Source organism: Mus pahari, chromosome 17, assembly GCF_900095145.1.
Source record: "Mus pahari chromosome 17, PAHARI_EIJ_v1.1, whole genome shotgun sequence".
Classification (NCBI taxonomy): Eukaryota; Metazoa; Chordata; class Mammalia; order Rodentia; family Muridae; genus Mus; species Mus pahari.
Genome location: NC_034606.1, coordinates 67,851,206 through 67,920,424, shown reverse-complemented (window position 1 = coordinate 67,920,424; position 69,219 = coordinate 67,851,206). Strand labels below are relative to the sequence as shown.

Here is a 69,219-nt window from a genome sequence, read left to right as displayed (position 1 = left end):
TTCCCCTCCTCCCACCCCCAAACACCACCCCTGGGAATCAGGAGCAGGAAAACAGCCAAAGGGACAGTTGCATCAGTGTCTCAGCCTTGGTTTGGAGGGGGAAGGGGAACTGAGCTGAAAGCGGGATACACCTCTAGTCTGCTTCATCCCTGCCTGCCACAGAAGGTGAATAAGCCAGGGAGGAGTTGGACCTAAAGAGACCAGGAAGAGATACTGGCCTGCAGTTGGTAAGTTGGGAGAAGAGTGACCAGGAATCTGTGCCCAAGAGGTGGTGGTCAGGAGGGCAGACAACCCCCCCCCAAAAAAAAAAAGCAATAAGCTCCACTCAAGGACCTAAAAATGACAAATGGCATAGAAAACTAGACCCTACGTGGAGAGTAGGGAATTTGATGAAGTAAACCAGGCAGCCCACTCCCAGCCTCATTAGACCTGCAGCTGCCTCTCAGTGGAGCGTTCCTTATCAACTACAGAAGAGGCTTTGAACTTTTCCCTTCAGGTAGCTTCCAAAGTGTGTCTACCCACACTCCAGGACCTCACAACAGCCTACCACCATGCCTCTTCTCCCTTTTCTCTCTTCCCCTTTATTCTCCTTCCTTCTCTCTTCCACCATCTGTCAGGACCTTCCTTCTCGCTTCTCTTTCAAATACCACGCCCAGCTCTCCCTCCCTGGTCACTCTTCCTTCCCTCTAAGCCTTACTCTTACTCTCTAGGTTGGTGGCCTTTAACCCTAGCACTCAGGAGGCAAGTGGATGCACTTCTCTGTGGTTCCAGGTCAGCCAGGGCTGCAAATTGAGACCCTGTCTGGAAAAAAGTCTCAACTCAGCCCAGTTCCCTCCTTCCTCGTGTTCACAGAGCTTTGTATGCTCAGCCAAAGAGCATAGATCAAAAGCCTCATGGCTTTCCTTGAAGACTTTAGGGTTCACAAGGCAGAATCATGGGTTTTGAGCTGAAAATAACACCATCACAGGCTTGTTTAGATGGCCCAGATGCCCAAAATGAATAGGATAGGTTGCAGAAGATGTGACATCCCCTTTTTCTTCTTCTGTTTGGTTGATGATAAGGTCTTGCCATGTAGCCACATCATTTCTCTTTCTCCAGATATTTCTCTCTGACGACTTCCCTGTCTTCCAAAGACTCCCCACCTATCGATAACTTCCTTTCTCCCTTCTCTTTCCCCTCTCTCCTCCTTTTGGCTTTTCCTCCCTGTACCCCCTATTCTGCCCTTCCTCCTTACCCACCCTTCCTACAACTTCTGTAGGCAGTTAGCTTGGGGTTAGGGAATAGAGTTGAGTCTCAGACTGTAGCAGTTTGGCCAGCCATGGCAGCCTGGGATGAAAGGAAGCAACCTCAATGAAAGCCTGACTTCCTAGAGATAGACATCATCTTACCTTTCCCTCCCCTGGGACCCAGCTCTCCACCTGACTCACCCAATTTTCTTCTCAGGCACTGGGAATTGAGCCCAGGACATTGCGCGTGCTATCATTCTAACCACTAAGCATATTCCCAGCCCCTCCAAGGTCAATCTCTATCACACCCTTCCCCTCTATCTTGGAGACTTAGGGACTCTAGGCCTACCTCCTGAATTAGGTTATGTGGAACCCACTAGCCAAATGTTGATTTGAGCCTGGAACAGGAAGGCATTCAGCTTGTGAGCTAGAGAACAGCTGTTGAAAGGGATCTCAGCCAAAGAGTCAAGAAGCACATCCTCTTCCAGAGGCTGAGGTGGGGAGAAATGGGTGCTGGGTCTTTGCTATGTAAGTTTTGGTGGTGGTAGATTTTGGGGTTTTGGTTTATTGTTTGCTTGTTTATTTGTTTTTAAGACAGGGACTTACTGTGTAACCTTTGCTGGTCTGGAATTCAACAGAGCTCTGCCTGCCTCTGCCTCTTGTGTACTGGGATCTAAGGAATGCACCAGCCAGCTCAAAGTCTGCAACAGATGAGGCAAGAATTCCAACAGATTTTGGTAGAATAGAAAGGAGTTGGGTTGGAGAGATGGTTCAATGGTTAAGAGCCCTGACTTTTCTTCCAGAGGTCCTGAGTTCAATTCCCAGCAACCACATAGTGGCTCACAACCATCTATAAAGGAGTCCAACACTCTCTTCTGGTATGTCTGAAAAGAGAGCGAGAGTATAAATAAATTAATTAATTGAAAGAAAGAAAGAAAGAAAGAAAGAAAGAAAGAAGCCACTGTTAATTGCAAGGTGGAAACTGTGTACAGCACTATTTTTATATTATTTTCTCATTTATAAGTTGCAATTTTGGACTTCAGGGCTTTTAAAAGACTTGTGAGATTTAGATTGTAGCTCAGCTACTGGGTATTTGCCAAGCACTCATAGGTCTACGGCCCAATCTCTAGTACCACAAAAGGGTCTTCGCCAACTGGAGCTCAACTTCCCTTGAGCCCAGGAGTTTGAGGCCAGTTGAGGAAATTTAATGATATCCCATCTTACTAAATTATATACAATATTATATACTATGTAAGCACATAGACATTTATTATATATACATGTATATATGAAGATATAATATATATGCATACACACACACACATATATATATATATATATATATATATATATATATATAATTCAGTGATGAAACACTTTTCTAGTATATATGACACTCTAGATTTGGTACTAGGGGAAAAAATCGAAGGCAATGTCATACAGCCATCTAGCAATTCCTCTGGGAATGACTGAAGAAAAGGAAATGTATATGTTGAAAAGATATCTGCATACTTGCATTGTAGACTTATTCTCAATAGTCAACAATGAATCAATGAGTGAGTACAGAAACTGTGGCTTATAATGTGCCCAGTGGAATCTGCTTCAGCCATAAAAAGAATGAAATGCCATTTGACCATCTATGCCATTTGACCTAGCATAGATGATCCTGTCCTAGAGGACATTCTGTTGAGTAAAAGAAACCAAGTGCTGAAAAAAAAAATGTCAGATGATGTCATCCATATGTTCATTATAAACAAGCCAATCTGATAATAGAGAGGAGAATGCCTCTGGAATAGGTAGAAGAAGATGCTAGCCCAAGGATACATGCTTAGAGTCCATTTCAGGATCTTCATAAAGCAAGGGTTTGCTTTGGGGATTTTGTTTGTTTGTTTTTGTTTTATTTTGGTTTGGTTTGGTTTTGGTTTTTTTTTATTTGAGACATGTCTCACTATGTATCCCAGGCTGGCCTGAAACTCACTAAATTTACCAGGCTGGCCTGGAATTTATAGAGATCCTTCTATCTCTGCTTTGTAAGTGTTGGAATTAATACCATGTGCCACCATGCCCATCAAAGTGACTACAGTTAACCATGGTGTGTCACTCCTTGGCATCTATAAAAAGAGAGTCCCTTCACCACTAAGTAACTCTGTGATGCAATGCTCTGGTTAATTAGCTAGATTTTTTTAAAATTCCCCAATATACTTCAAAATACTGCACATAATCATAAAAATGCAATGTTACTTGTGAAATTTAGTCTTTCTTCACATGTATATGTGTGTTTTAAAAGAACACAAGTAAGCCAGGCAGTGGTGGCACACGCCTTTAATCCCAGCACTTAGGAGGCAGAGGCAGGTGGATTTCTGAGTTTGAGGCCAGCCTGGTCTACAGAGTGAGTTCCAGGACAGCCAGGGCTACACAGAGAAACCCTGTCTCAAAAAACAAAAACAAAAACAAAAACAAACAAACAAAAAGAACACAAGTATTCAGCTGGGTATGGTGGGACACACTTTTAATCCAGCACTTGGGAGGCAGAGGCAGATAGAACTCTGAGTTTGAGACAGTCTTCAGAGTGAATTCCAGGACAGCCAGGGCAATACAAAGAAATCCTGTTTCTGTATAGATTGAGAGCGACTAAAGCCAATGGTGGCACATGCCTTTAATCCCAGCACTTGGAAGGCAAGTGAGTCTCTCTGAGTTGGAGGCCAGTCTGTCCTACAGAGTGAGTTCCAAGACAACCAGGGATACTCAGTGAAACCTTGTCTCAAAAGAAGAAGAAGGAGAAAGAGGAGGAGGAGGAGGAGGAGGAGGACGACGACGACGACGACGACGACGAAGACGAGGAGGAGGAGAAGGAGGAGAAAGAGAAAGAGAAAGAGTAAGAGAAAGAGAAAGAGAAAGAGAAAGAGAAAGAGAAAGAGAAAGAGAAAGAAAAAGAAAAAGAAAAAGAAAAAGAAAAAGAAAAAGAAAAAGAAAAAGAAAAAGAAAAAGAAAAAGAAGATCCAATGTCTGCTTTTGTGTTTCACATGCACATGCTAACAGAACACAAGCCTCCTCCTCCAGCTATTCTTCTAGAAGAAAAGGAGGGTCAGGCACACACATCACACACATACACCACACACACACACACACACACACACACACACACACACACACACACACTGGAAGGGCTCAATCACTGGCCTCAGAAATTCCAGCCACAGAGACTTTCTGTGTTATACATTGTTATTCATTGTTACACAATGCTTGCTACAATAGACACCTGGAACCCTTGTAAGGTCACTCTAAACCCCATGATTTAGCTCTGCGATAGGTTGACTCACTGAAGGGTAAGAGGTCTGACTATTCTTAGCCTTGCACATGATCCCTAGAAAACAAATGTGCTCATTGTGAAGCGATGATGGACAAAGAGGAATCTGCTGCCAAGGAAGGGGTGTGTGTGTTTGTTTGGGGTGAGTTGAGAGATGAAGAGAGCCAAAGGTCTAGTGATCTCCTGAGGAGGATTTTTTCCTGAAAAGCAAGCAGGTAGTTACGCTGGACTCTGTCTTCAACTTCATGCTATGTGTTAAGGTCAAAGTATATATCATCACACATACACACCACACACACACACACACACACACTCCTACACACAGATACTGTCATCTCTATAGAACCAGAAAGCTCTGTAGCTACTGAAATGTCTGGATTTGGGGTACAATCTCTAGCTTTCTTGTTCTCCCTGACTGGGCCCTGCCCATGTTTCAACATCCTGTCTTAGCTGGAAATACTTCCAGAGAGAGCTAGAAATGGCAGGCAGACTTGTGGAAGTATGAGGGAAGTCCTGGCTCATCCACAACCCCTTGCAGTCTCAATCGGATGTGCACTGGAAATCCTGGTACTCCAGGTCCCTCCCTGATGGGCTCCAGATGTGCTCACATCTGGGAAGGCCATCCCAGGAAGCTGACACTCCCACTTACAGCTTCCACCCCGGATGGGTCTCTTCTTTCAGCTTCCAGACCTTTAGCTAAGAAGTATCAGTCACCCTCTCCAGAGATAGGAACTACAAGCAAAGGGGGAACACTGACGGAAAGAAATGGGGGTGGGGTAAGAGAGTAAATCAAAGGAGGTCAATGTTTAGGACACCCCTGAGGATCTTATTTTCCTTTTAACTTCCTATCTGGGTTATTAAATTTTGCTGTAGAGCTCTGGTGACTTCCAAAAGGCTGGGAAAGAAGAGAAAGAAAGACTGAAGAAAGTTGGAGAGAAGGTACTTAGTGAGAGTGGCTGTTTTTTCCATTGACCAACTTGTACCAGGACCGGCACTTTTTATCACAGTATTCTTTCTCTATCAATGCCTGTCACATATCCCAGTCCAGAAAACTCCCAGTTTGTCATCCACAGAACTATCCAGGCACCATTTCAGTTGCTAGATTTAAAGTTCCACAGCCCCAAGAGGACCTTAGCATTTATCTCCCGGACTGCTCTGATCACCCTGGTGTACACCACCTCCTCCTACGTTCGGAGGGAAGTCGGGGTTTGGGAGGAGAGTACGGTCTCTGGGACGTGAGGAGGGGTTTCTCCCAGGGCAGACGGGTGGGAGTGGTGAGTGGTGACTCACAAATGATGGAGCCATCAGTTCCCCTAAACAGAGACCTGAGTCAGGGCAGTGACAGAGCCCCTGGGTTCAGAGGGCTTGCTCCTGTACTTTCCCACTTCCCTTTCAGACAGACAGCAATGCCCCAACTTCAGCAGGCTCTGCCCCTAGGCTGCTGCTGTAACTGGGATGGTGGTATTGATGACCCCATGAGGTCTCATCCTCTTCACAAATGGTTCTCCTTCCTCCCACTGAGGTCCTGCTCCTGCTCATCACTCTATGGGGGTTGCAATCTGCAGTCAAACCTCTCCTCTGTTTCCTTTTCTGCTGACCTGTGTTATCTTTTTTTTTTGAGAACATTAAGTCTGAGCAATACCTCAAGTGAAAGAAAGGCTGCTCTGGCCAGAAGCCACTAGCCTGAGGTCTCTGGCAGAGCCAATCTCTCCAGTTTTGGGGAGTCTCGGAATAAATCTGTTATAGCACACCAATGGCCTACTCATGTATCAATCTCGACAACCAGAAGAGGTTTGGGGAGAAAGGAGAGTTTGTGAGGGGGATGAGAGAGGGGTTTGGACATGGGGGTCTTGTTTTGTTTTGTTTTGTTTTTATTGAGTTTCTCTGTGTCGCCCTGGCTGTCCTGGAACGTGCTTTGTAAACCAGCCTGGCTTCAAACTCAGGGACTCCTTCCTGCCTCTGCCTCCCGAGCGCTGAGATTAAAGACTGTGCCACCGCCTCCACTAGTCTTCCAAGGCAAGGTTTCACTACACAGTCTACACAGGTCTGGAATTCATAACCCTCCTATTTTAGCTTCCCCAGCTTGGGGATTACAAGCATATGCCACTGAGTCCAGTTAGTGAGAGGTGGGTTTCTTGAGGACCTCAGTCCACTTTATCCAGACAAGGTTTTTACAGGCCCCACAAGGTGGAAGCCTGCTTCTTAAATTCAAAGCACCTAACCTCAGGGCTCTCAGTTTCCAGGCATTTGAAAGAAGAAGTTACTGAGTCTTGCCCCAGAGAAATCACGCACATAGAAACCCTCCAGTTTTAGAAGATTCATGAGTTGTATATACGATCCTCCTCTCCTTCCCCCAAGGACAGCAGATCTAGGTTAAGATGCCTACTCCCGTGTAGAAGTCCAGCTTTGTAGAGGGCTAACCATGGGAAGAGCAAGCGTCTTGCTGGATTGCTCTGGTGCTCCTCTGCCCTCCTTCTATAATGTTGATGGCCACTCCTCTGAGGCCGTTTCCTAACAGTAACATTAGGACAGTTATACCTTCAGTGCTGGGCCTTTGGGAAGACTACATGGAGGAGAAACAGCTCAAAGCTCAGACCAGAACCCAACATATAACATGTACCATCACTGTTTCACACCCTAACCTGGCTGCCAGAGCTTGGCAGGACTCCTAACTTTAGACTTCGCATCCGCATCTGAAATTCTCTATGGAAATTCACTCTTCTGCTCCTAAACTTGCAGCCTTCAAAGAGGCAAGCTGTTGACAGCAGGAGCTTGGTGAGTAGGGCCCTGGCCTTGTCTTTCACCTTCTGTGCCGCCATCATGGAGCACACTATGATTAATAATAGCCACCCAAGCAAATCATTACCATGAAACCATAGGACAGGGGCTACCAGAGGTCATCTCAGATCAGAGGGTTACCGGAGAGGGAAACCAGAGGTACACAAAGGGGCACACAGATGGATCAAAGAGAAGGTGAGATATTCAGAACAGGGAGAAATATGAAGAGGAGACAGAGGGCACAAAAGCAGTGGCCTAAGAAGAGAGCAGTGGGCTTGGAGTCAAAGCACCCATGTCAGGTTGGACTGGCAAAATGGTAAAGATACTTACTACCTCACACTTGGTGATCTGAGTTTGATCCCAGGGAGTCACATGGTGGAGTAAGAAAACCAGCTGCTTTGTTGTACTCTGACCCATACATGTGTGCCATTATCTGTGCATGATCTCATAAACACAAAATAAATGTAAACAAACAAACAGGATTTTAAGCACTCAGGTCCTAAACACTCTATAACTGGTTAGCCATGTGACCTTAAACAAGTCATTACTCTGTAGCAATTTTCTCTTCTAAAGAAAGATTAGATGGATAGCCTCTGGGGATCTTTCTCTAACTGGCCTGAAGGGTTATGCTGAAGTCCCTCCAAGCAGGAAGAAATTCCAGTTCAGACTCAACAAGAAGCAGAGCAAAGGGAGGCTAGGCAAAGTCAAGGAAGGCAAGTGAGAAAGCCAGAGGTGTCAGGGCCACTGGGTGAGGACTTATAAGGGCAGGGAGAGCCAAGAGAGGAGGGATATGGGGCGAGTGGAACAGCTAGCCAGAGAATGACTAAGGGGCTCCTGCGTAAACAGGAGCAAGGAATGGACAGGGAGGGGGCCTGTTTGAGTTGGCCAATGTTGGGGGATTGAGGAGGAGGAGGACCAGGGCAGGACACTATGTCCCCTGTCCCCCACCAAGGCTCCTGGGAGGATCTGAGTCACACACCTCCCTAGCTGTATACCTCCCCCCCTCCCTCCCCTAGCTCCTAAATCCTGGGAAAAATCTAAAAGTCTGGGCTGAGAAAGGAGAGGGCTGGATTCACACGTGTTGGACCCAAATCTCACATGAATGTCTATAAACAGTAAATAAAATTCCATCCTTCTCTTCACCTGGGTTCCCCCTGGCCAGTCACACCAGAGGTTGACTTTGGGTACCGCTTGCCTCAGATCCTGACCCAGAGATTCCTAAGGTTCCTCACCTGACAAAGGTTCAGGACCTGCAGATGTGAAAGTGGAATGGAGCCAGCGTGGCTGTGGTCTGTCCAGCTGGCCTCTCTCTGGGGCTGCAATTGGCCCTGGAGATCTGCTTTTGAAGATCTAGCTGGGTGACAGGGACAGAAAGCAGAGTAAAAGTAACAGAATGAGAGGAAGCATACAGCAGGGGGAAAAAAATGACTCTGGGATTTTTATTCAGAACCCCCTCAGGCCACAACAGGTCAAAAGAGAAGGGCAAGAAGAGGGCAGGATTTTATTTTGTGGGCATTATTCTGAAAGGGGAGAAGTCCTGGAGGGAAAAGGCTGAGAAGGGAGTAGAAAGGAAAGGGGATTAGGGGAGACTGTAGGCCTCTCTCCCCTCCCCCAGACTAAGATAAAGACCAGAATCCTGAAAGGTGATCTCATCCCACACAGCCTGAGCTGGGGGCTAGCAAGGTACCTTCACTTACTACCGCCCTTTCCTCTACTTACACAAATAATGGAAGTGTCTTGGGTTTTAGACGGCCAACAGAAGCTGAAAGTTGGTTCCCTTTGAAGACTCCCCACCACCACCATCACAACTGCTGCTACCCATCACTTATCTTTCTGGGGTTTATCCAGGAAATCAGGCAATTTGATGAAGGAACTGAATTGAGAGGCTGGCCACTTGGTCAAGTATCAAATCCAAGAAAGGGCCATAACAGAGACTTCCAAACCCTACATTAGCAACTAAGGCCTAATGCTCCTGTGTCAGAGACCCCAAAAGTCCTATGCTTTCCACTCTATCAGCTTAGGGAGGTGCAGCCGCGAAATTCGCAAGGCCAGCGAAGCTGCTCCAGGAGGCTGTCTGGGGAGCATTCAGTGACTGGGCTACAGAGTCCCCAATCCAGCTGGCCAGAACCCAGGCACCCAGTGGCCCCGGAAGGCAAGGGGAATCCCTCTTGGCAGGACGCCAGAGGAGTCCCCTGTCTCTCGACCCCAAAGTTTTTTTCCTGAAGAAATGAGAGAGACCCACACACAATATTCAGGCTCCCTCCGCCCCCCAGAGGTGATTCCTTTCCTCATTAGGAAATTTTCTGCTCCCTTTTCCGACTACTTTTCCGAACGTTTACGTTGTACATCTGGAAAGGAGGGGGAGGGAGGAGGGGAAAGCGGAGAGGAGGGCGAAGAACCCAAGCCCGCCCAGTCTGAGCCAGGCCAGACCACCGGCCTCCAGCTGGGGCCGGAGCCAGGGTGCAGAGGTGCGGCCCCCCACGCCCCTTCGGGGTGCGGGGCGCGGCCTCAGCGTCCCCGGGACCCAGGAATGCCCCCCCGCCAGCCGGCCCGGCGGCCGGGGGGAGGGCCCAGCCGGGAGTTTGGCAAACTCCTCCCCGCGTTGAGTCATTCGCCTCTGGGAGGTTTAGGAAGCGGCTCCGGGTCGGTGGCCCCAGGACAGGGAAGAGCGGGCGCTATGGGGAGCTGGACGCCACGGTCGCCTCGATCTCCACTCCACGCGGTGCTGCTGCGCTGGGGGCCCCGACGCCTACCGCCGCTGCTGCCTCTGCTGCTGCTGCTGTGGCCGCCACCACTACAGGTTGGGGGCTTCAACCTAGACGCGGAGGCCCCGGCGGTGCTCTCCGGGCCCCCCGGCTCCCTCTTTGGCTTCTCCGTGGAGTTTTACCGGCCGGGAAGGGACGGGTGAGTGGCGAGGTTGGCGGCGGGAAGTGGGCAGGGGGCCACCTGGAAACTGGGGGCGCGCCGAGGACTGGAAGCGACCAGGACTTGAGTTGGAGGGCGGAGTTTGGAAGGACTAAGACTTGAGTTGGGGGCCCAAGCTAGAATTGGGGGCCCGCGCTGCAGCAGGGAGGGACCGTGGCCGACGTGGAGTGTGAGATCGGTGTCGAAACTTGTGTGGCATGAGGAGAGGACCCGAATCTAGAAGCTGGAGAAGTACAGGCAGGGTCTGGGGGCCAACCGGGAGGAGAGGGCGCAGAAAGCTTAGGGTCTCTGGCGATCTGTGGGCTGCGGGAGACCTGTGGCGGGTGGGAGTCGAGGGGGGCGCGGAGGCCGGGCAGGGCCTTAGGGGGCAGTGGAAGAACCTCGAGATCCTCGGTGGGGCCATTGAGAGGGTTGGAGCTGAGTGAGCGTGTGCAGTATGAGGAAAGACAGACTGAGGGGGTCGGAAGGTTATGTGGGGGCCAGTCTCATCCTCCCCTCCCCCATCAACTCAGACTCGGGAAAGACCCGGGAGGAGGACGAAGGCTCCCTCCCCTTTCTCCTCAGTCTCCTGAATTACCTCCCACCCTCAGCCTCTTCAGGCGAAGAGATCCAAGAACTTGGGGAGAATCCCAGGACCCTGGCACTGGGGGTACTGGGGCTAGAGGCGGGATCAATCCAGGGCGGTGCACGGATGTGTCGGGAGGGGTGTGAGTGCGCGCGCCTGAAGGGGGGTGGGCGGTTTCCCTCTTGCTCTAGCTCTTGGGAGGAAGAGAAAAGCTGATTTCCTGTAGCTTGTCGGCTGTAGTAGACTCAGACTTCTGGGACTAGGGTCGGAAGCTGGGAAGATATAGGCTCTCTGGGCCCAAGAGCATCAGAACGAAGGTTCCTGAAAATCTCTATGGAGAATCCTTATTTCCGGGTAATAAGCAGACCTAGACTGGTGCCCAGAGGCTTGGGGAAATTAGAGTTAGAGGCCACATTGAAACAAACGTGTTTGTTTAAATAAGGAGAGGAGGTCTGGAAGTAAGAGAAAAGTGACAGTCCCAGCTGCTAAGCTAAGGAACCCCATATGCCAGATTCCTGAACCCCTTTGATGACAGCAGTAGGTGTTTCTCCACCTCCTAGCTCTGAGCCTCTCTCTGCAGCACCTACACCAACCCTGGGATCTTAGGACTTGATTGGACCTTTGTAAGAAGTCATCTGATTTTAGTTGTTATTTAATTAGGGGACTGGGGATGGGATTAACTCTAGCTAATTTGGTTGGGGAAGGGACAAGTTTTTTTTTACTTTATCTGAGGGACATAGGGATGGAAAAACAAAAAGATAACTAGGCCACAGCAGTTGAATTTGAGCTTTTCAAGGTCCCCACCCAACCCCCACCCCGCACCCTGGCCTCTTGCCCAAACCTCATTTCATCACCCTGTCCCGGAGCCTCTGCCAGGGTCCCCCAAACTTCTTAGCACAACGCTAATGGAGCAGAGAGGATGGAGGGGGTATAGGGTCTTTTCCCCCATCAGGGTGTCACTCTACCCCACACAAAACTGTCATTTCTCTTTTAAGATATCCGTTAGACTTTGCTCTCCCAGTGACCCCTGGCCTGATCCTTCAGTCCCTGAGGTCTCTTCTAAAACAAGACCCAGCCTCTCTGTTCCTCAAGAGAACCCAGGTGTCCAGCCCGCTCACCTTTTACTCCGCCCTCCCCTTTGCTCTGGGCATAAGCTCTAGGGCATTCTCCTTCCTTGTGACTTACCTCCCAGCACCTGTGCGTACTGGACTCCCCCCACCCCTCAGCCCCTTTGTAGCTGTGGCCTTGGTATTCCTTGTTTCTCCTGCATCACATCTCGTGTTGAGTAATGAAGAGAACGGGGTGAGCTCTGCTGAGGTTACACAGACATAAAGGGGTGAAGAAGCCTGAAGCCAGGCAGCTCTGGATGTGAGTGCTTACCGTTCACTAAAGAGCCTGGGCTTGAGCAAGTTACTTAAATCCTTGCAGTTCAGCCTCCCCTAGGATACCTAACTGATTCTTAGGACTGAAGGAGACAATATCTAATAGGTGCCTGCCCACAGAGGATGAGCAACAAGGCATGAGTTTTGTGGGGGAATTCCTGAATCTGATGTTCTTCCCTGTCACCCTCCCATTCTAAGTTTTCCTCTTTCTTACTTGCATTCATTCATTCATTCATTCGTTCCCAGGCTGGTCTCAAACTGTGTAGCCAAAGATGACCTTGAACTTCTGATCCTACCCCTAGAATGCTGGGGTTGTGGGCAGTCTCTGTCACACCCTCCACCACACCCAGTTTATGGAGATTGAACCCAGGGCCTCTGTGCATGATTGGCAAGCAGTCCACCTGCTGGGCTCCATCCTCAGTCCTTACAATGCTTGTAGTACTTGCTAATATCTGTGACAGTTAAAACAGTTTCCTCATGTACCTCGTAAGCTTTCATACTCATATTTCATTGAATTACTTTTAAAGAGTTATTTGTTTATTTATTTATGTGAGTTCACTGTAGCTGTACAGATAGTTCTGAGCCTTCATGTGGCTGTTGGGAATTGAATTTTTAGGACCTCTGCTTGCTCCGGTCGAACCTGCTGGCTCCGGTCAACTCCGCTCCCTCAGTCCCTGCTTGCTCCGGCCCAGAGATTGATTTATTATTATACATAAGTACACTGTAGCTGACTTCAGACGCATCAGACGCACCAGAAGAGGGTGTCAGATCTCATTAAGGGTGGTTGTGAGCCACCATGTGGTTACTGGGATTTGAACTCAGGACCTTTGGAAGAGCAGTCAGTGCTCTTACCCACTGAGCTATCTCGCCAGCCCTGGATTATTTTTTTTAACAAATCTTTGTTAAGCAGAGAAAGTATTATTGCTTCAGAAGTCATAGAAATTTAGAACTAAAAATTAGCTTAGGAATCACTCAAAAGCAACTCATCATTGAGAAAGAAAGGCTACATGAGGGAAAATGACTTTTAAATGGACCAGTCTGCTAGAGGCAGCTCTTACTCAACCAATCAGATGTCTCCCGTTGGGATGTACAGGGTTCCAGAAGTAGGTGTCCACCTCTGGCCTGGCCAGAAGTGAGGTAGGGCTGTGGGAGTTGGGCCCTGACCCACCTACTGCTCTCTACCCTGACCTTGTCAAGCCAAGGGAGTCAAACAGTAACTGAATATTGAACAACGGCCTGGTTAATCAAAAGCCTGGCTAGGAAGATAGTGAAGAGAGGAGGAGATGCTTTGGCGAGGGGGCAGAACAGAACACTAGCCTGGGAAACAGCATTGCAGGACTCCTGGCTTCGAGTCACACCCTGGGAAAGGTTCTGAGCAACCCTGGATGGGTGTGACTTCTCTTGGATTTAGTTTTCCCATCTGTCAAATAAGGTCATAAGACTAGGGCAGCAGTTTGGAGACTTTGAGGGATGTCAGAACCGAAGTGGCCCTTCCTTTGCTGCATGCAGCACTCGAAGGGCATCTACATTAGTCCTAAAGCCAGTGGATGATCTGTGCAGTGGCCTCTCAAAAGACTAACTAGAACCTCCAAACCCTGAGGCTTCAGGAGAAATGATGCCAAGTATTCTTCACATGGACTCTATTAGAGCATAACTGCCAAGCTGCATTCAGTGGGAGATAATTAATGGTTTTTTCATCTTTTATGAACCAAAAGTATCTATAGCTGCCAATCAGAGCTTCTGACCAGCCTGAGATAACCAGGTTCCCCAAACAAGTTGGTGCAATGCCAGCCAGAAGCAAATGCACTTGGAGTTTTAATTAGCCTGGGGTGCCTTATCAGGTAAATGCACGGTTTCCATGAGGCTTTCTGCAATATTGAAAATAGCCCAAGCAACCCTCCCTTGGTACCCTCTGGAATTACTGTGAGGATTCTACTGCTATGGGATTTAGGAAGCAGCAGGTAGGAGGAGAGAATCGGGGTACGCAGCAATCTTGGCACAGGCACCTCACCTGGCATGTGTGGGTGCCAGAACGAGGATTACTAAAATGGACACACCACTAAAGCCTTAGGTGGAAGTCGTGGGTCAGGGGGCCTGGTCTGGATCCTTGTCTCCTGTTTGCATTCTGGGATCCCCAAACCTTCACACAGTGAACAGATATGCCCCTGGCCTATGGGCTTTCAGCCTTCACAAGCTTTGAAGGGACTGACAAAGGCTTCTTTCTCAGTTTCTCCATGAATGCAGACGGTATGGGAGAAATTTGGGGATCCTCACAGAACCCAGAGGAAGAGAGGAAACCCAAGCCCATGCTGAGACAGGGCAAGAACCAGAGCTCTCAGCTCCCCATGTAGCAGTCTTGTCCCTGTGCTCTGCCCTCACTCTTGTGGAGCCAAACGCAGAGTGGCCAAGTTGTCTGTGTAGCCCAGCAGCTTGAGCTACACAGGACCACACACTGTCTCTTTCCTCACCCCTGCCTTGGGGCTGCAGCTTCCTATTTTTCTCAGAATTCTCACCTGAAAGTCACTAGGCCAATGGAGTGGTGTCTCAAACCTCTAATTGGCTTTAATGCCTAAGAGGTGAGAGACAAATGGAGAAGTGAGAGGTTGAAAACTGACCGGAAGCCACAGGCAGTAAACATTTCCTGTCCCCAGGGTAACCAAAGCTGGCACCTCCCCTCTCTATAACTTAAGGCACCTCCTGTCTGTCCCCATCCTACTCCTCTGAACCCCCTGCCTTCTCTATTGTCACCTGTCCTCTCACACCCCACCCTCCACTGGTGTTCTGGGGGCTGCCTTCCTTGCTGCTCTTAGACCCCCTTCCCCCTCAGTATGACTATCAGAAGACATCTGTCTTTTCCACAAGTCCCCTTTTGGGCCCTCGTTCCTACTGATAAAGACTGAGGAACAACCCATTTCAAGAAAAGGGGTAGGTGCTGGGAATGTTGAAAGTTGAGAAACCATGAAGGGTGAAAAGGCCTCTGATCTGAGAAGAAGAAAGAAGAAAGAAGCCAGTCAAAGATGGCGCAAGCTTTTAATCCTAGCACTGGGAAGGCAGAGGCAGGCAGCCAGGGCTACACAGTGAAACCCTATTTCAAAAAACAAAACAAAAGGGAAAGAAGAAGCCGTTAAGAACATTGGCTGCTCTTCAGAAGACCAGGGTTCAATTCCTAGCACCTACATGGCAGCTCATGACTACCTCTGGTCTCCTCTGGAACGAAATACCCACATGGCACATAAACATACATACAGGCAAAATATCCATACTTATTAAATGAATAAATAATTTTAAAAGAAAAAAGATAGGAGGGGACCTGGGAATATAAATCAGGAGAGCAAGCGGTGCTGGGGACAGGCAGAGGCTGAGGAGCAATGCCAGTGGCAGTAGGGGAGGAGAGTAGAGGCCAAGGCTGGCAGGAACACTGGCCCAGAGCTGGGGTGCCAAGCAAAGCTGCCCAGACTGCCAGATGCAGTCACTGCAGGAGACCCTGAGGAGAGTGCCAGGAGAGAAGAAGGCTGTGGCTGTGTGTAGGCCCTAGAGACAAGATCAGGGCTAGTAGAGGAGAGCTGTGTGGAGACCCCAGAGGCAAAGGACCAGAATTGGTAGAAGAAGAATGCCAGGAGCCATCCCTCGAAGGACCCCATCTCAGACATGTGTGTCCAGGAAGAGGATTTGAGTGAAATTTTTAGGGGCTAATTTGTGGGAAAGAAGTACGAGTGTGTCAGAGGCCCAGCTAGGAAGGTGAGGTCCCCTATGGGCCACAGGGTGGGGCAAGCCAGGCCCAGGAAGTGACCTGCTTTCATAGTCCTAATTTCAGAGACTCATATTTTCCTCCAACATGCCCCAAGACTTAAGTGGCCAGTTGCCTGAGTTCCATCCAGGAGAGAAAATTTGGGAAGAAAGGGTACAAAATAGGTGAGGGCCCTGAGGCTCTACGGGAACCTGGGGTTCTGGAGCTAAATTGTCCCTTTAATATATATTTTTAGCTGGGCAGTAGTGGCATACACCTTTAATCCTGGCACTTGGAAGGCAGGCAGGGAGATCTCTGTGACTTCGAGACCAGCCTGGTCTAAGGATAGAGTTCCAGGATAGCCAGAGCTACACAGAGAAACCATACACATACACACACACACACACACACACACACACACACACACATTAATCCACTTTCAACCAAAGGTCATACATTGCATTTGGTATTGTTTCTTAGCCTGGTGCTGAGGGCCGTGTGTATGTCGAGAACATCTTCTACTCCCGGGCTACAGCCCCAGTTGGGCTGGACATCTAACCTTGGCAAGTAGATGGAAGAGACAAAAAAGCCAGAATCCAGACCCTAGTCTTCTTTTCCCTTTCCAGGAACTGACTCTGGCTTCTCCTCTCTTGTAGTAGGGACAGAAGGTAGGAGAGTGTGGGAGGAGGGGAGGAGCTGAGTTAGTGACAGCAGCACATGGGGAATGCCTGATTCCAGCCCCTGCCTCTGGCATCTGTGGCATCTTCTGAGATATAAATACAACCCAAGGGACATCTACTCCACCCCCCATTCTTGGCCCAAAGGTCTGGGTGCATCCTGTCTCCAGACACTGACCTGGAAATAGGACCCATCCTAATCCACTTCTCCTTTCCCCTCCACAGAGTCAGTGTGCTGGTTGGGGCACCCAAGGCTAACACTAGCCAGCCAGGTGTACTGCAAGGTGGTGCTGTCTATGTGTGTCCCTGGGGCACCAGTCCTATCCAGTGCACCACCATTCAATTTGACAGCAAAGGTAGGCCGGAAGAGTTCAGGGAGGGGCCTAGCATGAGTGGGTGAGTGGGTGGGCGGGCCTGCAGTTTGGGGGTGGGGCCTGGGGATCCTGCTGTAGCTCTGGTACTCCATCCAGCTCCTAGCTGTGGGCTCCCCATGGCACTCACTCCATGTTCCCAGCCCAGCCCAAGAAGGGCGGGCATGATTCAGAAACATGTGGCTCTCATTTTCACTGAATCACCCACAGCTCTGGGAGGCCAGGACCATAATGCAGACAAAGGCAGGGGAGGCTGCAGAATTCTGTTCCTAAGCTAAGTGATAGTGCACACCGGGCACAGTGTGATTCAGCCACTGCCCCCAGGGGGCTCAGCCTTCAGGCAGATGGACCTAAGGAAGCTGAGGCTGTTCAGCTAGCACTCCATGCTAGTCACTATTGTGCCTTGGCATACTTAATCTTGCAGCAACTGTATGAAATATTAGTATCCCCATCCTGTGAGGAAGAAAGCAAGGCTATGAACTCAGGCAGTCTGTCCTCAGAGATAAGAGGACAAGAAGTAAGCCTAAAATGTGGAGGCTAGCTAATTTCTGAAGGGGTACTAGGTATTGAACCCAAAGTTTTATGCATGGTAAACATGTGCTGTGGATGTATGAGTGTATGAGTTACAAACCCAATTCCTAAGGCTGACTTTAAAAAGCCTGAGGGCACAGGAGGCTGAGGCAGAAAAAAGTGCCAGAAGTTCAAGGCCAACCTGGGCTACGTAATGAGACACTTGTCTTAAAAATAACAAAGAAAAAGCCTGAGACAGGTGGAGAGTAAGAAGAGCAAGAAAGGCAGTGCTACAGAGGGCAGAGTTTAGACTTGGAAAGAGACAGAAAGGGAAGTCTAGTGTGGAGGCGAAAGGAGAGGCCGTTAGAGTCACAGGGCTGGCTAACAGACAGAGATGAGCCAAGGGACTTGGCCCATGTTCCCCCAACACCACAATGAAAGTGTCCTGTTCCAGCTACAAGGAAGTCAGAGGAGCCAAGGAGACAATTTGGGAAGCTGTGGTGGGGGTGGGGAGGTGGATATGTGCTTTTCTGTGGATGTATGAGTGTACGAGTGTGTGTGTGGGTGGGTGTGTATGTGTGTGTTTCTGTGGATGTGTATGTGTGTGTGTATGAGTGGGTGTGGGTCTCTGTTGATGTGTGTGTGTGGATGTGTGCGTAAGGAGAGCAAGAACCAGTCAAGTCCAGCTACATAAAGTCTAAAACTCCTTCCATACCCCTGTCCCAGTGGGACTCAGGGTATAGAAATGCTGAGCATCCTAGACCAAGGCTAGGATCACCTTCCTGAGAACCAGTGTGACAGTCCACTTTCAACTTCCCCCAAGGCTCCCGGATTCTGGAATCCTCACTGGACAGTGCCAAGGGAGAGGAGCCTGTGGAGTCCAAGTCCTTGCAGTGGTTCGGAGCAACAGTTCGGGCCCACGGCTCCTCCATCTTGGTGAGGCATGAGTGAGCTCGGTGGTGTGATAGCTAAGGGTTAAGCTGTGGTGGAGAGGGCCAGGCCTGGTCGGGGGTGGGAGGTGGTCATCTTACTAAGCTAAATCTGAACACCCCCTGCTCCCCCCAGGCATGTGCTCCACTGTATAGCTGGCGCACAGAAAAGGACCCACAGAATGACCCAGTGGGCACCTGCTACCTCTCCACAGAAAACTTCACCCGCATTCTGGAGTACGCACCTTGCCGCTCAGGTAGGGGCCAGGGTGTAGTGGGCCACTGTGCCTTCTCCGTGGGAGGGTCCCAGGCACTTGGGCGTTCTCTTCACAGCCTCCAGGCATGGATATATATTTTTTCAAGGCTGCTCAGGAGACCCTTGACCAGTCTTCTTTCTTGCTCCTGCCTCTCTTCCCCGTCAGCCCATCGGTGTGCAGCTAGCTCATCTCATTGTCTTCTTCCCTCGCAGATTTTGGCAGTGCGGCAGGGCAGGGTTACTGCCAAGGGGGCTTCAGTGCTGAGTTCACCAAGGTGAGGTGGCTGGGGAGAGAAGGCAGTAAGTGAGGATCTAGGGTCAGTACCAGGAGATATGCTCATCCCTCTTCCCTGCACCTCCCCACAGACTGGCCGTGTGGTCCTGGGTGGACCTGGAAGCTACTTCTGGCAAGGTAAGCCCTTCCTCTGCCCTCTTCCAGCCTTGACGCCACATCCCTTCCTTGATCCAAACCTTTTCTTTCTTTTCCTTTTTTTTTCCTTTCTCGCTTTTGTTTGTTCTTTTGTTTTGTTTTTTTCAAGACAGGGTTTCTCTGTGTAGAATTCACTTTGTAGAGCAGGCTGGCCTTGAACTCAGAGATTCACTTGCCTCTGCCTCTCAACTGCTGGGATTAAATACATCTGCCACCACTGCCCAGCTTTGATCCATACTTCTAAAATCCTACTCCGTCTCCCTAACGCCTCTGTGACCTCCCCCTGCCCATCGCCCTGCTCCCCTTCCAGGCCAGATCCTGTCTGCCACTCAAGAGCAGATCTCGGAGTCCTATTACCCAGAGTACCTCATCAACCCTGTCCAGGGCCAGCTGCAGACCCGCCAGGCCAGCTCCGTCTATGATGACAGCTACTTGGGTAGGCAAGCAGGTGGGGAGGAAATGGGAGGGCCTCTATCCTCACTCAGGTCCCTGCTTCTCCCACTCAGTGCCACCAGCTCTGCTGCCATACTTGTGTACAGGCTGACAATGAAGGGATTGAGGGCCAGAGAGTAGGGGTCCCCAAGGAGACAATGCTAACATCCACACACTCTGTCCCCAGGATACTCTGTGGCTGTGGGTGAATTCAGTGGTGACGACACAGAAGGTGAGTGAATCTTCAGGCCACAGCGGGGGCTGGAGAGATAGCCAGAAACAACATTCTGAGTCCACCCTGTCCTCACCTCCACCCATCAGTTTCTCTTCTCTTTGCAGATTTTGTTGCTGGTGTGCCCAAAGGGAACCTCACCTATGGCTATGTAAGACCCCACCCACCACCCACTGCCTCTCACCCAGGCTAAGTGCAGAGCCTTGTATGGCAGTTTGTTGGGTACATCAAGGAAAGAGATCAGAGCATAGGCTCTGGGAGAACACATCAGATTTCCGAAGTCTGGTTCAAGGGAAGGAAGTGTGTGAAGTCAGACTCAGGTTCAAATTCTGGCACTGACTCTGGATAAGTGAATCTGTTCTTTTATTGCTACACTGTCCCCTGCTTGACCGCTCTAAGCTGTTTCTTCCATGTACAATGGGGTAATAATAGTTCTGACCTCACAAGGCACTTGTGAGGGGAATGAAAGCACTTGTAAATTGTTAGACCGTGTGCAGCCACCAGCTATTATTAGACCATGACAAGTGCCACACTCGGTCGCTCAATTAACAACATTTATTGAGGCAAGGTGAGAAATGAGATGAAGACATCTTATCCTATCTCTTAAGGCACTTCTAGTCAAATATGTGGGCTAAGCCGGGCATGGTGGCACACACCTTTAATCCTAGCACTCGGGAGGCAGAGGTAGGCAGATTTCTGAGTTAGAGGCCAGCCTGGTCTACAAAGTGAGTTCCAGGACAGCCAGGGCTACATGGAGAAACCCTGTCTCGAAAAACCAAAAAATAAAATAAAATAAGTGGGCTAAAACACGCAGCTTTAATCCTGAGGAAGCCACTGTTCATGAGCTTCTCAATGTCCCAGGTGCTGTCCATGCATGGTGGTGTTCCCTTCCCCACCATGGGACTGTGGGGTGGAGAACAATCTTGACAGTTTGCACACAAGAAAACTGTTGTCCTAAAATACCAATTATGTTGCTTAGGGGGAACTGGATAAATATTTAATATCTATCATACTCCAAATCTCATGCTCTTTCTGAATTGGAAGTTACAGAAAAGCATCAAGATAACAGCACATTTTAAGAAAGTAGTAACCTCCTTCCAGAGAGGGCGCCTCAGAGAAGGTTCTGTGAGGGTTCCATACAGATGGTTAAGAGGGAGTCCCAGGCACAGGCATGAAGAACACAGAATATGGGGCTGGGCCTAGTTTGCAGCCTCACAAGGTAAAGGAGGGTGGGAATTGTAAGGGAGGGTTGAACAGGCACAGGCATTAGGGCCAGACACCAGAGCCTTCAAGGGCTGGCCAAGAGGCGGAGACTGACAGTGGCTACAGGGGCCCCTGGGGTGTACAGGTGGGAATCACAGTCCTCCATCTGCTCTCCAGCACCGGTGCCAGTGGGGGAAACCCAAGACACAGTCCAGCCTGTCCTGGGAATGTTCATACCAGGTCTCAGCAGAACAGTAGGAGGGGCAGAGAGCAAGATCCAAGAGACGTGGAGGTCTGCTGGGTCAGTGGCTAAGAGGAGACAGCAGAGATATGAGTGCCTTGCAGGCTCTGGTGAATGACAGATGGCTAGAGTTCTGTATCAGTTGGGTTTGAAACCCCAGTGTGTATCCAGTAGCAATTACTGTTTGCCTGTTGCCTGCTAAGCTCTGAGAGGCAGAGACCAAAGACCATGCTCTGGGTCCCACTGATCTGATCCTGGTCACTAGAATCTAGTGGCTGGGAACGAAAATCCACCAAGGGTATAAAGGAAGAAGGCAGAGCAGCAAAGTGGTAGAGAAAACCTGGAGGTGGAGAGAGGGCAAATTAGGAAGAAGTCAGGAGTGCTAAGATTCCCCTGAGGAATGCCTGTCCCGTGTGTCCCAGACCTTCAGACATGGGCCTTTGTCTTCATCTTCAGGTCACCATCCTTAATGGCTCAGACATCCACTCCCTCTACAACGTCTCAGGAGAGCAGGTGAAGATGCCCTCACGTCTCCCTCTTGCCATCTAATCTGCAGCCCTGGACCAACAGCGTCAAACTTCCTACCTTCTCTGTAGCCTATGAATGCCCACTTACAGCTCTCTCAATCCTGTTTACTGACCAACCTTGTTCTGACTCCACGCTACCCCTTTGTTCCCACAGATGGCCTCCTACTTTGGCTATGCTGTGGCTGCCACTGATACCAATGGAGATGGGTGAGTGATGTGAAGGGATGCATCTTCCAGACCCAATCAGGGGATGGGACAGTGCAGGCAGACTGCTCCATCAGGATATTTTTTCCTCGAGTCTAATTGATGCTTGCCTTCTCCTTGGTCAGGGCAAGAAGAGGGCTGGATGCTACATCAGAGCCCTCAGGGCGCCTGGGGATCCAGAATGCCTGGAGTTTCTCCACAAGGGCAATAAATTATAGCAAGACAAGTTTGTCAGAATGCTTGGGTCTTCCCTTTTCCTCAGGCTAGACGACCTACTGGTAGGGGCACCCCTGCTCATGGAGCGGACAGCTGATGGGAGACCTCAGGAAGTGGGCAGGGTCTACATCTACCTGCAGCGCCCAGCGGGCATAGATCCCACACCCACCCTCACCCTCACTGGGCAAGATGAGTTCGGCCGATTTGGCAGCTCCTTGACACCCTTGGGGGACCTGGACCAAGACGGCTACAATGGTAAGTATCGTGGTCTAGGGGGCTGAGGCTGAGCAGGAGGGGATGCGAATTGGTCAGGAACATAGTGGGAGGGTTTCTGTCAACTAAACTACTAAGCCCCTCTTGACTTTCCAAGGGTATTGGGGTTTAAAGAGATTAGAACAGGAACTGATGTGGAAAAACAGGATCCTGAGGGTTTTTTGATAGAAATTTGGACCCCTGACCTCCTAACCTAGTGAATAATTTGTGTTGTGTCTTGCAGATGTCGCCATTGGGGCTCCATTTGGTGGGGAGGCCCAGCAGGGAGTCGTATTTATATTCCCTGGAGGCCCAGGAGGACTGAGCACTAAACCTTCCCAGGTTTTGCAGCCTCTGTGGGCAGCTGGCCATACCCCAGACTTCTTTGGCTCTGCCCTTCGAGGAGGACGAGATCTGGATGGCAATGGATACCCTGGTAAGTTGTGTCCATTGCCCTTCATCTTAGAATTCAAGCTTTGGGATGCAATTCTAGGCAGCTGCCACCAGATGGTGCAGTACCCTGTCTCAGGCCTCTGAGCCATGAAGCTAGAAAGCAAGCCTCAGATGAAGGCAATCCTGATTTGGGACCTGCCATCAAGGGTGGATCTTGACTTTCTGCAGATCTAATCGTTGGATCCTTTGGTGTGGACAAGGCTCTTGTGTACAGGTATGAACTCAGGGAGACTGAGGCAGCCTGGACAACTAGTTTTTCCTTTAAAACTAAGACTGGGGGCTAGTGAGATGTCTCAGCGGTTAAGAGCACTGACTGCTCTTCCGGAGGTCATGAGTTCAAATCCCAGCAACCACATGGTGGCTCACAACCATCCTTAATGAGAAAATAATAATAATAATAATAATAATAATAATAATAAATATAAAATAAACCTTGGTCTGGAGTGAAAGGGAAGGGGGGAAAGAAAACTAAGACTGGGACCATTGGTACAGAGGAAACTGGTGTCCTGGAGCAGGTGCCTGACCGTAATTCTATGTACCCTACATCCACTCTTGGCAGGGGGCGGCCCATCATATCTGCCAGTGCATCTCTCACCATCTTCCCCTCCATGTTCAACCCAGAGGAGCGCAGCTGCAGCCTGGAAGGGAACCCTGTGTCTTGGTGAGCTGAGCCCGGAGCCTGCAGAGATCTGTGCCTGCCGGTGGGCAGGGGGGCCATGTCTGCCTCAGGAAGGGACAAACTGGGGTGTCCTAGTCTGGGTGTTTCTGAGTCAGGCAGGCAGGAGGCCGGTTCTAGTGACCCTGAGCATTCTCTCTTCCGTCTTTCTCCAGCATCAACCTTAGCTTCTGCCTCAATGCCTCTGGAAAACATGTCCCCAACTCTATAGGTGAGAGGAGCTGCTGAGTGTGCCAGCTGAGGGGTGGGGCGGCGGAAGGTAAGAAAAACAGACCGACACTGTGTTTCCTGGCCATAGGCTTCGAGGTGGAACTCCAACTGGACTGGCAGAAGCAGAAGGGAGGGGTCCGGCGGGCACTGTTCCTGGCTTCCAAGCAGGCCACCCTTACCCAGACCCTGCTTATCCAGAATGGGGCTCGGGAGGACTGCAGGGAGATGAAGATCTACCTCAGGGTATGGCCTGGCCTGGGTAGATAGCCACATAAAACAAAGGACTGTGGTGGTGGTGGTGGTGTGTGTGCGCGTGCGTGTGTGCATGCGTGCGTGCATGCATGTACGTGTGCGTGCATGCGTGCGTGCTTGCCTGCGGCTGGATGGCTGACTGGGAGGTTCCCCCTGAAGGCCCTAGGGGTTGGGAGAGGCTAAAGAAGAACAGGAGTTCTTCTTTAAAGAGAAATGAGGTCAGATTTGGGCTCTGAGCAGATAAAAAGAGAAGCAAGGCTAAGAAGCATGGTCACTGAGGCCCCAGAATCCCTAATCCTATGAATTCTCTCTGCTGGCACTAGAATGAATCAGAATTCAGAGACAAACTCTCCCCCATTCACATTGCCCTCAACTTCTCCTTGGACCCCAAAGCTCCCATGGACAGCCATGGCCTCCGGCCAGTCCTACACTACCAGACCAAGAGCAGGATAGAGGACAAGGTAAGGAAAGAACCTGGGAAGACAGGCCTGGCCCCTGAGGCAGGGCCCTGGGAGAGGGGTGGTAGAACCCTGCTCAAGGCTATTCCACTCTCCAGGCCCAGATCTTGCTGGACTGTGGTGAAGACAATATCTGTGTGCCTGACCTGCAGCTGGATGTGTATGGGTGAGTGGGACTGTCACATGACAGAGAGACAGGGACACTCTAGCTGTGTGGTCTTGTGAGGTCCATGAACATCTCTGGGCTTTGGGTTTGTCGACAGGGAGCATCCGTTTCTCTAGCTCTAGACAAACTAAATGCGGTACTCAGCATGCAGCATCTCGCCTTATGCCTGCCAAAGCGGGGGGGGGGGGGAATCGGGGGGCAATCGGCAGGGCCAGTCCCGCTGCATTATTCCCAGGCCCCATTGCCCTGGTTTATGGATTCATTCTTTCATGTCCTTACCCTGTGTGCCCCTCCAGGGAGAAGAAACATGTGTACCTGGGTGACAAGAACGCACTGAACCTGACATTCCACGCCCAAAATCTGGGCGAGGGCGGCGCCTACGAGGCTGAGCTTCGGGTCACAGCCCCTCTAGAGGCTGAGTACTCAGGGCTTGTCAGACACCCAGGGGTGAGGAGGGACTCTCAGGCGGGCTTGCAGTGGTGATCCCCTCCAGAGGGGTGCCAAAGCCTGACTGGCCTGTGCCTGCCTGTCCCCAGAACTTCTCCAGCCTGAGCTGTGACTACTTGGCTGTGAACCAGAGCCGCCAGCTGGTGTGTGACCTGGGCAACCCCATGAAGGCAGGCACCAGTGTAAGTGAGGGGTAGAAGAGGAAGGGCTAGGAGAGAGCACATGACATAGGTAGACATCCTATCTAACGGCCCCTTTCTCCTCCCCGTCTGTTAACGCAGCTCTGGGGTGGCCTTCGGTTCACTGTTCCTCATCTTCAAGACACAAAGAAAACCATTCAGTTTGACTTTCAGATCCTCAGGTAGGGGGTGACTGGACTCGGACTGGGGCTGAGTTGAAGGTTCAAAGAAGGTAAGGTGGGATGGATGGCAGAGCCTGGAGATTCTTGTCAAACTGCTTCCCTCTTGCCTCCATCCCACAGCAAGAACCTGAACAACTCGCAAAGCAACGTGGTCTCCTTCCCACTCTCGGTGGAGGCTCAAGCCCAGGTCTCCCTTAATGGGTCAGTGCCCAGGCAGAAAGGGACCTTTAGAGGGGAGGGTGATGGGCTTTAGAGAAGGACACATTGGTTCCTTTTGTCCACTCTAAACTATCCTCCTCTTCAGTGTCTCCAAGCCTGAAGCTGTGATTTTCCCAGTCAGCGACTGGAATCCTCAAGACCAGCCTCAGAAGGAGGGAGACTTGGGCCCAGCTGTCCACCATGTCTATGAGGTGAGGAGGGTTGGGAGACACGCTGCAGAGATGGAACCATATGAAGGGAAAGAAAGTAGGAGCCAGTATAAATGACAGTACCTAGGACCTGGGTGAGGTGAAGAGAAGAGGGGGGGCGGGCCTGGAGAATACTGAGGATCTGTGAGAGATGTCCAGAAGAGGGGCCTGCTGGTCCATTGCCTTACAAAGGAAAGCTATTTTAGAAGGATTTCTTTTCTTTTTCTTTTTTTTTTTTTTTTTTTTTTTTTTTTTTTTTTTTTTTTTTTTTTTGAGACAGGGTTTCACTATGTAGCTCTGGCATCTTAGAACTTACTATGTAGATCAGGCTGGCCTCAAACTCACAGAGATCTCACTGTCCCTGCCTCCCAAGTACTGGNCGAGACAGGGTTTCTCTGTGTAGCCCTGGCTGTCCTGGAACTCACTTTGTAGACCAGGCTGGCCTCGAACTCAGAAATCCGCCTGCCTCTGCCTCCCGTCTCAAACTAGCATAGATTACAGAGTGAGACCTTGTCTCACTCTTGGAGTAATGGCTGAAGTGGACATGATTGCTGCCCTTGGATGTTCTCTCAGTTCTCAGACTGATGCACTATGTATGGGTGGTGACCCAGGCCTGCATGCCAAATCAGCTTCCCTTCCTCAAAGTGTGTTCTTCCCCTCAGCTCATCAACCAGGGGCCCAGCTCCATCAGCCAGGGTGTGCTGGAGCTCAGCTGTCCACAGGCTCTGGAAGGCCAACAGCTCCTCTATGTGACCAAGGTGACAGGACTCAGCAACTGCACCTCCAACTACACCCCCAACTCACAGGGCCTGGAGGTGAGAACCTGGTCATGGTGTGGGGTACATCAATAGGGCTATGGGACTATGGGGCTGGGAAAAGTTGCCTGGAGGCTATTGGAAGTGGTGGGGAGATTCAGGCACCTCAAGGTCTGGAAGGAGGGAAAGGACCCACATCTACTACATTTGTGTCCTTTGTCCTGAAGTAGTCTTCCCTCTCTCAGGGTGTGCTATCAGATCTATCAGGGTTAGTCCTATGAGAACTGTCCTCTGGCCCTCTTTGAGAGTGTGTTTGTTCATAAACAACATTTAATGAAGTAAGCATTAGACCTTGGAAAATCCCCACACCAAATGAAACTCACAAAGTCCCCACACTCCGGGAGCTTGCAACTAATGAAGGCTGGTAGACAATAAGAAGTAAAAGGAAACCGGGTTGCGGTGGCGCCTGCCTTTAATCCCAACACTCAGAGGCAGAGGCGGCGGGGAGGATCTCTGAGTTTGAAGCTAGCCTGGGCTATGGAGTGAGTTCCAGGACAGCCAGGACTTACACAGTGAAACCCTGTCTCCAAAAATGAAAAGAAAGAAAAGTGCTGAAGCCTGGTATGGCAGCCCCAACACTTGTGAAGTGAGGCAAGAGGATCAGAAGTTCAAGATTATTCTCAGCTATTTACATGAGACCCTGAGTGACAAAGAAGATAGGTGGAAAGCAATAAAGTATAAAGCTACCCAGGGGCTGGTGAGATGGCTCAGAAGGTAAGAGCACTGACTGCTCTTCCAAAGGTCCTGAGTTCAAATCCCAGAAACCACATGGTGGCTCACATCCACCCATAATGACATTTGATGCCCTCTTCTGGTGTGTCTGAAGACAGCAACAGTGTACTTATCTACAATAAAAAAATAAATCTTAAAAAAATAAAGCTACCAGGCATAATGGTCACACCTATAACCTTAATCATCATCAATTAGAAGAGGCTGGAACAGGAGGACAACCACAAATTAAAAGCCAGTTTGGTCTATAAAGTGAGTTCTGGGACAGCCAAAACCTCATAGTGAGAATTCTTGAAAGAAAGAAGGAAGACAGGCAAGTGGACCTGTGGGATGTACTGTGGGGTACAAATCTGACTTGTGACAGCTCTTGAAGAGGTAGCCATTAGCCAGGTAGAACACTTGCCTACCATGCCCAAGGCTCCAGGTTCAATCCCAGCACTGCTAAATAAACAAGTAATGATTCAACTGAAACCTGAAAGACAAAGCTGAGGCCTCCCTGTAAGACAAGGGACAAACATTCCCAATAGAGGGAACAGCCAGTACAAAGGACCCTTGGGCGGGAAAGACTTAATGATTTCTTTACACATCTCCTACACAGTGCAGAGCAAGGTACACTTTGTCCTTGGCAATAGGTGGGTTAGCTGAACACGGGGACAGAGACCGAATCGGGTCCCTGGCTCTGGAACGTAGGTTCAGGCTGACTTAGGTGCTATAATGAAGCAGAAGGTGCAACTAAAGACGTCTCTTCTTCCAGTTGGATCCAGAGACTTCTCCACACCACCTGCAGAAAAGAGAGGCTCCAGGGAGGAGTTCTACAGCCTCAGGAACACAAGTCCTGGTAAGTCACTGCAGGGAAAGACGTTTGTCCCAAGTGTTGGACACCTGTTTGGGTTCTCAGGGTCACCAGGTGAGAATTCTGGGCTCAGACACCTTCTTTCTTGCCAGAAATGCCCTGAAGCCAAGTGTTTCAGGCTGCGCTGTGAGTTTGGGCCACTGCACCGCCAAGAGAGCCGGAGTCTGCAGCTGCATTTCCGAGTCTGGGCCAAGACCTTCTTGCAGGTAAGGGAGCCCAACCTTTGGTCCTAGCAGGACTGACCCTGTTCTTTCCCCATGCTGTCATCCCTTCCACGTCTGCTTTGGTAACTGGACAAACACACACACACACACACAAACACACACTACAGGTCTCCTCCCTCCCTCACCCTGATTTAGACCAGTTGTGGGTCCTTGGCGCCACCTCTTGGCCACAGTCATAGCAACTACTTCCCTTTCTGGCCCTGATAGAAAAACAGTAGACCATGGTGAGCATGCTAGCACTGGCTCACCTTTAATCTGGGCACTCAGGAAACAGAGTCTGGTGAATCTCTGAGTCTGAGGCCAACCTGGTCTTCATAAGTGAGTTCCAGGCCAACCAGGACTACAGAGTGAGACCATATCTCAAGCAACAACAACATCAAAAACAATAAATAAATAACTACACACACAAAAAGAAAAACAGTAGAGGGAGTGGGATGTAGGTCAGTGGTCAGTGGTAGAGTGCATAACTAGCATACCCAATTCATAGGTGTAAAGACCAGAGTGGATAGGGCTAGGGAGATGCAAACATGAACACCAGACTTCAGATCCTCAGCATCCACATAAATGAATGCCTAGCTGGTATGCCAGCAACCTATATGTAAGAGAAAAAAGCCATCATTTATTGAATACATATTATAGACCAACCATGGTCCTGGATGTTAACTCATATTAATCATTAAGAAATGTATATTGAGCCGGGCATGGTGGTGCACGCCTTTAATCCCAGCACTCGGGAGGCAGAGGCAGGAGGATTTCTGAGTTTGAGGCCAGCCTGGTCTACAAAGTGAGTTCCAGGACAAGGACAGCCAGGGCTACACAGAAAAACCCTGTCTCGAAAAACCAAAAAAAAAAAAAAAAAAGAAAAGAAAAAAAAGAAATGTATATTGAACGTGTAGTTATTTGATTATGCATTATTTAATTTTAATTACACAATTTTACATTTATTATTTCGCACAAGGAACATCGAGATTAATGAGTCCATAATAGGGAAAGATCACATCCTGAGACAGACCGTGGGGAAGCCCTGTGTTCTCTGGATCCCACAGGGGTTGCCCTGACCACCTTTCTCCACCCACAGCGGGAATACCAGCCATTTAGCCTTCAGTGTGAGGCTGTATTTGAAGCTCTGAAGATGCCCTACCAGATCCTGCCTTGGCAGCTTCCCCAAAAGAAACTTCAGGTGAGTTCAAGGTCAGAAGTCTGGATCGCAGAAGGCAAGTTCAAGAATGTCAGAAGCAGGATGAGGACATGGATAGAGGCTGTTCTTGCTTTGTACAAAATTTCCTGGCTTTGTAGGTCCAGATCAGCCAGATTAACATGTGTCTCTGCTCTGGAGTGCACAGCCTAGAGTGCAGTGACATCAGTGTGGTATGTGGCAAGACAGTCTATGGAGACATGTCATAGGAATATCTGAATCCAATCTTACAGAGTCAGGAAAGACTTCCTGTAAGAAGTGGTGTACAAGTTGAGGCCTGAAGGAATTAACTAGACTGCTCCAGAGCAGAAGATTCTGGGTGGAGAATACAGCAGATGTGAACACAGAAACACTTATGCACTTCAGACTCTTAGTTCAGAATGCTGTTAGCTAAAAAATGAGAGTTGGGTCCAGATCCAACAGACAGAGGTAGCCAGGGACAGGGCAGGAAGAATTCACAGGTTCTCAATGTCATCGCCTTGTCCACAGGTGGCCACAGCCGTGCAGTGGACCAAGGCAGAAGGCAGCAATGGTGTCCCGTTGTGGATCATCATCCTAGCCATCCTTTTTGGCCTCCTGCTCCTAGGTCTGCTCATCTACGTCCTCTACAAGGTCAGCCACGCCAAGCCTTGGCTCGGCTTCCTGCCTGCCAGACTCCGCCTTTTACCCAGTAGAATCAAAGAGGTCACCCTCAGATCTGTTTTCCAGCACAAACCCCCATGTCTTCCCTAGCTACTCACACCCCATCTTGTCTTTTTTTTTTCCTGTTGAACCCCTCCCTTCAGTCTGCAGCCTCCAGTTTACAAAGAGGCCTCCTGTCTCGGGATAAGTTTGCCCATATTGCAGAACCACAGATGGCAAATACATGATGGCATTTGTGCTGTCTTCTCTTCTAACATCTTTCTAAGAATAAGTGATGGCATCCCACAGGTGGCAGCCAGGGCTAGGCTCAGATGTGGCACTTGTTCAGTTGAGCTTGTTTACCCTTCCTGGTTAACTAGTATCTTTTTCAGTATCATTTTAAAACTTTGATAAATGATTGTCCCATAATAACTCCCTGATTTTAGATCTCCCACATCTATTGGATCCTTTGGGAAAGTATCTGAATGAAGCTACTTTGGCAGAGTGAGGAGGATAGAGGCAGGAGAGTCCTCATTCCCCCTGGATCTGTGGTCAGGGAGAATATGATCTCTAATTGTGCCTCCTTTCTCATCAGCTCGGCTTCTTCAAACGTTCCCTCCCCTACGGCACAGCCATGGAAAAAGCTCAGCTCAAGCCCCCAGCCACCTCAGATGCCTGAGCCCTCCTGATCTCAGACTCCTGATCCCGAAGAGCCAGTCCACTACCTTCCGACAGGGAGGGACTAGGCACTTCCTGAAGGTGCTGAGGGCTGGGGAGAAGCTCTTCTTCCTAGCCCAGAGACATACTTGAAGGGCCAGAGCTGGAGGGCAAGAAGCTTGTGGATCCTTCCCCCCACGCACTGTGAAGGACCCTCGTTTACACGCGCCCTCTCATGGATGGGGGCCTCAGGTCCAGGGACAGAAGCTCCAGCCTTCTTTCAGCCTTTGCATTTTGGAGACTTTTCTGAAATCAACTTGGAGCCATAATTAGGGAATCCAGTCGAGGTTCTCTGGGTCGGGCATGCCAACAGGGCTTCCCATCTGACTCCGGCCCGCAAAGACGCATCTTTGGTCTTGCCAGAGAACCAAAGGAAGCCTGCAGCCAAGAGCCTGAGACTTGGGGAGTGAGACATGGCAACTCCAACAGCCCCCATCCTGGAAGGCCAATGAAGAACACTAACTGTGGATGGTGCTGCAGGACCAGCTCAGGACAGATCCCAAACAAAGGTCGATGCTGGCCCAGACCCAGTTCCATGGAAGTCAGAATGAGAATGGAGCCAGACCCAGTCTGGGGCCTGGGGTTGATCTGGAGCCCAGTCTCGGATTCTAAGAACCTATGCTAGCAGACCCAGGATGGCATTTGGGTCAGCTGCAGACCTGGGCTTAGAAACCTATTTATCCCTGACTTAGGACAAGTCAGGAATTGCCCAGGACCCTAACCAGGCCACATTGGCAAACAGACCTGGAACCTCAGCCTGGCCAAACAGGCTCACTCATTCCCCAGAGAACGGGAAGCCCCAGGCCTGTATGACCTGGGTTCTGCCCACCAGCTGCACTGACGCTGCCCCTCCCACCCTAGCCAACCCTCCCCTCTCCTCCAGAACCCACCCCAACTTATTTAAACTCTGTTGCAAGTGCAATAAACCCCACCCACTGCCCCCCACTAACCAAAGTTGCAGTCTGTCCTTCCATCCTACTCACCAAATGCATCCTAGACCCATAAAGTAGGGCAAAAAGGAATTGTCTGTCTCTCATGGGCCTATGCACACTAGAAATCAGTGTTATTTCCCCTACCCCAGAAATGTCTAGGTCATTAAAGGACAAAGGAAGGGAACTAGGTATGGTGGCACATGCTTATAATCCCAGAATTCTGGAAATGGGGCACAAGGATCAGTTCAAGGTCATCCTTAGCTACACACTGCATAGTTAAGTTTAAGGCCTGCCTGGGCTACATGAAACCCGAGGGAGAGAAAGAGAAAACAGAAGGGGAGAAAGGAGTCAGGTAGTAGTTGCTTTTAATCCCAGCACTTGGGAGGCAGAGGCTGGTGGAAATCTGAGTTTGAGGCTAGCCTGGTCTACAGAGTTCGTTCCAGGATAACCAAGGCTACACAGAAATCTTGTCTTGAAAAAACAAAATAGGGGGGTGGGAGGGGTTGACTCCTTTGTTGTTCCTCATCCAGCTCCCACCAGGGGGTTTACCTACCACCAAGAAGAAAAGAGAAATCTCATCTCTTTGGGGTTGAGAATTATGAAAGATGCAGAGAGAGATCCCTATGAAAGGTGAGGAAAAATGGCACAACACACTCACCTGGGCTTCCCTTAAATCAGGAAAAATAAAGTGAAAGGAAAGCCCATTAGTTGTTGTTGTTGTTGTTGTTTGCACATTTTGTGTGTGAGAGAGGCCGCATGCCACAGCATGAAAATGGAAATCAGAAGACAGCTTGCAGAACTTAGTTTTCTTCCACTGAGTGAATTCATGCCAGGCAGAGGTGGGGGGGTGACACATACCTTTAACTCTAGTACTAAGGAGGCAGAGGCAGTAGAATCTCTGAGAGAGAGAGAGAGAGAAAGAGAGAGAGAGAAGAGAAAAATAATCAAACTCAGGTTATTGGGCTTAGTGACAAGTGCCTTTAACCACCAGTCTGCTTTGGGGTTTTGTGTTGCAATTGCTATTGTGTGCCAATGCAAGGACAGGGCGAAGGGCACTAAGTGGTTCACATACATGATCTCATCTAATTTTCCTTCCTGTGTATGTGTGTACACTTGTATTTATGTGGAAGTCAAACGACAAACTTGAATTTGAATGTTGGTCCTCACCTTCTATCTCGCTTGAGACAGGGTCTCTTATTTACTGCTGAGCACAGTAGTAGGCTGGCTAACCTGGCAGTTCTCCTGAGTCTCCTGGGTACAATGACATATCAGATGTATATGCTGTTGTGTCAGGCTTTTATGTGTGTCCGAGGAATCTGAACTCAGGTTGTCTACTTCCATCGCAAGTGTAGCAGTGCAACCCTGTGATGGTACCATTAACCCCTTCTATTCCAGGAAACACTGAGGCCCTGAGCTTATGTAACTTGTCCAAGGTCACACTGTATAGCAGAACAAGTCACACTCAGTATTGCCTGACTGTGAAATCTCTTGTTCTTAACCAACATGCCAGAGAGCTCAGGTCTTCAAAGAGAAATCGTGTAACAGGAGGGAGCCCCAGGATCCTCTTCTCAAGGTCTGTCCTGATGTGCAAAAGGCTGAATAAGGCAAAGACGGTTATGACACGCTAGACCAGAATTTTAACACCAGAGGGCAGCATAGCCACAAATTTCTGGGGGTTTGTGGCAAGGAGGTATGAGATCCAACTCTTCCCCATCAACAGGGCTATTATTATTAACTCAGACTTCTGGCACCTTCAAATATTCCTCCACCTGAACCACACCAGTCTAAGGTCTTAAAATCCTGTATTTAATGAGTGTCTTCCCAGAACCCACAGAGAAAGAGGGTCTGAGGCAGCAAAAACACAGTGAGGCAGAGAAGCACCTGATACGTCCAATGATAGTGAGAACTCTCAGTGAGGAGATACCATTGGAAAAGGTTAACACCAACTCCAGGGACTGGATTAAAATGTCTCCCACTGGAATGAGGAAATGGTGAAGAGTAGTGGGCTGGGACTTAGGGCTGGTGTATGGGTATATCAATAGTAGGTTCCTTTGCTTCTGAAGAGAGTGATGAGATCTCCTCTGATTAAGGAATTCCTTGGGCTCAGGCATGCCATGGGTGTGATCTAGTACCATCCCTGAGCTTACTTCTTTGATTCTTCTATGTCTGTCTTCGAGCTGAGCTGCGTCTCCTCAACTACCCTACCTACTCAGCAGATAGACTGTGTCTCCCACTCCAAGGCCTGAGCAATCCAGAGGAGACCGGAGTCTGTGGAGACCAGCCGCCCAAACCCTCTCCTTGCTTGCTTGCCTGAGTTGTTGGAAATGGAAGAGAGGAGTGAAGGAAGTAAACAGAGCAGAGTGGCTGGAGGAAGGGGGAAGGGGCTCGGGAGAGGCAGCTGGCAAGCAGGAAGATGATCTGGGGGTCTCAAGTTTCTTAACATCAATTAGGGCAGCCGGCCTGGACTCATTAGTAGCCTGGGGTGCAGGGCTCATCAATAATGAATCTGCCCCCACACAATGCTCCCCCCCAGCTGCCTGCAAGGTCACCCCACCCTCTAGCCAGCTGCCTCCCATAGTAAGCTAAGCAATCCCTCATCTGAGTTCCACCTAACTCAGGAGACCCTGGAAAGACAGTGTGGGCAAGTGGGCCTGAAGGGCAAAGGGGGCTCTCTCATCAGCCAAACCCAGGGCTGGCCCTCGTTTAGTATGTCTCTTCCCCATGGGAGAAACCTGGAAAAGGAGAGGAGGGGCTAAACCTAAGAAGCAGGCTTTCTGTTACAGAAGTGCAGGAGGATTCCAGCAAGTTAGATTCAAAGCAAGAAGATTGCCTCTGGTGGACCCAGAGATCCCAAATCTTTCCTCAAAGCAGGATCACAGGGCCCAAAGACTAGGGTGCTGGCACCCATCTTTCACTTAGCCTTGAGCTGGAACATCTTGGCAATTGCAAACAGCTCTTCACAGATAGAAGGCAGACATTGCTGAGGTTCACAGTAGGAACAAACCTAACATTCCTGCACCTGAGTTAGCAATCAAGCCCCAACTTCCCGCCAGAAGCTAGAAGTGCCCTCCTTTCCTCAAAGTTTCTGAATCCAATCCTATCACTCTTGACCCTGCTATTCACCCTTGCCTCCACCCTCCCTAAACCCTAAGTGTTCCAATTCCCAGTCTCACCCCCTTTCCCTCTGGCTGGGTTGGCCTAAAGCTGGCTGCTTGGCCTTCTGGGAACTCTGCCTGCTGCCCTCCCTCTTGTGGCAGGTACAGACAGGTTCAGGCTGTAGCAGCTGCATCTTCCCCAGATACCTACCCGACTCTCACACTCAGCTTCCTCCTGTTTGTCTTAGGAACATCCCATTCTCAGACGTTCTCCCCAGCCTTCTTACATCCCTGCCACCTGGATCAAAGCTCTCCTTGGTGAAGATGTCCTGCATTTAAGCCCCGGATAGATGCCCCTCCTCCCAAGCTCAGTGCAGGACATTTCTATAAGGTTGAACCTCGCTGATTCTGACCTTCTGTCATCTTAAATAGTCTAGCGATCGCCACTGCAGGCTTCTAATTTCTGCCTCCTCAGGACCACTGAATGCAATCTGTTCACTTAGCTTCCCCCTAAGAACACTGTCAGATAAACCTCGGATCCATCTTCAGACCCACAACTCACCTCTGATAGTCAATCTCGTCATCCTGCTCCGAAGCGGAACAAAGTAGGACCCAGGCATCCTCCCTGCACCTCCAGAGCCCAGCCCATTGCTCTAGAGGGGCATCACTATCCCACTTAACCCGGGCTCTATTCCTCCCCAGATCACTTAGGATCCTGTCCCCCTATCAGCCGAGAATGAGTCTTCCCGCCCTCAGACTGAGCCACTCAGGAACCCAGGCATTTTAGTTTCCAGCCTCCTCAATAACCTCACACCATCTTGTTCCCCAGCCCCAGCTAAAGCGACATCCTAAAACCCAGAGATTGGGGGTGGTAACTGAAAGGCTGGAGGAAGCGGGAGGCTGCCAGGACGCCCCCTCGCGGAGCCCGGGGTGCCAGGGTGCCCCCTCCGGTCTTCACCTGCTGTGGGCCCCGCCCCCGCTCCGCCTTGGCCCGCCCCTGCTCCTCCCCGACTCCTCCCCCCTCCGTACCCCGAGTCCGACCAGAACGGCCCCCGGGACAGAACGACGCGGAACCCCGGGAGCCAGGGTCCCCAGCATGATCCTCGGTGAGTGGTCTCCACGACTCTGGGCTCCGGGTACCTGGTTCCTTCTCACTGGGTCACCAACCCCCCCTCCCTCACCTCGGCACCGCGGTGACTGCGGCCGCCCGTCTGCCACTCAATCCCCCTCCCCCCTCATCTGGCTGCACATCTGGGGTCCCCTCTTCCTCTCTTCCCCTAGCTGCGGTTTCTCCTGGTAACATAGGGAGGGGCAAAAGGAAGGCCGAGAGAGCGAGACCCCCGCCCCATAATGAGAACATTGCGTATTCATGAGGCTCATGAATATTATAAGACAGTGTAGGAGAGACTGTGGGAGGGGGCTGGTCCTGGCCTGGTGGAGTTGCGGTAAAGGTTCTGACCCGTCACCCCCAGCGCCTTCCCCCACCCTTGGCTTAGCCACTCCGACAGCCTTCTGGGCCCAGGATAAGAGGGAAAGGAGGAAGTGGGGGGCGGAGGAAGAAGATGCTGGGTGTAGCTTCGAGGTGAGTGCGGTGGGAGGTGGGAACCTGACGGGTGAAGATAAGGGGGCTGGGTAGAAGAGCGGGTGGGAAACTGTCCACCCCGGGCTCTTGCGGCTTAGATCCTGTCTCCGCAGCCATCCTGCCCCGACACGCCGGGACCTGCCCCTCTCTCCCTGCGCCGGCTGCCTGGGCCCTTCTTCTTCTCTTCCTTCTTCCCTTCCACCCCAGCCGTGAGTCGGGGGCTACAGGAGACCAAGGAGAGAAGGAAAGTCAGAGTGGGGGAAGGGAAGTCCCGCTGGGCTCTGACAGCCAGCCCGTTCAGCCTTGGCCACCCCATCTTCATGACCTACATCGGGAAGGGAGCCCCAGGGATGGGGGAGGAGAGGGCCTAGCTGTGCTCCGGACTCCGCAGCAGCCCCTGCCCTCAACCCTGCTGCCACAGCAGTGCAGGGCCTGCTCTGACCTCTGCCCTCCATCCTGGCTAGGCCGGTTCCAGGGCCCTGTTTATTGTGAAGCCCCCCACCATTCTCAGACACCTGTGGTCTCCCTGCCCCCACCGAGGACACCTGGCTCTGTGCTAATGCTGAACTATATCCCGTGTCCTCGACCCTCTCCCAAGACTCTCTGCCTGTGTCCTCTTCTTTCCAGTGACTGTGTATCTTCCCCAGCCCCTTTCTCTACTCTTCCGTCCTTCCTCCATCTAGCTGTTGTGTGGTCTCAGCATCTCTCACGACTTTCATGCCTTGCTTCCCTCCAGCTGGCCAACCATCATAGCTATTTAAATCCCTCTGCCCCAAGGCTGTCTCTAGTAGGTGGTCTGCCTTCTAACTCCGGGAGACACCTCAACACAGTTTAGACTCAGGACCCTAACACACATTCTGCCTGCCTGCCGGTGTGCTCCCTGTACTAGCTGTACCCTGGGCCAGCTGTAGCGGCTATAGTCTGCTTGCCCAGAATAGGCCAGGCTAAGCCTTCTTTGCCCTGGTCTGGAAGCCACAGAAAATTAGGTGTCGGACCTGGAAGACCCCTGCCAACACCCAGCCACAAGAAGACTGAATCCAAACTCTCTGACATTGGACCCTGCCACCAAGTGGCCCAACCATCTCTTTGGAGGACACGATAATTAACTCCCTCCTTTTGCCAAGTCCACAGAGGGGTGGGAATCTAGTGGTGCCCCATTCGGCTTAGCTTTCCTCTCATCCCTTCCCCTTAAATCCTGACGAGGGAGGAAACTGCCTGCCAGGGCTCAAGACTCACCTTTAGAATCATACTGAGGTGTTCGGGTCTGAATACTAAGGTCACTGAGTCCTCTACAAGGCAGCCCTCGAGGAACCCTGAGATGGCTGTGCCCAGCTCAGCTGAATGTGGTGTCTCATGCCTATCATCACAGCAGGTTGAGGGAGAAGGTTATTGGGAGTCCAGGCTCAAGAATAAGTTCGTGGCCAGCCTAGGCTACAGAGTGAGAACCTAGCTCAAAACAAAATTAGAGCACACATAAGAATCAGGACCTCGGGCTTCAAGATGGTAGTTCTGAGTTCAGATTCCTAGGCTGCCGCTGTCCTTCGAAACTAAGTCCCTGGTCTAGTGAGGGGCAGAAGCCTGGAGAGGGAAGGCTCTTCCGATCAGGTGGGGAAGATTTCCCAAAGATCTGCAATAAGCCCCTCCCATTCTAGGCATCTCCTCCCTCCAAGTCCCACCCCCACCCACATATACCCCGAGGTTATTAGGGCTGGTGTTTTTAGTTGTGCACAATCACCCCCTTGTCTCTTTCATCTTTGACTTCAAAGCCTTCCCAGCTCTCTGCCTGCCTTCTGCCAGGATGAAGGGATTGAGGCAGAGGGGACAGATTCACTGGACTTGACCGAAAGGATAAGATGCAAGAGTTCAAGCCTTACTCCACTACCCTGACCCTAATTTTGGCCAATTCTGAGGAAGAAGCTAGAATGCCTGAGGGAAAACAGAGGTGGTTAAGGATGAAATCTCAATCTCTTGTTTTGCCTCAGAGGCTGGTTCTCTTCTTAGCCTCATGAGGTTCCTTCACCACCAAGATTTCAGTCTCATCCCAGTGAGACAGTCACTAACTCACAGCCCTACCCTAAAACCTTCCCCGCTGCCGCCCTACCCTGACGAGCCACTCCCAGAGCAGACTCGCCCAAGCTGTTCCTATTCTCCACGTCAAACCTGCCCAGCCCACCAAAGAAAGCCCAGGGGCCATGGCACAGGACCTGGCCAGACCTTTTAGGGGAGGACCGAAAAGAGCAGCCCTTACTGAGATGCAGGAAGCTAGATATGGCTTGAATGTGGGAGACTGAATGCAAAATGTACCCAGGGCCAAATGGGGTTTTGGAGATGGACAAGTGGATTCAGACCAAGAGTCTGCAAGCTCCCCCTTGGAAACTGTCTTGAATAGAACATGTTAACAATCCCCCAGGGAGTGAGGGTGGGGCTCTGTCTGTTGGAGGTAATTACTCTAATGAGCTTCCCTCTAGAGTAGCCTGCCCCAGCCCCATCCTAACTCCTCCCAACCCCACCTAACCTTCTCTTCTTCCAACTTTGCTGCAGCCCTCACCTCCCACAAGACAAAAGCCTTGGATTTGCTCCTTCCCCAGCCCTTCCTCTTTCCCTGTCTCCCTTTTCTTCTCCAGTCTACCCAGAAAAGCATGATGCTTGAAAACCTTACTCTGTGAGACCCATTCAAGTTCCTCACTAGCTGTGTGACCTTGGTCTAGTAATACCTGCCATCTGAACCAACTGTCATTTATCATAAAAGAATTCATTTATTCAGCAAACATTTATTGAGTGCTTGCTGTGTCGTGCCAGCACTTTACACAGACTCGTCCAATCCTGTCATCAACTCTGGGAGGCAGGTACTGTTGTTCTGGTTTGACAGATGAGAAATGAGTCTGAGCCAGTCAGAGAAACCAGCTACTCACCCAGTTAGTGCACAGTGAAACCATCTCATGGGAGATTGTTTATATAAAGTCCTGTCAATGAATAAGCCTCAGGAGATGCTCAGAGGTGGCTCAGCAGTTAACAGCACTTGCTGCTCTTGCAGAGGACTTGAGTTGGGTTTCAATACCTATATTGCAGCCTACAACCAACCCTTAATTCCAGTTCCAGGAGATCCAGCACCCTCTTCTGGCCTCTGCGGGTACCAGATATACACACATTTTTATACATGCAGGCAAAACACTCGTACACATAAAAATAACTAAAGCTTTTTTTAAAAAATTTGCCAGTTGTGGTAGTTAGTGTACACCTCCCAGAACTCTGTGAGTTCAAGGTCTGCATGTCTGCATACTGAATGCCAGGAGAGCCAGGACTATAGTCTGAAAGAAAGAAAGAAAGAAAGAAAGAAAGAAAGAAAGAAAGAAAGAAAGAAAGAAAGAAAGAAAGAAAGAAAGAANGAAGGAAGGAAGGAAGGAAGGAAGGAAGGAAGGAAGGAAGGAGAAAGCAATAAGCTTTAAAAAATGGCAACTATTTTTCTCAGAAAACAGTGTATGGGCCTGAGGCTTCAAACCAAGAACCCTGGAGCTTTCTTGGAGTGGGAGGGCAGTAAGAGCCTCCCACAGGCTTGGCAAGTGCTCTACCACTGAGCCCTAGCCCTGAAGAGCCCTGTTTCTGCTCACCCAATTCTTAAGATGCCATCTGCCCCTCTCCCACCTCAGATTTTAGAGTGTAAGAGCCATGAGAATCCAGGGTTAGTCCCTCACCACTTGCCCACCTCCCGACTCCCCTCACGCTGTCCTCATCTCATGTCTTTGTCCCACCTCTCTTCTCACCCCAACCCTGTTCCACATCCGTTCCAGGCTACAGGGAGCTGAGTGGCTTCTGTCTGTTCTCCTCCATCTCTCCCCCTGTAAAGCTAAATGAGGACTCCACACCCAGGAAAAGCAAGGAATTGCTTTCCCCATTCTCTGCTTAAACCAGATGCGAGCCTGTGCTCAGCCCTCCGATTCAGCGTTAAATGAGAGCCCTCTGGGAGCGATGTAGCAGAGGAAGAATTTGCTAGAGTGCGACAGATCCTGATTTGATTCTCAGCCCTGGATACTTAAGGCTGTGTGGCATCAGCCAAGTTTTTTAACCTCTCTGAGTCCCAGTCTCCTCACATGCTGAGTAGAAGAAATAATCCTGGCTACTTCATGGACTCAAAGCCATTTCCCAGACTGCCCCATCTCCCATCTTGCATCAGATAAGACTCCGGCTCACTGCCTGGTACATAGCCATTCTTCCAGTGTTTCTCTGTGGCTTTTTCTGGAACTTGTCTCCCTCCTCTAAAATGGATTTGGGAGTGGGATCCTAGAGAGTTGACAGCCAGGGACAAGGTCAAGGAGCCAAGTGGTGGGGTGGAAGCGCCAGCCCTGAACCAGCTGCTGGGAGTGGGAGCGGGGGACACTGAGAGCGAGCACTCGGGTTTCTCTCACCATTCCTGAGGCTCGTTAAGGTTGCCCTGATGTGCCAGGCAGTGAGGAAGGGTGGGGCACAGAGGAGAGGCCTGAGAGGACAGATCAGAAGGAGGAGATGATCAGTCTGTCTGTCCCTGTCCTCACCTTCATCTTTCTCACCTTATGGTCTCTGCCCCAGGGTCTTCCTGTCCTCATCTAGCTCTGCATTCTGCCTGTCAGGTTTTAAACTCCCTTTCCACTCTCCCATCCTTAGCCTCTTCTGTGTCTGTTCCATTTCTAGTCACCTATTCCTGCCTTTGCCACTTGTCCACATATTCTGTCTCCGTGTCTCTGTCTCTCTCTCTCTGTCTCTCTCTGTCTCTGTCTGTCTGTCTGTCTCTCTCTCTTTCTCTCTGTCTCTCTGTCTCTGTCTCTGTCTCTCTCTGTCTCTGTCTCTCTCTCTCTCTGTCTCTCTCTCTCTCTCTCTCTCTCTCTCTCTCTCTCACACACACACACACACACACACACACACACACACCATCCCAAATGTGAAGGCAATGCAAGGCATTCAGACTCCCAACAGTTCAAAGGCCAAAGGCAAACATCCTAGCCTCTCCTTCAGGCCTTAGAAATCAAGCTCCCAGCAGCCTTACCCCCGTCTGCCTCAGGCACACTGGCCTCCAGTGTTGGCATTGGGTGGAAGAACCCCTCCAGACCTTTCTGGACCTCATTCTCCACCCCCAGCTGTGCCTGAGCCCTCCCCACCCCCTCCCTCTCTCCTCAGATTCCCCTAATCCCTGCTCCCCCGCCCTCCCCTCTGCCCCACTTTTCCAGGACTCTGATTGGCTGATTCTACTGACTGGGCTGGGGGAGGGGGATGGTAAAGGAAGGGGGCAGAGGGCAGAACCAAGGGAAGGGGACGCTGTCAGGCCCAGGCCCCTAGGGGGCCAGGGCCAGGCCACTGCCTGGGGGCAGCAAGTGCCAGCTACAGAAGGTATGACAGGGGTGAGTCAGTGGAGGGACAAGAAAGGATCCTGGGGACCCATTACCCTAAGAAGGTCAAGGGAGGTCCAGGGCCAGGCAGGCAGTCTCTTGGTCTGGCCTCTGTGCCAGAAACCCCTGCAGCTGGCAGAGGGTGCTGAAGTAGTAGAGGGTAGCAGAAATTGCCCAACTGATTGACAACAACCGCTTCAGGGGGAAGCCAGCCGGGCCAGCAGAAACCCTGAGGGTCCCGAGTCCTTTGAGCTGGGTCCTTTAGAACGTGGTGGAGCCTCCTCCAGGACTCCAGGGAGAGGAGAAGGCTTGTGGGGTGGTACTGAATGGCTGGCTGAACTTTCATTTCCCCTTGGGGTCACATGCAAGCCCTCCTCACAGAGGGGGTGGCCAGGGTTCCTCTTGCGGAGCTGGAACTGAGCCTGCCCGGTGGGTGAGACAGTGGGGTCTGGTGGGAAGGAGGGGGCTACAGAAGGGTCAGAGCAAATGGCACCCAGAGGTGGCCACAATTTTTCAGGAATTATGACCTGAACAGCATCATACCTTAGGAAGCCAGGTGCAGCAGCCTTTTCCGAATCCAGGCTTCCGTGTCCCCCTCTGGACAGCGGGATAAGTCACCCTCTTGACTCTGATCTGGGGATGCAACAAACCTTCAGACACACAAAGGACTCCAGATTCAGAGTAGATCCAGAGGTAGGCTGTCTGCAGAGGAGGTCCAGGCCTTTCTTGGGTCTGTAAAAAGCCTAAAGGGCTTGGGGAAGGAGGATGCAGAAGGGGGAAGTGAAAACCACCCCTAGGGAAGACCAGCCTGTGTCCCCAGGCCCACAGTGGATCTGCTCCTTGAGCAGCAGCAGCAGCAAGGGACGTGTATACATGGCTCACACGTGTGTACACTCTGGGGGCACACTTCTGAGGATGGGAACCTCAGCTAGGGAGTAGCACTGTGTATTTGGGTGGGGTTCCGAAGCTCAGTTTTCCTACCCCACAGAGTGTTCTCTCTGCCTTTCAGGCAGCCTGAGCCGGGCAGGGCCCCTCCCTCTGCTCCGGCAGCCCCCCATCATGCAGCCCCCGATGGACCTCAAGCAGATCCTGCCCTTCCCACTAGAGCCAGCCCCAACCCTGGGCCTCTTCAGCAACTACAGCACAGTGAGTATTGTCTGTCTCCCCTGCCCCACATCCCTGAATCCCCTCACTCCCAGTCTACCGCTGTGCTCTTCCTCTAAGCCTATCTTGTTCTCACTTCCTGTGACCCCTGTGTTCCTCGTGTCTAGTCACTGGACGGCAAGCATTGCTGGCTCTCTGATGCTATAGTAACTGTAATGAGAACAGACTGTGCTGTCCTTCAGTGAAGTGCTCCGCCATACAGAGAGTAAGGAGGCCTAGGTGGTAGTGCTGTAGGAAGTCAAAGAGCTGAGGATGCTGGGATTGGAAAGAGCCAAGGGGCAAGAAGCACGGCTGTGAAGGTTTTCCTTTATGTGTGTGCCTGTGGGGGGGGCCTGTGCCTGTGTGTGTGCTGGTACACACAGCACACATGCCATTGTACAAGCATGGAGGGCAGTTATGTGGGTCTTGGGGGTCAAACTCTGAGCATCGGGCTTACACTGCTACTTTTATTTTTTTTTTTTACCATCTCCAGCTCTCCAGAGTACACAGCTGGGTGGGTGGGATCAGTTTGCTGTTGGAGGGATGGCGAAGTCTTCTCTATTTAATGGGAAAAGAAACAGAGCTACTTCCCATTCTTTAGCAGGGGAGTGCCTTGGTAAGACAAATCTGGAGGAGGTTGTCTGGCCTTACAAGCCTAAATGGGCAGTAAGAATGGGAAAGAGAAGGAGGAAAGACTGGTGAGATGCTTTCAAGGAAATATTGACCTGCCATGGTAACCAAGTGGTGTTGAAAGAATAGAGGAAAGAGCTAAGGATGAGTCCAGGGCTCAGCCCTCTGGGAGGTCTGACAGAGACAGCCTAGCAAGGAAGACACTTGTATTTGACAAATGGGGTCAGAAGCTGAGGCTCAGAAGTATTTAGTAACTGATGGATGTCGGTTGACACAGTATATGCCTAAGATATAATTCAAACAAGCCCTGAGTTTGATCCTTGGTACTGCATCAATGAGGTGTGGGGGAGCACACTTGTAGCCCCTGCACTCAGGAGGGAAAGATAGGAGGATCAGAAGTTCAAGGGCATCCTCAGCCTGGCATACTTGACCCCCTGTCTAGAGAGAGAGAGAGAGAGAGAGAGAGGGAGAGAGAGAGAGAGAGAGAGAGAGAGAGATCTTCAGCTCATAGCTGCAGCCTCAAACGCCTCCTGGAAACAAACCTAACTGCACTGCATTTTGTCTCCCACAAAGTGTTTGTCACATCTCAACCTTTACAGCATCCTTTGGGGTGGTTGGCGATATTAGCTTCACTTTACAGATGAGGGAACCTAGCGCTGACTAAAAATAGCACTGTCCTAGACCTGTGCGAACAGTAGGGTGAACAGAAGACAGTTTATCCTCAGCAAACTTATACTGGGAGACAGGCATATATGCCACAAAGCAGAAGGAAGATTATAAATATTGTCACAGAAACACTAATAAGGATGCCATTTCAGTACACAAGAGGTAGAGGCAAAAACATTAGGAGTTTAAGGTTATTTTCAGTCACATAACAAGTTTCAGGCCTGAGATTCATGAGACCTTGTCTCAAAAAAAAAAAAGTAGGTGAAGGGACTTGAATTTAGCTCAGTGGTAAATAACTTGCCTAGCATGAATGAAGCCCTGTGTTCAATTCCCAGCATTGCCATAAATAATAAATAAATAAATAAATAAATAAATAAATAAATACTAAAGCAATGAGCATATACTATACTGAGGCACAGGAGTCAGTTGGCCACTGCCCATAGGGAGCCCGTGTTTTAGCAGAAATAAAAGCAAGTTACCTATAACCCAGATGAAGAGCCACGTTGAAAGCATTTAACTTACATGGGAGCACAAGGGATATTAATACAAATCTTCTGGATGTAGGGGGACCTGCAGAGCCAACTGGAGTTAAACAGGATAAAGAAAATGCAGAAGAAAAAGCCTTAATCTAGCTGGGACAAGGACTCACGACTTTTGCTTTGAAGAATCATTGGTAGTTTTTATTTTGTATTGCTTTGTTTTGTTTTTGAAATAAGGGCTGACCGTGTGGCCAAGACTGGTTCCAAACTCTTAGGGGTTCTCCTGTCTCAGCCCCCCAAGTACTGGAATTTCAGACATATGTCACAACACACAGAATAGTCACAAGGTTGTACAGGTAGCCGTAGAGAAGAGCTGGAGAGACAGCTCACTGCCATTCAAAGGATCCCTGTCTGATTCCCAGAGCCCTCATGGAAGCTCCTAACCATCTGTAACTCCAGCCCCAGGAGATCTGGTACCCTTTTCTGACTTCAGAGGACACCAGGCATGCATGTGGGGCACATACAAACGTGCAGACAGCATACTTGATACAAAACCTGGTTTAGTAGCACATACCTTTAATCCCAGCACCCGGGAGGCAGAAGCAGGTGGATCTCTGTGAATTTTACCCAGCCTGGTATACATAGTCAGTTCTAGGATGGCCAGAGCTACATAAAGGGACACTGTCTCAAAAAAAAGAAAGAAAGAAAGAAAGAAAGAAAGAAAGAAAGAAAGAAAGAAAGAAAGAAAGAAAGAAAGAAAGAAAGAAAGAGAAAGAAAGAAAAGAAAAAGAAAGAAAGGGTCATTTAGGGAAGTACAAGTGACCTGGTGTAACTAGAACTGAAGGACAGGGGATGCTGTCCTCTGTCTAAATACCATATTCTTAGGCTCAGCAATCCAGGAATTGTCCCCATCTATAGAAGAAGAAACACAGAGGTTAAATGACTCATCTGAGACTCATCTTTAGTCCATTCATGTAAATATGTTTTGTTTCTTATATTGTTTGTTCCTCTGATTTTTGCCTCTGCTTCTGTAAGGTCAGGATTGCAGGCATATGCCTGCCACCCCATCCATCTATAGCCTAGGGTTTCTTTCTCTTTACTGTTATTTATTTCTAGTGTCTCTGTGTGGCAGGCGATACTCTTGTGCCAATGTGTGAGAAGGTCAGAGAACAAGGTCTGGAGGCAGTCCTCTCTTTCCACTGTGGGTTTTGGGGCTTAAAGTCAAAGTGTTAGGGTTGATGGCAAGCACTTTTATTCACTCAGCCATTTTGCTGTCCCAACACTGGAATTTCTGACTCCCACAGTTCCATGGAGTTACTGCCTCCAGTGGAGCTAGTTAAAACCCTGAGCATGGCCAGCTGAGACTGTAGCTCAGTAGAACTCTTTTAAAGCATTTTTGTTGTTTGTTCGTTTGTTTGTTTTGGGGGGGGTTCTGATTTTGTTTGGTTTGCTTGTTTAAATTTTATTTATTTTATGTATATGAGTACACTGTCACCATCTTCAGAAAAGAGCACTAGATGCAATTACAGATGGTTGTGAGCCACTATGTCGTTGCTAGAAATTGGACTCAAAATCTCTGGAAGAGTAACCAGTGCTCTTAACCACTGAGCCATCTCTCCAGCCCCAGGTTTTGTTTGTTTGTTTGTTTGTTTGTTTGTTTGTTTTGAGATAGGACTTTTGTGTGTAACCCTGTCTGTCCTGGAACTCACTCTCTAGACCAGGCTGGCCTCAAACTCAGAGATCTGCTTGCCTCTGCCTCACAAGTGCTAGGATCAAAGGTGTGCGCCACCACCATCTGGCTTTTAAAAATATGTTTTATTCTCTTTAGTTGTGGTATGTGTATGTAGTGGGTGTGTATACATGAGTGCAGATGCCGTTGAGACAAGAGGTGTCAGCCCTTGGAGCTTACCCCCACATGAGTGCTTCGAATGGAACTCAGGTGATGGGTTCTCTGGTAGAGTATCAGGTACTCAACTGCTAAAGCATCTCTGCAGCTGCCTCAGATGTCAGCTTTCTGCCTGTAGCACATCAAGTCCTGGGTTCAAACCTCAGGATTGACACTAGGAAAGAAAAATTAATAATAGTAATAATAATAATAGAGTCGGGCATGATGGTTACACCTGTAACTGTGGAACTCGGGAGACACAAGTAAGGAGGGAGTATGCTCCATGCACACCTGAGCTACCTAGCAAGACAATCTCAAAAAAAGCTGGTGGAAGTGGGAGAGATGGTTTAGTGGGTCTAAAAGGCACTTGCCGTGCAAACCTGGTGACCCAAGTTTAATCCCTAAAACCGACATAAAAGGAAGGATAGAACCAACTCCACAAGTTATCCTTTGGCCATCATATGTACTCCATATGTGCCCATGTCCCCATTTGATGTTAAAGTAAAATTAAAAACTTAAAGCCAGGCCTGGTAGCACTGGCCTGTAATGCCAGCTGAGGCATAGGACTGGAAGGAAAAAAGGGAAAACTAAGGTGGAAGGATTACAGGTTCAAGGCCATCTTGGTCGTCTACAGAGTGAGACTGTTGAACAAAGTTGAAGGGGTTTTGAGGGGCAAGTGGATAGAGATGCTTTCCACAAAGCCTGAAGACCTGAGTTCTACCCCGGGGACCCATATGGTGGAAGCTAGAACTTATTCCCGCACACGCACATCCACAAAATATAGTAATTAAAACATAATAATAATAAAAAAAGAGCAAGGTATGAAATACCAGGTAGTGTTTAAAAACGTAAAAGAGGGAGATGATTCTATGTAAGTGCTGGAGTGTCAACAGGACAGATACCCAAGAAATCACAAATGACGCCACTCTGTGGGGAGAAGGAGAAATTACAGTTAAGAACAGATTGGCTTTTATTATTTGAAAATATGTTTATACATGTGTAAGCATGTTCAGTTGAGTGCAGGTGCCTTGGGAGTGCAAAAGCATCAGATCCTCTTGGAACTGTGATCTACTCGATGTAGGTACTAAGATCGGACCTCAGGTCCTGTAGAAGAACACCACACACTCTTAATTGCTGAACCATCTCTCAAGCCTGAGAGGTAGTGGGTTTGGTTGGTTGGTTTTTGTTTTTGCTTTGTTTTGTTCTGTTTGTTTGTTTAAGACAAGGTCTGACTTTGTAACCCTGGCTGACCTGAAACTCACCTCATAGAGTAGCCTGATCTAGAACTCACAGAGATCCACCCACCTCTGCTTCCCTAGTGCTGAGATTAAAGGCATGTGCCACCTCACCTGGCTCTGAGGCAGGTTTTTTGGGTTTGTGGATTGTTTGTTTGTTGTTGTTGTTGTTGTTGTTGTTGGGGTTTTTTGTTGTTTTTTTTGTTTGTTTTTTGGTTTTTGGTTTTTTGGTTTTTCGAGATAGGGTTTCTCTGTAGAGCCCTGGATGTCCTGGAGCTCACTTTGTAGACCACGCTGGCCTCGAACTCAGAAATCCGCCTGCCTCTGCCTCCCAAGTGCTGGGATTAAAGGCGTGCGCCACCACACCTGGCTTTGGTTTTGTTTTTTATATATTTAGTTATTCATGGTTGGAGAGACGATTCAGTGGTTAAGAGCACTTATTGATCTTGTAGAGGACCCAACTGGTTCCCAGCTCACAAACATTGATTACTCCAGTTCTAGGGAATTTGATGCCTCTTCTGGCCTCCAGGGACATCAGGCACATATAGTGTACAGACAGACACACATGCAGATGAAAATAATTATTCATTTAAAAATACTTTATCAATAATATTTATTATTTTATTTGTGTATGTGAGTGCAGGTGCAAATGTGGATGTTAGAAGAAAGATTAGGAGTTGATTCTCTCCTGCCATCTTTGATACAGGAATCAAACTCAGGTTGTTAGGCCTGCTGGCAAGTGATTCCCTCGACTGAGCCACCAAGATGTACTTTTTATTTTATTATCATCTCTTGTCATTCGTGAGTACTGAATCCACGACCCCAGGACTGATAGGCCTGAGGATGGTAAAGTCCCTTGTATAAAGTAACGCAATATTTACAAATAACCTGCTTATCTGCTATACTTGGCTTGCTTCTGGTCATTTATAGTACACACCACAAATGTGTTGTTTAAGGAATAATGACAAGAGAATAAAAGTTTGGGGATGACTAGATGGCTCCGTGGGTGAAGATTCTTGCTGCCAAGTGTGAGGACTTGGGTTTGATCTCTCGGACCTACATAGTAAAAGAAGATAACTGATTCTTACAGGTTGTTCTCTTGATTCTCACAAGCACCCTGTGGCATGAGTGTGCACACAAAAGATCTATACACACACATACACACACACAAGTAAATACGTGTAATACAAAAAAATAAAGAAAAAATTGTGCATGTTTAATACAGTCATGATTTTTTTCAAATATTTTCAGTATACCATCAGTTGAACCCACAGGCCTGGAGTTCAGAGCACGGAGGGTCAACTTCATATCCTTTTGTATTTTGAATAGTTTTGTTTTATCAAGCTTATTTTGTTGTTGTTTGGTTTTTAAGGTGTATTAGTATTGTGTACATGTACATGTGCATACTACAGCATGTGGGTGGAGGCCAGGGGACAGCTCCTGAAAATCGGTTCTCTCCTTCCATGGTGGGTTCCATGGAATGAACTCAGGTCTTCTGACTTGGGTAACAAGTGTTTATGCCAAATAAGCTGTCTCACTGGCCACCCTTTTATTTTTTGCTTTTTGGGGGAGACAAGGGGACAATATTTCTCTGTGTAGCTCTGGCTATTCTGGAACTCAAAGAGTTCTGCCTCCCAAGTGCTGGGATTAAAGGCATGTGCCACCACTGCCTGGCAATTTTTGGATTTTTGAGGTAGTGTCCTGGCTAGTGGCTAGCCTGGAACTTAGATAATAGATCAGGTTAACCTCAAATCTGTAAAGACCCTCTTGTCTCTGCCTCCCAAGTAATTTGAATCGCCCGGTCCAGACTCTGAGGCTTTTTTTCTTTTGTTTTTTTGGGGCAGGTTTTTACTATGTAGCCTAGGCTGGCCTCCAACTCACAAAGATCCTTATACTTCAGGCTTCTGAGTGCTGGGATTCCAGGCATGAATTACTCCACCACCAAGCTTTCTTCTTTTTATTACATTATCTATCTGTCTGTCTGTCTGTCTATCCGTCCACCCACCCATTCATCTATCCATCTATCCAACTATCCATCTATCCATCTATCTATCTATCTATCTATCTATCTATCTATCTATCTATCTATCTAGACAGGTCTTTCTATATAGACCTAACATGTCTGTCACTCACTCTGTAGACCAAGCTGGCCTCAAACACACAGAGACCCATTTGCCTCTCCCTCGTGCACCGGGATTAAAAGTGTGCATCATCACCATACCAGCCATACATTTTATTTATTTATTGCGAGGGCGGGGGGGGGGTGGAAATGTGTACACACATACAACAGCATGCATGTGGGAGTCAGAGAAAAGCTTGTGAGAATTAATCCCCACCTGTCCACTGAGTTTTCTTCCTTCTATTGCATAGGCTCTGGGAATTGAACTTAGGTTATCAGACTTAGCAGCAGGTGTTTACCCAGTGAGCCATCTACATACACACATACCCTTTTTAAGTGTAAGATAGAGAGTTGGAGCCGGGTGTGGTGGTTCAGCATTCAGGATGCTGAGGTAAGAGGATCACCATGAATTTCTAGCCAGCCTGCACTACATGGTGAGTTCCAAGCCAGCCTGAACTAAAGTAAAACTTTGCCATTGACAAAGAATGAAGCCTGGGAATATGGCTCAGTGGTGGTAGAATATTGATATGTGTGAGACCATGGGTTCAAGCCCCGATACCTCAGAAGACGTGAGTAACTAAAGCAATAAAGCCGTGAGTGTAAATAGACTTGGGAGTGCAGCAGGGTGGTAAACAGCACCACTGTTAGCGTCTGATTTCTAGGGAGTGAACTGATGCTGCAAACTCCTTGCTTTATAAACTTTGGCAAATCATTTAAGCAGCCCAAACCTTAAATTTGTCAACTGTAAAATAGATATTGGTCAGGCCTGGCAGCACATGCCTGTAATCCCGGCACCTAAAAGGCTGAGGCAGGAAGATCACAAGTTCAAGAACACCTTGGTTACCTAGTAAGACTGTCCAACAAACACGGGAGCGGGGGCAGTAATAGTACAAATCTACAAGGCCTTGTGTATTGTATTACAAAATCATAATGCCTAGCACAGAGTTAGTGTTCAGAGTTTTGCCACCTGATCACTGTTATTTAAAGGAAAGGAGGAAAAGGAAGTTTGGATGGCCAAAGCTGTGGCCTTGGAAAATAAGCTGAATTGGGTAGTGGGAACAGGAGGTGGCTCTGGCCAAAGAAACAGAGCCAGCAGCTGGAGGGGTTAGGGAGGTAAGTCTGCTCTGTAGAGGTTGAGAGGACAAGAGAGAGTATCTGGTTGCATGACAGTTCAGATTCTGCAGAGCAGTGAGGACTGCAGAAATGCTGCACAGCCAGCCGCCTTCAGAAGGCCTGTGCAGCTGCTAAGTCCATGGCTTTGGAGTCAGGCTGCTCAGATTTAAATTCAAATCCCAGTCCAGCAACTTACTAGCTTATGACCTTGAGCAAATCATCTAACCTCTCTAAACCCCAGTTCCTTCATCTATAAAGTAAAGATAATAATAGTACTTACTTCAAGTCACAGTTGTGATGATTAAATTAGATAATCCAAGCAAAGAGCCCAGTGCAGAGCTGGCACATTCCACGGGCTCAATCGACAGTAAGTGGTGGTGGTGGTGGAATTATGGCAGCTTCTCCCTGTGGATTAGTATCTCTCTCTCCTACATGAATGGTTGCTGCCCCTCAGACATGTGCATTATTATCTCCCTCATTCTTTCCACGCTCAGTCCACTGTTTGCCTTTACCCTTGGACACCCATTACTGTCGCCCATAGTCGACTTTTCTCAAACCAGTATCCAGTTTCACTTATCTCTCTGGTCGCTGCCCTGGGTAGGATGGGCGCTGCCCTGGGTAGCCCAAGCAAAATAAAGTGTCCTAGCCATGGGGAAGTCTTTGGCCTTCTCAGTACTGCCCCACTTGACCACCAGAGGGCAGTAAGTGCACGAAGCGTAGCTCTGGGAACCTGGTTCTGGGGCAGGTGGAGAACCCAGAAGAGGAGGTTAAAAGAGGTTAAGCGGCAATGTCCACCACTCTAAGGTTGCTTCTGCTCAGGCAGCCCTCGGCTCCACTGACCAGAGAAGTCGCCCAGAATCTTCCGCACCCGGGCTTGGTTTTACACCCACGTGAGCGAAGTGACTTGTTAAAAGCAGGGGCACAGGGGTTATGTACAGAGAAAGCTGGGGGGAGCGTTGCATAGGAAAAGCTGTCAGCAGAGAGGCAGAAAGCAGGGTGGAAAGGGTGAAAGAAAGGACAATGTCTGAGCTAGACAAACACGGTCATGCATAGGACTGGTGCGGTCACTGGACCCAGGAAGGAATCCAAGTGCTGGTAGCCGCGGTCATCAGGTCAATGCCCCTGCCACTTGGCCGAGAGGACCCGGGCCGGAACAAGGCCTTTCCCGAAAGCAGTGTCTGGTCGCGGTCTCTAGATTTCTCCGCCAGAGCCCCCTGGCCTCCCTCTCCTGTGCCCTGTCCCCGCCCCCGTTCCCGGACCGCCCTCGGCCCCGCCTCCAGGGCGGGCTCCGGACGGACCGGCGCCGCCTCCCCTCCTCCCAACCAGCCGGGCCTCACAGCCCTGAGCCGCCCGGGCAACGAGCGCCGCGTCTCCGGCCCGCCCGGCCGGCCAGGCTCGGCCCCCCCGCCTGGGTCTGCTACCCCGGGCCATGGAGCCGCGGCCACCAGGGCCCCGCAGGGTAAGCCACCCAGCCCCTCCCTCCCCGCCTCCGCGGCTGCCGCAGCGCCCCCACATCCCATCCCCGCCCGCCCTGCGGGGCCGGCCACCTCTCCTCTCGCCCAGTCCTCGGCAGTCGCCCATCCCCCACGCGGCGCGGCCCTCACCGATCTCTGGAGCCCAACTGGCGCCCCCGACTACTGCCACCTTGTTGGATACGCTAGCCTCTGCTTCCCAGGTCCTTGGAATCCCCAAAATCTCAGACTTGCCATCGGTCCTACACCTACCCTTATATCACCATGCTGCCCAGACCTCTCTTCTGCCTTGCCCTCTTCCCGGCAGCCCTTCCCCACCAACTCCCACCTGCTATCTGGACACCCTCAGCTCCCTCTGCCCCTTGTCAGTCCTTTCTGCTCCTCAGGTCTTTCCATCCCTGCCATTCCACCCCTTTCTCTTGTCGCCTTCTTTTGAGGGGTGGGTGGGGTAGGGAAGCGGGTGGTTGAACAAGGGGCAGTGGGTTCCATCCGATAAAGGACAGCGAGATGAAACCTAATCATAGTAGGCCCCCTCCTGCTCCTGATCTGGTTTCCCTCCTCCTTGCCCTTCCCTCCTTGCCTGATTCGTTTCGCCCAGCTTCAGGGAGCCTTTCCCCTTCACCACTGTTGGAGGGCAGGTGGGAGGGGACTGCTTTGGAGAGTTTGCCAGGGTGTGTCTAGGCCAGTATCCGAGGGAAGGGTCTCTAGAATGAAATGGGTCTTCAGAGATGCCAGTCTCCACCCTTCCCTAGGGAGCCTTCATCTAGGTCACCGGGGCCTCCTGACCTTGGTTTAGAGGAGTACCTCAGTGGCTCACATTCCACCTACTTGGGGACTGGGGCCCTGAGCCCTCACCTTCAACCAGCTGTCTCCTCAGTCCCTGGAAGAAAGATTGGGGCAAGCTGGCTTGGCTCCCTCCATTTCTTGTTCCACTCCCCAAACTACTCCTGGGGAAGGATCTGGGTGGAACCTAGACTCTTAGGGGATGGAGACTGGGATAACCAGTCCACAACTCATCCTTGGGATTCTTGGCCTTAGACCTTCCTGGGAACTGGCTGGAGTGATGGTACAGACAGAACCAGGAGATGCTTTCTCTTCTCCATCCTATTCTCTCCCTACTGTTTTTACACGACTTAGGTTTCCTGGCCCAGATTAGGTTTCTGTTTGGGCGGAATTCCCATTCCCCACCCAGTGTATGAGGAAGCCCAGGAACCCTGGGGCAGAATTAGGTGGGGGATGTCTCTGAAAAAAAAAAAGGACTGAAGCCTGGAGACTTAGAAGCTGAGAGCAGCAATCTGTCTCCCCTCTCTGATTAAAGCCTGTCTCCAACTTTCTTTCTGCCAAACATATCATACATTTGTGCAGATAAACACACAGCTGAAGATTACACAACCTGACCATCCGCAGTGTCAGCAAAGCCCCCAGTGAAGAAATGTTGGTCTTCAAATGATACATACAGTATGTGGCTGTTGTTCTCATTTCACCCGTTCACTCACTGATGGAAGGCTCATGGCTGCACACCTATGCACACACACATTCCTAACTCTCCCTCTCCCTCTCCCCTCACCTCCCTCTGACTTTTCCCTGTATGTGATTGGGATTTTCAAGAAGTTTGTAGGAGGTGAAGGCAGCCACTAAAAGGGGCTGCTTCTGGCCAAGGGCAGGCTAAGAGACTGATACTTGTCACACAGGTTATCCTAACTCATTCATGGCTCCAACATCCACTACTACCAAAATGGAACAGACATAGGTCAGCACTCAGTTCGCTGGGACCCTGAAGCCCCATTCCTGACAGTAACTTCAACCAGCTAGAGAGACTCCTGGGGGGAAACAGATTCATGTTCTGTCCCTCAGATTGTCTCATGGGAAACCCTAAAACCTGTGCACAGGGAAAGGTTCAAGTGAATTACTAGGGACCCCTGAGTCGCCACCAAACATGACTTACTTAACCCTCTCCCCTTGGAAGATAAGGTTTCAGTCCTGAGTTGTTCTAAGACATCCCAGCTATACCTAGTCTGTGTAACCCTGGCTACATTCCAGGCTCTCCCCTCCCTAGCCACCAGGGGGAGAGGGGCAGAACTGCTCAGGGTAGCTGTTTCTGTGCCTTTGGCCCTTTAGCTGTATCCCTGAATATCCGAAGGCCTCGGAGACTATCCTGTCCTTTTCCCTGCTCATGTGAACTCTTGGCAGGAGACTGCAAAGACATCTGCTGATCCAGGGTGGAGCAGAAAAGGTTCCTAATCCCTTCAAGCCCAACAGCTCTGCCCTGAACCCCTGCTGATGCTGATAGTGGAGAGAAGGTTCAGAAGGTCCTGCACTCCCTCAGACCCTATCAGTTTTTCCCACTCTCCTCTTCCCCATTCTTCAATAGAATCACCAAGTCTCTCCCAAGTTCCTGTTTCCTGTTAGAAGCTTCTGACTTACAGAGACCCAGAGCCTAAATATGTTAGCGTGAGGTGGGGCCCAGAGATGGGAAACGGGGAAAATCTGTCTTCTGGAACCAAAAGCTGCACTTGGCAGACAGTTGTACCCAGAGTAGGCCCAGGAGGATTCAGGGGCCCTAGAATCTCTCTCCGATGCCTTGGGACTGCCTATCAGTGGCTTTTGACAGGTTGGCCTCACTTCAAAAGACAGGCCAAAGAAACAGAGTTGAACCTTGATGGTGTGTGTCAAGTCAGAGTAAGAGTTCAGGTCCGACGTGCAGCTCTGCTGAAAATTCATGACGTGGCCTTGGACAGACCACTTCTACTTTCCTATGAAATGGGGTCGATGGGGCTGGTATGTCTATCAGGTCCCGTCCAGGGCTATGAAGACTGGGCTAGTGAGAACCAGAAAACAGGCTCAGAGGCCTTAGGCGCCTTGAGGCCTGGGGCAGGGCTTAAGAACCTTGGTTCACCTCAGCTGGTGGAAATGGGGGTCATAGATGAGCTTGTACAGGGGTTTCTAGCTCACCCTACCCAACATCCACAGATGGACCCTGTACAGAAAGCTGTGCTCTCCCACACATTTGGAGGACCCTTGCTCAAGACCAAGCGGCCAGTCATTTCCTGTAATGTCTGTCAAATCCGCTTCAATTCTCAGGTAAGAAGCCCAGCCGCTTCCTTCTGGCAAGTAGGGTGAGGGAGCCATGGGACCTTGAGGGAGGGCGAGTGCTGGCAGCTTTGAGTGAGGGGCAGTGACTAAGGGGGTATTGAGGGAACCCAGGGAAGAAGGTGGCAGGAGTCACTGGAAAGCTGATGAGAGAGACTAGTGTCTGCTGTGCCTTCTGTTTGCTGTTTTTGTTTGTTTGGTGCAAGACTCCTTTGTACAGTCCTGGCTGTCTTGGAACTCACTCTGTAGACCAAGCTGGCCTCACACTAAAATCTGCCTGCCTCTGCCTCCCAAGTGCTGGGATTAAAGGCCTGTGCCACAATGACCTTTACTTTCTTTTGCGGGTTTTTTTTTTGGGGGGGGGGCTTTTTGTTTGTTTGTTTGTTTTGTTTTGTTTTGAGACAGGGTCTCTCTACATAGCCCTGGCTGTCCAGGAACTCATTGGCATGCACCACCACACCCAACCCAGCTTCCAGCTCCTTTTTCTATTTTTTTTTATTTTGAGGCATGGCTTCAGAAATTCCCCGAGCTGTCCCTTCCCTTACTGTAGCCTGGACAGGACTTGAACGTTCAATCCTCATATCTCAACCTTATAATCCTGTGCCACCAGGCTTGGATATTGCTGTGTGTTCTGGAAGGAAGCAGACAAATCCTCTAAGGCTGGCCCTTCTCTCCCTTGGGGTTAGAGCATTCCCTGCTCAGAGTGCCTGGGAACACAGGAGTCAGGGAAGGTGTGTGGCCTCTAACCTTCCATCTGTAGGTGCTGAGTTTGATCTCACTGGCTCTCTGTAGAACCTAGTTCCTCTTTGACATCTGCTGAACTGCCCCTCCTACTTCACTCCAACCTCCCACATTCCTCCTCTCTCTACTCCTTTCTACCTCCCTCCAAATCACATTGAAAGTTTGGGACATTCCTCATGATTTCCTCCCTCTAAAGTTCCACTGGGATTTCTATTTAGGTCCAGACTTTGTAAGGGTGCAGGCTCTAAAAACTTTAGGGAAAAAAAACAGCAGAGCCTTATTCTGCTGAGCAAGGGCAAAGAAAACATGTTCTGTTTTTCTACCCAGCACATGTATACACATGCACAGGTGTCCTATACAGCAGGGCCCTGTACACCACTGCTCTACTCCTGTCAATCTTGTTTCCCGGCCCATCCACACCTTCATTTCTACCCCTGTTTAGGTGACCTTGTGACTCTAATATTATACATTCTTAGTGGTGGCACAAATGGGAGAGGAGGGTATGGGCAGGCAGTGGGTGGGGAGCCGGAATCAGACTAGCATCAGACCTCATTGCTTAGACTCCAGGCATCCTCTCTTCCAACCCTGACTCTACTTGCTGGTGGAGGGAACAAGATTGGAAGGATAGAAAGCCAATAGCAGACAGCTCTCCCCTGTTTTGCCTCCCTTTTCCTCCCCCATAAAGTTTCTCTGTTATGACAGCTGTCTCCCGTCTCCAGAGCTGGGCTTGAGTCCAGGGTCCTCCAGGGTGTCCACAGACAGGGGCTCCAGGGAAAATGAGGCCTAAAAGGAAGAATCAGGACAGAGCTACTGAAACAGCAGGGCAGGGTCCTGGGCAGAGGAGAAACCCAGGCACCTGGGATCTTGGATGCCTCCCCCCAGCTCAGCATTCTCTTGCCGGCTTGAAGGTCCCCTCCCTCTACTCAGGACTAGGTGGGGGGCCTGAGTCATCAGCCAGGTCCTGGGTGTGGTGGTGGAGTACAAACTGGACTAGGCCAGGGTCCAGATTCCCAGGGACTAAAGCTTGAGCAGCCCATCTCAGCCACAGCAGTAACCAGGCGTGTCAGCATGGGCTCTACATGGCAGAGGCAAAGGCTGAGCACACCGCAGCCTGCTGAGGCCACCCCGAGACCTGCAGGAGCTCTGTGGGGTGTAGCAGATGAAAGGTGATCTCAGACTCTGTGTTCTTCATCCTTGAAGAGCCAGGCTGAGGCGCACTACAAGGGTAATCGCCATGCCCGAAGAGTCAAAGGCATCGAAGCTGCCAAAACCCGAGGCAGGGAGCCTAGTGTCCGGGAATCAGGAGATCCAGCTCCAGCAGGCAGCACCCCTCCGAGTGGGGATGGTGTAGCCCCTCGTCCAGGTATGTCTGAACCCCTCTCACACTTCTCAACTGATCTATTGTCTTTCTTTTCCAAATTCCCAGAACTCCCCCTCTCCTCCTCCCTTAGTCCCCATTCCCACTAACACCCAAGGTGAGTCCTGGAGCCAGGCGTAGTGATGTCAGAATTCCATCCTGTCACCCCACCCACCCCTGCCTCAGCTCTGCTCAACAGAGTCCCCACTGTCTGTCCTCTCCACTGCCCAGTGACTCAGCAAGGGGCTAGGGTGAGGCCACCTGGCAGGCATCCCCAGGAGCATGGAGACAGTCATCCGATCCAGATGAAGCCCCTCTGTGCTGGCCAGGCATCCCTGGAGACAGAGAGCCATGTGCCCAGGAGGTTCCCTAAGTGAGCTTGGATGGACCTGTGGACTTCTTAGAGTCCAGTTAAGAAAGAGAAACTTCTTTAAAGAAAAATCTTTAAGTTCTTTTTCTGCTTTACAGAAAGCAATTCTGCAGTTCCTCTCCCCTCGTGGCTGGTGGCAGTCCTCAACCCTAGTTCCAAGGAACTGGGACAGAGAGGATATGGGGACAGAAGGATATCAGCCACCCCCACCCTGGGATTACCACATCAGATATCAGTCATGGCCAACTCCAGAGAGACCTAACATTCCCCTGGTCCTCATTTCCTCAGTCTGCCTTGTCTCTTTTGCCCCACCCTAAAAATAATGAGAAACAAGTGTCTGTATCACCAGCTTGGGATCCAGGCCCCCCCCACTGTGAATACACACACACACACACACACACACACACACACACACACACACACAGGCAAACAGACACACAGAACCACCCTCTGACATTCTAAGATCTGGGGGCCAGGCCTGAGTTCTAGTTGTACTCTGGCTGATTCTGAATCTGGTAATCCTGGTTCAGTTTATTAGCACTTGTATAAAATAAGGATGGGAAGCGTTGGTGTTGGTGACAATTAACATTCCTTAACTACTATTGTTATAGATGCTTTACACACATCACTTCATGTGGTCCCTGCACACTTTCTGAGGACATGGGGTAGAGAGTGTACCCACACTGCTTTCATAAGCTACGGTGTCCTGTCCAGTTTGATGAGGATGTACTGTGTGGTTTGAGATAAAGATGGAAGATGTCATTGAATGAGTAGGAGACACAAAGGAGGGGTCGTAGGATGGACAAGCACATACCTGCAGGGGTTAAGAATTCTTCCACCTTCTCCTGCTTCCACCTCAACCCTCCCTGTGACCCGGAAACTGGATCATCTGTTGGAGCAAGAGTGGGAGTGCTAGAGTTTCCCCTACAGAAGCAAGAGCCCGGTGCAGAGGCCTGGGGCCTGTGCATCTTTAATGGAACCATGAATTATAGAGCAGCCTGGATCCCTGCTTCTTCCCTCTTTGGTTCTTGTTTCTGTTTCCCTCTGCTATGCTTACATCTACCTCTCCCCACTTTCCCTCCTCCTTATTTTGCACCTTCCCGTTGCTCCGTGGCGTGGCATACCTCCTTGAACGTCAGGCAAGACTTTGGGAAGGGGTGGTCCTGGCGGGAAGCCCAGGCTGGGCCCCCAGGTTACGATGGGACGAATCCTTAGTGTCTGCCTTTACCCCTGGCTGAGCAGGGTACCCACTTTACCCCAAAGGTAACCTGGTAGAAAGAGCCTCCCTTGGCTATCCTCAGCTTTAGGAGAGTGAGCCAGGCATTGCAGGCACACACCCAGCCAGTGGCAGCTGCAAAGAATTTGGCTGTGGCCCAGGACATGAGAACATGCATGTTGTAACAGGGTGGGGACTGACTCCTGGGCCCTTACCCTCAAGGAAATGGTGGTGGGCCTCCACATGAAGAGCCATTTGGGATGACCCCATGTTTCTTCCACAACAGTTTCCATGGAGAATGGCCTGGGTCCAGCCCCAGGATCCCCAGAGAAACAGCCTGGCTCCCCATCCCCTCCCAGTGTTCCAGAGTCTGGACAGGGTGTAACCAAGGGTGAAGGGGGAACTTCAGTCCCAGCTTCCCTGCCTGGGGGTAGCAAGGAAGAGGAGGAGAAGGCTAAACGTCTGCTCTACTGTGCACTGTGCAAGGTGGCTGTGAACTCCTTGTCCCAGCTTGAGGCACACAACAAAGGTATGGGTCCTCTACTCCCAAGCAGTCTCCTGTCCTCAGCTCACTTTCACCCCCACTGCCCTCACCTCCTATCTCTGTGGGCCAGGTACTAAGCACAAGACAATTTTGGAGGCCCGAAGTGGGCTGGGACCCATCAAAGCTTACCCTCGGCTGGGGCCTCCCACTCCCGGGGAACCAGAGGCTCCTGCCCAGGACCGAACCTTCCACTGTGAGATCTGCAATGTCAAGGTCAATTCGGAGGTCCAGCTGAAACAGGTATGTTCAGGGTACCTGAATAGTTTGACCCACTGAAAGGAAGGGAACTTGGGTAAGGACCACTCAGAAGGAAGTGTGGCCCAGTACTTAGCAATGGCCCTGCCTCCGGGAATTACTCTTTGCTGAAAGCTCACAGCCCACTACCCACTGCACCACAGCACATCTCCAGCAGGAGGCACCGAGATGGCGTGGCTGGGAAGCCCAACCCTCTACTGAGCCGGCACAAGAAGCCTAGGGGCGCTGCAGAGCTGGCGGTGAGGCCTGGATGCTGGGGAAATGGGCTATGGGAGGATCCAGGAAAGCTTGAAAGGGATCTGGGCAAGCCGGCAGAGGTTGGGCTTGCTGGACTACTGGTCCGACCTCTGTCCCCATCTTTCTGCCTGCTGCAGGGCACGCTGACTTTCTCAAAGGAGCTGCCCAAGTCCCTGGCCGGTGGCCTGCTCCCGAGCCCCCTAGCGGTGGCTGCGGTGATGGCCGCTGCAGCAGGATCTCCGCTGTCCCTGCGTCCAGCTCCAGCTGCACCTCTTCTGCAGGGACCACCGATCACACACCCTCTACTCCACCCTGCCCCGGGACCCATCCGAACTGCGCACGGACCCATCCTCTTCTCCCCCTACTGACCTCAACCCTGAACCCCTCCCATTGAATCCCCCACCTCCAGCCGGGACCCAGGTCTCCGGGCTCCCAGCCCGCCCCTCCTCCCGGCACTCCCTGAATGGTCTCTCCTTCCCCCCACCCCGAGGTACGGGGTTCCAGGAAAGGGGAGGGGTAGCGGGGGAGGGGGGCTTCAGAAGGGGGGGAACACCCCAGATCTCAGGGAACCCCGCCCCCTGCCCTTCCCTCTCCCCTAGAAAAGAGGGGGGCCGTCTCACCCCCGAGCCCCCTCGGAGACACCCCCTCCCAAAAGCCATGTCCATCCAACCCTTCCCCTCCAAACCTAGCACAAAACGGGGTTCACAAGCCATGGTCGGGGCCCGGGGGGAGAACATGGATTTTCTTGGCAATAAGCGGACTCTGGGACTCCGGCTCCCCTACCCCAAACTAAAGCGCTTCCGTGAACAACCCCATCCTCCGCAGGAGGAGGGGAACAGGCGGGATCCTGGGTCCCTCGTAAGCACTTTGGTTTTACCGCCTGCAACCTCACTGTGCCCGCCCCGCACCATGCCCCAGCCCCAGGTCCAGTCGGACCCATCGCAGGGGGCAGCACTTGGGGGCATCTCAGGCACTTGGGTGGGACCAAGGAGATGCCCTCATAGACCCTTTCCTCGCCTTCTTCCTCCCCGGTCCGGGTTCCATTCTTTTCACCAGCACCCATCGCCCAAGGGGTACCAAGGGGGGCAAGGGGTGTCCAGTCCAAGCCCACCCCCGCCTCGCCTTCCGCAAAACTGTGAGCAAAAAGCAATAGAAGCCTCGCCCCCGCCCAGGCCCGTCCCTTTCCGCAGGATTTGCCGTCTGTAGCCTCCCCATTCCAGTTCCTAGACCTCATGGCTGCCCCCTCCCGTGACACCTCCACTGCACAACTCGGGCGGGGGTGTGACCCCCAACCCGTCCCTTCTGTGGTTTCCGTGTGGTCAGCCCTTCCAGCCGCCGACCCGGGATGGGGACTGGCCCCCACTGGCCCTCCCCTCCCCATGGACTCTTTCTGCTTGACAATGTAGCAAACCCCCCTCCCTCTTTCTCTCTCCTTGACAATAAAGTCTGGATTTGTTCTGCCCTCCCGCCCAGGACTCAGACTGTCTTTGCTTGCTGTTTGGGTAGCGATTTGCTCGGAAGATGCGTCTTATGGTGAGGAAGTCTGACACCTAAGGAAGAATACCGGGAAATGAGATTGGGAAGAGGCTGTGTAAAGCCAGCAGAAACTCCCAGGCCCTGTCTCATGTAAACTTGGCTAGAAGGAAATCATTTCTGATACTACAGCTGAAGCTGTTGAGAATTCGATAAAACTCCACTAGGCGGCGCTAAGGACGCATAGAAGGAGTCTCCCGTTCGATAATGTGTTTCAATTCTAGTGAAGGGGTCTAAACCCGGAGGAAGGAAGGAACCCAGACTTTTGTGACTCTGTTGGGAACCCACGACAAGACAGGCAGAGGAAGGAAGGATGGGTCTCATATACTGATTCTTGATCATTGTCCTTTCTGAACCTCAGTTTCCTAATCTGCAAATCCAACAAGCAGGCTTGAGTCTTTTTAAGGATCCTTTGAGACCTATATCCAAGGCCACCGAGGCTGTGCCATCTGCAGATCTGCTACAATACTCTCTCATAAGCCCCAAATGGCCTGTGGCTTGAGGCACTTGGTGACCTGCAGGGTGCCCCCACAACCTCAGAATCCAGCCCAACTGAGTAGTCTCAAGAACTGTGAGTGACACAACCCTTCACCCTGTGCCCTCATGCCATCTAGCTCTACTGGGCAATAGGCAAGAAAAAAATAATAATAAAACCTCAGACTCAAGCCAGCCTTCGCTGGTCCCATGATTGGTTGTCTTTCTCACATCTCTCCCCACCTCCCAGTCTTGTGGAAGACAGAAGCAGGGAAGGTAGGATGTTGAATGAAAGAGGAAGGAGAGTGAAATAGGGGCCCCTAGGTTTATCAACTGAAGTGGGGCCCCAGTAAGTGGGGTTTTTAGTTTGCAGCTCAAAAAAGGAGGGGAGGGGAGGAGGGAGAGACCAGGGCTAGAGGGAAGGCTAAATAGTTAGAGCACTGGCTGCTCTTTCAGGGGATCCAAAATCAATTCCCAGCATCTGAAGAGTGATTAAGTAATTCCAGTCTCATGATACCTCTTCTCGTGTCCCTGGACACCAGGCATCCACATGATGCAGAGACATACGTGCAAACAAAACACCCATACTCTTGAGTGCTGGGATTACCTTAGTCCTTGATCCTTAGAACACAGCTCCCCGAAGTTACTCATCTGCACTGTGGCATATACATCCCCCACTCCCCTGACCGACACACACAAAATAAATAACTAAACATAAAAATCGAATAGGTGGAGAATAATGACTGGCCTGGTGTGGGGAGGATAGCACAGAGGGACTAGAAGAAATGAGTTGGAGAGGCTGGAAAACTGATAAGCCCCAAACTTGATGTTTCAAAATAAAATATATCATTCCCTCCTCTCCCTAAACTTGTCCTTCCTCCCGTGTTCCTTATCTTTCTTTTTGATGCTGGGGAATGAACCCTGGGTACATCATAGTCCCTCGGTCTCTTGCTTAGCAGCTCCACCAACTAACCACCAAATAAGGGGTCATCTGTTTGTTTGTTTGTTTGTTTGTTTGTTTTTAAAACAAAGTCTCGCTTTGTGCCCAGCCTGGCCTCAAAATGCTTCTGACTCCTAAGAGCTGGGATTGTAAGCAGGAGTCAACAATCTGGCTATCGATTTAGCATCTGTGATTTTGTTTTTTGGTTTGGCTTTGTGAGACAGGGTTTCTCTATTTAGCCTTGGCTGTCCTGGAACTCACTACCTAGAGCAGGCTATCCTTGAACTCAGAGATCCACCTGCCTCTGGCTCTTAAGTACTGGGATAAAAGGAATGGACTGTTTGTTTGTTTGTTTTTCAAGACAGGGTTTCTCTGTGTAACCCTGGCTGTTCTGGAACTCACTTTGTAGACCAGGCTAGCCTCGAACTCAGAAATCTGCCTGCCTCTGCCTCCCAAGTGCTGGGATTAAAGGCGTGCGCCACCACCACCCAGCCCAAAGGCATGGACTATTATGCCAGGATTAATTAATGTATTTAAAAACAGAGTCTTCTATAGCCTAGGCTAGCCTCAAAATTACTTCATAGCTGAGGATGACCTTGAACTTCTGATCTTTTTCATCTTTCGAGTGCTGGGATTACAGGTGTGTGCCAGCATGCTTGGTTTACATATCTAAGAAGTAGAATCTGAGAAGTTAGTTCTGGGAATTGAACCCAGGACCTTGAGCATGCTGGGTAAGCACTCTACCACTGACTTACATTCTCGGCCAAATTTACTTTTTATTTGGAGATAAATTTTCATTCACCAAAATTACGAAAGACGGCCTAGAACTTACTATGTGACTCTGAAAAACCTAAAGAACTGTGATCATCAAACTGTACTATCAGCCCCTGTTCCTACCTTCCATTCTAGCCCTGAGGAGGCCAGTGGATCTCTGTGAGTTTGAGGCCAGCCTTGTCTTTATAGTGAGCTCCAGGTCAGCCAAGTCTATATAATAAGACCCTGTCAGTTTATTTATTTTTTTTTTAAGATTTATTTATTTTATGTATGTGAGTACACTGTTGCTATCTTCAGACACACCAGAAGAGGGCATCAGATCCCACTCCAGATGGTTGTGAGCCATGTGGTTGCTGGAAGTTGAACTCAGGACCTCTGGAAAAGCAGCCAGTGTTCTTAACTGCTGAGCCATATCTCCAGCCCCTCAATTTTTTTTTTAAAAAAAAATTGCACTTATTTATGTGGTATATATGTCCCACATATATGTGGTGTTTATAGGTATATATGTCCCACAGAACTTGTATGAAACTCAGAGAACAGCTTGCAGGAATTGATTCTTGTTTCTATAAGTCCTGGAAAACAACTCAGTCTGAGCCATCTTGCCAGTCCCTTTTTATCTGACTCCACTTCTCATATGTGCTGAAGTGTCATTTGGGACCCTCTGAGGTAAACCGTCTCCAGTCTCTGAAGAGAAGAAAGGAAGTGCTGTTGCAAAACAAGCCTAAGCTCTCTGGAGGTGCTTAGCATTACTTCTAGCACCTGGTCTCAGTTTTTGACCTCTTGAAAAGTGGCCCAGTCAGATTTGATAGTTTGTACTTATACTCACAGTGCTCAAGTAGCTGATGCAGGGGAATTTCTGTGAGTTCCATGGCAGACTAGGATAATGAATCAGACCCTATCTCAAAAGAAAAAACAAAAACAAAAAAAAGAAGTAGTCCAGAGGATCTGACACTATCTTGCTGTTCGACAGTTCTCAGTAATGACCTTAGAGAGGTTCTGCCTCAGAAAAAGGAAGGAAATAACACTTGGGTTTCAGGAAGGAGAGAAGAAAGAGTGAGACAACTCTGGAGTAAGTTGCAAGGGAATTTCAACAGAGAAGCTTGAATTTTAGTAGCCACGGTAAAATTAGTAGGACTGGCTGGAGGTGGGGAAGGAAGTGGCTAAGGTTGGGTAACTTGGGAGTTTCTTATTTCTGTCTAGCATGGTAGGAGGCATTATATGTCCAGCTGGAAGCCTGGCTGTCCCCAGAAAAGCTGGAAGCCTGGCTGCCCTTCAAAAGACCTACTCTTTAGGTGAGCTAGATACTGTTTACTGAAGACAAGTGTGAAAACTGGGAACCTCAAGTGAGCATATCGTGTGTGTGTGTGTGTGTGTGTGTGTGTGTGTGCGTGTGTGTGTGTGTGTGTGTTGTGCGTGGTCTTATTTTCTCAATCCTCTCATTTCTCAGGTAGTTACAATCAGATTGCAATCAGAAAATTTGAGGTGAGGAGAATGGTGGTATATGTATGAGACCTGAGAATCATTGTGAACTAAGACCAGCCTGAGCTATATAACAAGACACAGGAGGGGGAGAAGGGAGGAGGAAGGGGGAGAGGGAGAGAGGAGGAGAGGAAGAAGGGAAGAAGGATAAAGGAAAGAAGAGGGGGAGAAGGGAGGAGAGAGAGAGAGAGAGAGAGAGAGAGAGAGAGAGAGAGAGAGAGAGAGAGAGAGAAGTAATTAGGATGGAAGCTGCCAGGTTTATGGGGAGCATCCCACACATATTGAAGGGGCCTGAGAAGGTTTGGAGAAACAAAATTAACACATTTCCAGAAGAGACATTTGATAAGAATTAGAAAAGAAGTCCGAAAATGTGAAAGGAAAGAGTAGAGAGAACCTAGAACCTACAGGAGATAACAGGGAACATCAAGTGCTGTGATGGTGACTTTCCGGCCAAGAATTACAGTGAGTTCTAGGAGCAGAGCAAGGGACAGCTCTTCAAAGGAATCAACTGGAGAAGCAAGTTCTCATACCATCTCCCTCTCCTCCTCTCCCTTCAGTCTCCATCATGTGGAACAGCTCAGATGCCAACTTCTCCTGCTACCACGAGTCTGTGTTGGGCTATCGATACTTTGCTGTTATCTGGGGCGTGGTAGTGGTTGTGACAGGCACGGTGGGCAATGTGCTCACCCTGCTGGCCTTGGCCATTCGTCCCAAGCTCCGAACCCGCTTCAACCTTCTCATTGCCAACCTCACCCTGGCTGATCTTCTCTACTGCACGCTCCTGCAGCCTTTCTCTGTGGACACATACCTCCATCTCCATTGGCGCACTGGCCCCGTCTTCTGTAGAATATTTGGACTCCTCCTCTTTACTTCCAATTCTGTCTCCATTCTCACCCTCTGTCTCATTGCTCTGGGACGCTACCTCCTCATTGCCCACCCTAAGCTCTTTCCCCAGGTTTTCAGTGCCATGGGGATCGTGCTGGCACTGGTGGGCAGCTGGGTTGTGGGGGTGACCAGCTTTGCCCCCCTCTGGAATGTTTATGTCTTGGTGCCAGTTGTCTGCACCTGCAGCTTTGACCGCATTCGAGGCCGGCCTTACACCACCATCCTCATGGGCATCTACTTTGTGCTTGGGCTCAGCAGCGTGGGCATCTTCTATTGCCTCATCCACCGGCAAGTAAAGCGTGCGGCTCGAGCGCTGGACAAATACGGGCTGCATCAGGCCAGCATCCGCTCTCATCAGGTGGCTGGGACACAAGAAGCCATGCCTGGCCACTTCCAGGAGCTAGACAGCGGGGTTGCCTCAAGAGGGCCCAGCGAGGGAGTTTCATCTGAGTCAGTCAGTGCTGCGACCACGCAGACTCTGGAAGGTGATTCGTCAGAAGCGGGGGACCAGGGCATTAGAAAGGCAGCTCAACAGATCGCAGAGAGAAGCCTTCCAGAAGTGCATCGCAAGCCCCTTCCAGAAGTGCATCGCAAGCCTCGGGAAACTGCAGGAGCACGCAGAGCCACGGATGCCCCATCAGAGTTCGGGAAGGTGACCCGTATGTGCTTCGCAGTGTTCCTCTGCTTCGCCCTCAGCTACATCCCCTTCCTGTTGCTCAACATTCTGGACGCCAGGGGACGCGCTCCACGAGTAGTGCATATGGTGGCTGCCAACTTCACCTGGCTCAACAGCTGCATCAACCCTGTGCTCTATGCAGCCATGAACCGCCAGTTTCGCCACGCTTATGGCTCTATCCTGAAACGCGGGCCACAGAGTTTCCGTCGGTTCCATTAAAGCTAGTAGTCCATTCACCAATCCAGGCCAAACATCCGGAACCAGAGTGGCCTGCAGAGGACAGTACATGAGCCCTTCAGTCCTTGGGTATTTCACAGACAACCTCAGTGGTATAGAGGTACACCACTTTCCCATTCAGGAATCAGTGTGTTAACCCTGTGTGACCCAAGGAGTGTGGTTAATTATTAATAAAAACATTGCATCCCCTCACACTTGGAGCTTGTGTGCATGCTTGGTGTGTGTGTGTGTGTGTGTGTGTGTGTGTGTGTTCTTCCTCGGTTTCTTTGGTTGGTTGGTTGGGTTTTTTTGTTTTTTGTTTTTCTGAGACAGGGTTTCTCTGTATAGCTCTGGCTGTCCTGGAGCTTACTTTGTAGACCAGGCTGGCCTCAAATTCAGAAATCTGCCTGTCTCTGCCTCCCAAGTGCTAGGATTAAAGGTGTGTGCCACCACTTCCTGGCTCTTCCTCTTCCTGGCTTTCCATCTTAGTTTTTGCAACAGTATTTCTGGGGCTCCTGAATTTGACTAGATTGACTGGCCAGCAAACTCCAGTGAGTGACCCTACTGACACAACCTCCCTATTGCTAGGATTACAGGCATGTACTGCCTTGACCAATTTTTACATAAATGTTCGAGATACAGACACAGATCCTATGTTTGCATAATATGCACTTTGCAGCCTGCCTCCCTAACTCCATATTGAATGCTTTTAACGTCCAGGAGTGGTTATGTGAGAAAGAAGGATCTAGGCCAGAGTCAGAACTGGAATCTAGTAGTTGAGATTTGGGGTGACCTGTGTCAAAGCCGTTTAGAGAGCAGCTATACAGGGATAGATGTAGCCTGTGACTGACAGGGTTCCAGATTACAGGAACTTATGGTACTTAGAGACAATTAGCTTTCTCTCTCCCTTTTATTTTTCCTTTGAGACATCATCATATGTAGCCCAATTTGCCCTCAAATTCCAGATCGCCCTGCAAGGATAGCCACAGACTGATTACAGGTGTGTGCCTTTTTCCTTGATAAAACAGCCCTCACTGCTCACCACTACTGCCAGAATCCCCCATCCAGCCAGGAGGTTTATTCAACACTACAGGTTGAATAAATTGAAATAATTCCCTTGCAGTGAATCCTGCTCACTGCACCCCATGCAAGAGGACAGGTGAAGCCTGTGCTCCGGGGAAATGGAACCAAGCTTAGCGGGTGACCGCTGTACCTGGAGGCTCTCTTCCTCCATTTTTCTTCTACGGGCTGAAGAAAGCCCCAAGGGGCACACCCCTGACTTCTCAAGCACCATCATTCTGTAAATACGCCTGAAAGCACAATGTCCACCAGGTGGCGCTGGTTCTCTGTGCTTCCTTTTTTACTTCCGGTTGAGTATTGTAAGTGCCAGCAAGATCCCTGACCAGGGGTGGAGGCCCAGGATTTGAATCAGCACACATACACCAAGCTTGGCTAGAAAAATGAAGACTGAGGAAGGATGTTTTGTTTTTTGATAATTTTACTATGTAACCAGGCTGAGTGGAGCTCATAGCCCTACAGCCTCAGACCTCAGCGTGCAAATTTACAGGCATGTAATCCTTGCTGAAACCATTGTTTTTCTTTTAATTTAATTTGAAACAGGCTGTCACTATGTAGCTGATGCTGACCTTGAATACTTGGTCTTCCTTCTTCAGGATCCAGGAAAAAAAGGGTGGGGGGGGGGGCGACTGTGTATGAGTCACCATGCTAAACTAGTAGGGCCTCCACCTCT

General features: G+C 50.1%; 3 protein-coding genes across 6 annotated transcripts; all 3 read left to right on the top strand.

The window, feature by feature from the left end:
• Nucleotides 1-9,728: 9,728 nt before the first annotated feature.
• Itga5 (integrin subunit alpha 5) lies at nt 9,729-31,928 on the top strand. Its single transcript, XM_021216388.1, has 30 exons — nt 9,729-10,215; nt 16,813-16,943; nt 18,292-18,404; nt 18,534-18,654; nt 18,867-18,928; nt 19,020-19,065; nt 19,394-19,519; nt 19,703-19,747; nt 19,855-19,898; nt 21,648-21,704; nt 21,873-21,925; nt 22,185-22,393; nt 22,635-22,826; nt 23,012-23,057; nt 23,403-23,504; nt 23,675-23,730; nt 23,818-23,972; nt 24,305-24,442; nt 24,538-24,605; nt 24,902-25,052; nt 25,142-25,234; nt 25,334-25,413; nt 25,534-25,614; nt 25,718-25,823; nt 26,483-26,635; nt 28,119-28,202; nt 28,310-28,423; nt 29,520-29,621; nt 30,126-30,248; nt 30,853-31,928. The coding sequence occupies exons 1-30, from the start codon at nt 9,842-9,844 to the stop codon at nt 30,934-30,936; spliced, it is 3,309 nt and encodes a 1,102-aa protein (XP_021072047.1). The 5' UTR covers nt 9,729-9,841; the 3' UTR covers nt 30,937-31,928.
• A 4,108-nt stretch (nt 31,929-36,036) lies between these two features.
• Nucleotides 36,037-61,958, top strand: Znf385a (zinc finger protein 385A). 3 transcript variants are annotated; one of them, XM_021216364.2, is made up of 8 exons: nt 36,037-36,107; nt 42,950-43,086; nt 55,653-55,763; nt 57,714-57,876; nt 59,743-59,985; nt 60,071-60,240; nt 60,399-60,494; nt 60,630-61,958. In XM_021216364.2, exons 1-8 carry the CDS (start codon nt 36,098-36,100, stop codon nt 60,858-60,860), a joined length of 1,161 nt encoding a protein of 386 aa, XP_021072023.1. In that variant the 5' UTR covers nt 36,037-36,097; the 3' UTR covers nt 60,861-61,958. The 3 variants fall into 3 exon arrangements, with proteins under 3 accessions (XP_021072023.1, XP_021072025.1, XP_029386912.1); XM_021216366.2 differs by lacking the exon at nt 36,037-36,107 and adding an exon at nt 41,840-41,941; XM_029531052.1 differs by lacking the exons at nt 36,037-36,107; nt 42,950-43,086 and adding an exon at nt 52,539-52,669.
• Nucleotides 61,959-65,418: 3,460 nt separating this feature from the next.
• Gpr84 (G protein-coupled receptor 84) lies at nt 65,419-67,679 on the top strand. Of its 2 annotated transcripts, none has more exons than XM_021217404.1 (2): nt 65,419-65,556; nt 66,250-67,679. In XM_021217404.1, exon 2 carries the CDS (start codon nt 66,258-66,260, stop codon nt 67,470-67,472), a length of 1,215 nt encoding a protein of 404 aa, XP_021073063.1. In that variant the 5' UTR covers nt 65,419-65,556; nt 66,250-66,257; the 3' UTR covers nt 67,473-67,679. The 2 variants fall into 2 exon arrangements, with proteins under 2 accessions (XP_021073063.1, XP_029386986.1); XM_029531126.1 differs by having other exon boundaries at nt 65,465-65,505; nt 66,250-67,472.
• The last annotated feature ends 1,540 nt before the right edge of the window (nt 67,680-69,219 follow it).

Bases quoted from the DNA above. Each gene is read 5' to 3' on its own strand.
- Znf385a (XM_021216364.2), top strand. The intron at 59,986-60,070 runs GTATGGGTCCTC...TCTGTGGGCCAG, and splicing joins GCTTGAGGCACACAACAAAG to GTACTAAGCACAAGACAATT. The intron at 60,495-60,629 runs GTGAGGCCTGGA...TGCCTGCTGCAG, and splicing joins GGGGCGCTGCAGAGCTGGCG to GGCACGCTGACTTTCTCAAA.
- Itga5 (XM_021216388.1), top strand. From the start codon at position 9,842: ATGCCCCCCCGCCAGCCGGCCCGGCGGCCGGGGGGAGGGCCCAGCCGG. The intron at 10,216-16,812 runs GTGAGTGGCGAG...TCCCCTCCACAG, and splicing joins TACCGGCCGGGAAGGGACGG to AGTCAGTGTGCTGGTTGGGG. The intron at 21,926-22,184 runs GTGAGTGATGTG...CCTTTTCCTCAG, and splicing joins ACTGATACCAATGGAGATGG to GCTAGACGACCTACTGGTAG.
- Gpr84 (XM_021217404.1), top strand. From the start codon at position 66,258: ATGTGGAACAGCTCAGATGCCAACTTCTCCTGCTACCACGAGTCTGTG.